Below are 72089 nucleotides of genomic sequence, written 5' to 3' on the forward strand. Positions count from 1 at the left end.
AAGGTAGCTTCTTTATCAATTGAGCTATCAGGGAAGCCCTTTGTCTTTTTATGCAAATTTATTTCTAGTTATTTTATTCCTTTCATTGCAATGATGAACAGGATTATTCCTTAATTTCTCTTTCTGAATTTTCATTGTTAGTGTATAGGAATATAAGGGTTTCTGTGTATTAATTTTATACGCTGCACATTTACTCTATTCATTGATTAACTCCAGTAATTTTCTGGTGGCATCTCTTGGGTTTTCTGTGTAAAGGATAATATCATGTGCAAATATAGAGAGTTTTACCTCTTCTTTTCCAATCAGGATTCTTTTTATATCTTTTTCTTCTTTGAAAAGTGTGGCTAGAATTTCCAAAACTAGTAGTGATGAGTATGGGCACCCTTGTCTTAATGCTGATTTTAAAGGAAATGTTATAAGTTTTTGATTATTGATAATAATGTTTGAAGTGGTTTTGTCATATTAGGCTTTCATTATGTTGAGGTATGTTCCATCTATGACTACTTTGGCAGAGTTTTTTTTTTTTTTTTTTTCATAAAAATCTATGAATTTTATTGAATTCAAATTTGAATTTTCTTCTGTTTTGGAGAAGGCAATGACACCCCACTCCAGTACTCTTGCCTGGAAAATCCCATGGACAGAGGAGCCTGGAAGGCTGCAGTCCATGGCATTCCTAAGAGTCGGACACGACTGAGTGACTTCACTTTCACTTCTCACTTTGATGCATTGGAGAAGGAAACGGCAACCCACTCCAGTGTTCTTGCCTGGAGAATCCCAGGGACGGGGAAGCCTGGTGGGCTGCTGTCTATGGGGTCGCACGGAATCAGACATGACTGAAGTGACTTAGCAGCAGCAGCTGTTTAGCCTCCAAATTATTTGTGTTTCCTCTATGTTTTTCTCCTGCAGTTGATATCTGATCTAACAACATTGTGATCAGAAAATATGCTTGAAAATATTATAATTTTTTGAAGTTTACCAAGGTTAGACGTGACCTTGGATGTGATCTGTCTTAAGATAATGTTCCATTTGCACTTGAGAATAAGGAGAAAATGGTGAAATCTGTTCTTTTGGGGTGGGATGCCCTGTAGATATCAATTAGGTCAAACTCGTCTAATGTATCATCTAAAACATGAGTTTTCCTTATTGATTTTCTGTCCGGATGATCTGTCCATGTTATGAGTGAAGTATTAAAATCACCCAATACTATTGGTTAGTGTCTATTTCTGCTCTAATAGTTGTTGGCATTTGTCTCTTGTATTGAGGTGCTCCTACATGGGGTGCATATAGCTTCTTCTTGGATTGATACCTTGATTATTAGGTAATGCAACCTTCTTTGTCTCCTATAGTGGTCTTTGGTTAAAGCCCATTTATCTGATATGAGTATTGCTTCTCCCACTTTCTTTTGCTCTCCATTTTCACAAAATAGCTTTTTCCTGGTCATCACTTTCACTCTGTACGTGTCCCTAATTATGAGGTGGTTTTCTTGCAGGCAGTATATTCTTATATTCATTCAGCCAGTCTTTGTATTTTCATTGGAGCTTTTAGCCCATTTATGTTTAAGGTAGTTGTTGCTAGGTATGATCTTGTTACCATTTACTATATATTTTTGTGGATTTATTTTGTAAAGCTTTTCTGTTTCCAATCTAGATAAGATCCTTCAGCATTTCCTGAAGTGCTGGTTTGGTGGTTCTGAATTCTAATTGCTTTTGTTTGTCTGTTAAGCTTTTGACTCCTCTTTTGAATTAGAATGCTATCCTTGTTGAATAGAGTAATCTTGGCTGTAGGTTTTTGCCTTTCATCACTTTAAGTATATCTTGCCATTCCTTTCTAAGCTGAAGAGTTTCTAGGGTAAGATCAGCTGTTATGCTTATGGGGATTCCCGTCTATGTTATTTGTTGTTATTCCTTTGTTTCCTTGAATATTTGTTCATTGTGTGTATTTATTTGTTTGTTTTTATTTTGATTAATGTGTATTTTGATATGTTTTGTCTTGGATTTATCCCTGTGGAACACTCTGGGGTTTTTCATCTTAGATGTCTATTCCCTTTCCTATTTCAGGGAAGTTTTTAGCTATTTTCTCCTCAAATATTTTCTCATGCCCTTTCCTTTTGTCTTCTTTCTCCAAGAAACCTATGATTTAAATGTGGGGCATTTAACATTGTCCCAGAAGTCTCTGAGGCTGTCTTCATTTCTCTATTTTTTTTTCCTGTTCTGCTTCACTTATTTTCAACATTCTATCTTCCAGCTCACTTAGTCCTTCTTCTGCTTCAGTTACTCTACTGTTTTTGTTGTACAGAGTGATTTCTATCTCAGTTATTGCATTGTTCATTATTGATTGACTATTCATTACTTCTTCTAGGTCCTTTTAAAACACCCCTTTGATCTTCTCAATACATGTCTAAAGTCTATTTATCTGTAGCTCCATTTATTTCCAAGACTTTGACTATTATTATGCTGAATTGTTTTTCCTGTAGACTTCTTATCTCCTCCTCTTTCATTGATTTGTTGATTTTTATTGTGTTCCTTCACCTGCTGGATATGTCTCTGTCTTTTCATGTTGTTTAGATGGCTGTCTTTGAGGTCTATTTTCTGCAAACGGGAGGGTCATCATTGCTGTTAATTGGTTAGACTCCTCCCAGTGAATGTGGTGGGACCAGTGGATTGTGAAGGTTTTCTAGTTGAAGGAATTATTTTGTTGTTGTTATAGAAGATGGCTGTGGATCTCATTTTTTTCTGAGAGGCAATGCAGTGTTCATGAGAGAATTAGGGGGTTCTATTATGGCTTTGATTCCAGTTGAGCTATTTCAAATCCTAGAAGATGATGCTGTGGAAGTGATGCACTCACTATGCCAGGAAATTTGAAAATCTCAGCAGTGGCTCGGGACTGGAAAAGGTCAGTTTTCATTCCAATCTCAAAGAAAGGGAATGCCAAAGAATGCTCAAACTGCCCTACAGTTGCAGTCATCTCACATGCTAGCAAAGTAATGCTCAAAATTCTCCAAGCCACGCTTCAGCAATACATCAAGTGTTAACTTCCAGATGTTCAAGCTTGTTTTAGAAAATACAGAGGAACCAGAGATCAAATTCCCAACATCTGCTGGATCTTTGAAAAAAAAAAAAAGCAAGTTCCAGGAAAACATCTACTTCTGCAAAAGCCTTTGACTGTGTGGATCAAAATGAACTGGAAAATTCTGAAAGAGATGGGAATACCAGACCACCGGACCTGCCTCTTGAGAAGCCTGTATGCAGGTCAGGAAGCAACAGTTAGGACTGGACATTGAATAACAGACCGGTTCCAAATAGGAAAAGGAGTACCTCAAGGCTACATATTGTCACACTGCTTATTTACCTTCTATGCAGAGAAATGCTGGGCTGGAAGAAACAAAAACTGGAATCAAGATTGCCAGGAGAAATGTCAATAACTTCAGATATGCAGATGAAACCACCCTTATGGCAGAAAGTGAAGAGAAACTGAACAATCTCTTGATGAAAATAAAAGAGGAAAGTGAAGAAGTAGGCTTAACGCTCTACATTAGGAAATCTGAAATCATGACGTCCTGCCCCATCACTTCATGGAAAATATATGCAGAAACAGAGGAAATGGTGGCAGACTTTATTTTGGGGAGGTGGGGGGCTGCAAAATCACTGCAGATAGTGACTACAGCCATGAAATTAAAAGATGCTTACTCCTCCTCTCTAGGAGGAGTCTTGAAAACAAGACTCCTTGAAAACAAGACCAGGAGCTAACTGTGGCTCAGATCAGGAAATCCTTATTTCCACATATTGACTTAAATTGAAAAAAGTAAGGAAAACCATTAGACCATTCAGGAATTACCTATATCAAATCCCTTATGATTATACAGTGGAAGTGAGAAATAAATTTAAGGGACTAGGTCTGATAGAGTGCCTGATGAACCATGGATGGAGACAGGTATCAAGATCATCCCCAAGAAAAAGAAATGCAAAAACTCAAAATGGGTGCCTGAGAAAGCCTTACGAATAGCTGTGAAATGAAGAGAAGGGAAAGGCAAAGGAGAGAAGGAAAGATATAGCCATTTGAATATAGAGTTGCAAAGAATAGCAAGGAGAGATAAGAAAGCCTTCCTTAGTGATCAGTGCAAAGAAATAGAGGAAAGTAATAGCATGGGAAAGACTAGAGATCACGTCAAGAAAATTTGAGGTTCCAAGGGAATATTTCATGCAAAGATAGGCACAATAAGGACAGAAATGGTATGGACCCAACAGAAGCAGCAGATATTAAGAAGAGTTGGCAAAGATTACACAGAAAAACTGTCCATAAAAGATCTTCACAATCCAAATAATCATGATGATCTGATCTCTCACCTAGGTCCAGACATCTTGGAATGTGAAGTCAAGTGGGCCTTAAGAAGCATCACTATGAACAAAGTTAGTGGAAGTGATAGAATTGCAGTTGAGCTATTTAAAATCCTAAAAGATTATGCTATGGAAGTGCTGCACTCAATATGTCAGCAAATTTGAAAAACTCAGCAGTGGCTCGCGACTGTAAAAGGTTGGTTTTCATTCCAATCCCAAAGTAAGGCAATGCCAGAGAACGTTCAAACTACTGCACAATTGCATTCATCTCACATGCTAGTAAAGTAATGCTAAAAATTCTCCAAGCCATGCTTCAGCAATACATGAACCGTAAACTTCAAGATGTTCAAGCTGGTTTTCGAAAAGTCAGAGGAAACAGAGATCAAATGGCCAACATCCACTGGATCATCAATCAAGCAAGGGAGTTCCAGAAAAAGATCTACTTTTGCTTTATTGACTATTCCAAAGACTTTGACTGCGTGGATTACAATAAACGTTGGGAAATTCTGAAAGAGATGGGAATACCAGAGCAGCTGACCTGCCTCTTGAGAAGCCTCTATGCAGGCTAGAAAACAGCAGTTTGAACGGGACATGGAATGACTAGCTTCACATAGGATAAGGAATATGTCAAAGTTGTATATTGTCACTCTGCTTATTTAATTTCTATGCAGAGTACCTCATGAGAAACATTGTGCTGGATGAAGCACAAGCTGGAATCAAGTTTTCCAGGAGAAATAACCTCAGATATGCAGATGACACCACCCTTATGGCAGAAAGGGAAGAACTAAAGAGTCATTTAATTAAATCAAAAGAGGAGAGTGAAACGTTGGCTTAAAGCTGAAAACTAAGATCATGGCATCTGATCCCACCACTTTATGGCAAATTGAAGGGCAATCAATGTTTGACTTTCTTTTGAAGGGCTCCAGAATCACTGCAGATGGTGATTGAAGCCATGAAATTCAAAGATGCTTACTTCTGGGAAGGAAAGTTATGACCAACCTAGACAGCATACTAAAAAACAGAGACATTATCTTGCCGACAAAGGTCTGTCTAGTCAAAGGTATGGATTTTCTAGTAGTCATGTATGGATGTGAGAGTTGGACTATCATTTATGAAACGAGATGCCAGTCCAGGTTCGATGCACTATACTGGATGCTTGGAGCTAGTGCACTGGGACGACCCAGAGGGATGGAATGGGGAGGGAGGAGGGAGGAGGGTTCAGGATGGGGAACACCTGTATACCACTGGTGGATTCATTTTGATATTTGACAAAACTAATACAATTATGTAAAGTTTAAAAATAAAATAAAATTTGAAAAAAAAAAAAAAGTTGAGCATCAAAGAATTGATGCTTTTGAACTGTATTGTTGGAGAAGTCTCTTGAGAGGCCCTTGTACTTCAAGGAGATCCGACAAGTCCATCCTAAAGGAGATCAGTCCTGAGTATTCATTGGAAGAACTGATGCTGAAGCTGAAACTCCAATAATTTGGCCACCAGATGCAAAGAGTTGACTCATTTATAATGACCCTGATGCTGGGAGAGATTGAGGTCCAGAGGAGAAAGGTATAACAGAGGATGAGATGGTTGGATGGCATCACTGATTCAGTGGACATGAGTTGAGTAAACTTTGGGAGTTGGTGATTGACAGGGAGGCCTGGTGTGCTGCAGTCCATGGGGTTGCAAAGAGTCAGACACAACTGAGTGACTGAATTTAGAAGAGTGCCTTGTAATTTTCTTGAGTGTGTTCTTGTTTTGCTGGAAGATTAGCATGGGTTGTCTTGCACTGGAGCTGTCTGCTCTTGGATGGAGCTTGCTTTCAGTGTAGGCATGTATCCTTTTGGATGGGATCTTGTCTACCACTCTTCCCTGGGGCCAGGGGTTCTATGATGATCCAAAGTTCTGGAGCTGAGCTACCTGCCTCTGGTTTTTGGTCCCCCTCTTGCAGTAACCTCAAGACTACACTTTCAACATTGCACAGAAGACAAAACCCCATGTTAGTGGTGAAATAACTCCACATCCTGGACAGTCAAAGAGATCCACAGCATTATGTATAGAAAAGAAGAGGGAAGAGCTAGATAGAGGTGATCAGGAGGAGAAAAGAAAGTCAAAAGGAAAGAGAGCAATTAAGCCTGTAATCAAATCCCTGAGTGAAAATGGATATTAAAAAATAGACTCTTAATACTACAAAATGCATAACAAATTCCAGAAAGCAAAAATTAAAAAACCTAGACTAGAATTTGAACTCCCAAATGTACAATATAAAATAAACTGAAACATAATTGAACACAAAAATTAGAAAAAATATTCTGGGGTCAGTTCAGTGTCAGGTTATCCCTTGTTCTAGCTTGCACTTTTTCTCAAAGTCCACAATTGTCCTTAAATGCAATTTTACTGCTTAATTTTAATCTGTTGCACCCGCCACTTCTTGAGTGGTTCCCCTGTCTTATCTTTACTTAGGCTGGCCTCCTCTGCTTGCAAGTCTCTTCAATGTCTAATCTGAGCCCTGATAGGAAGAGGTGACAATAGACCCTTATTCAGGGTCATTTGCTCTGTTTTGCTGTGGAGAGGCAGGAACACTGCAAACAAATACCACTGGGATTTGTGGGTAGCCTTTGTTGTGAATGGACAGCACAGGGTCTGCCAAAGTCCAAGGTGATGTACACTTCTCAGATCCAGCCACTCAAGCTCCTGGGTGTCCCTTGAGGGCACAGTTACAGAAGGGCCATGGATCTCACGCACTTCCCAGGCCCAAGCTACCTAGGGTCCATCCTGTGCTAGGCGTGAAGTCCCAGGTTGGCCGTGTGTCTCCTGCACTTCCCAAGTCCAAGCTGCTCAGATTCCCAGGTGTTGTATGAAGGCCCAGCCCCAGTTGAACCATGTATCTCTTGCTCTTCCCAGGCCCAAGCAGTCCAGACTCCCCAGTTCTCTGTTTGGGGCACAGTCCCAGGTGGGTTCTTTGTCTCCTGCACTTCCAAGGCCCAAGCTGCTCATATTTCTGGGTGTTCTATGAATGCCCAGTCCCAGTTGAGCCATGCATCTCCTGCTATTCCCAGGCCAAAGTGGCCTGGTGTTCTGCCAGAGCATAGCCCCGGGTGGGCCCTTTATCTAATGCACTTTCCAGGTCCAAGCTTCTCAGGTTCCAGGATGTTCCAGAGTACACTCTTCCAGAGAGCCACTCAGGTTTTCAGGATAGCTGTGATGTCATAGTTCCTGGTGGACCATGTTTTTCGTGCACTGCTCAGGTTCATTCTGGTCAGTTTCTCAGATACTCCACAAGGATACAGTCCATGCATGGTGAGCTGTGCATCTCCTCAGAGGAGTTGCTCTCAGGTTATGACACTCTTGGCAGCCATAAACTGTCCCAGATCTCAGGAAGTCATGGTTAGTGGCTGCTCATGAATAGAGTCTGCTCACAGCTTGGCAGGAGATGCAGTCTCCTGGGCCTAAAAGGTTATGGCCTTCTGCCTCTGGTTGTCAACATTCTGAATCTTTGCCTCCTGGGAGGTCCATAAGGAAAGCTAGCGTGCTCTCCTTCAGTAAATACTAGGGCATCGTCTGTTCTGTAAGCAGGTCAGGGGTTGCAGTGTGGTCTTAGAGCCTTCCCGTGGGAACATTCCTTCTCTTTGTTTATTTTTCTCTCTCTGGCATTATGTGCTTCCGCCTGCTACATCACATTAGTTCTCTCAGAGTGTCTGTAGAGCATTCAAACCCCATCTTTATTCTAAGGACTGAAGATGCAGAGGGCGCCCCTGTACAAAGCCCCCACTCACTGTGGGTGGACACGAGACTGTGAGGCAATTCCCCACTAATAATTGCTTTTTTGGCTTGAATTCTGAGATGGTGGTGTGGGGTGGTTATACCACCCTCTGAGATTCCAAAGAGGCCCACTGAATCAACCTCTGAGAGGGTTTCCTGTGGTATGGAAACTTCTCCTTCTCTAAAAGCTTAAGATGGATAGTGCTGGATTCATGATCTCTGAGAAGAAGATTTAACTTCAGGACTAAGGACCAGGCTTGATCACTCAAGAGTTCTTGTATATCAGAGTTTTATTAAAGTAAGAAAAGGAACAGAGAAAGCTTCTGACATGGACATCAGAAGGGGGCCAGAGAATGCCCCTCCCCCCCCCCCCCCGCTAGTGTTAGCCAGGGAGTTACATACATTTTAATTTAGTTATTATAATACATCAAAAGCATGTCTGAAATTTGTGAAAATTTTACCAGACCTACTCCCACAATTTATATTTTAGGATAACAGGATTAGAAGTTAACAATAGAAAGATCCTGCCAGACCCACTCCCATAATATAGCTTCTAAAATATAAGGATTCGTCAGAAGGTTTTCAGGGAGGAGAAACTGTCCTCAAGCATGATACACTGTTGCTATATAATTCTAATTACAGAGTTTAAACTGAATTGTTTGCTGTGTAATCATCATTTCAAGGTTTAAAGAAAAAACAAAACAAAACATTTTCTGTGACTAAGACTAATGAATATAGAGAAAAACAAACAAGCAAGCAATTCTCCTCCTTGAGAATTCCAGAACCCTATCTCCTCCTCAAGAATCCAGATATTTTTCTCTTCTTTGGGTAGGCCAGACTTCTTATCAATCTGCATAGGAATTGACTCTCTCTCCCCAACACAAGTTCAGTTCAGTTTCTCAGTCGTGTCCAACTATTTGTAACCCCAAGGACTGTGACACACCAGACTCCTCTGTTCATCACGAACTTCCATAGCTTGCTCAAACTCATCTCCATTGAGTTAGTGATGGACTCAATCTCATCCTGTCTTCTGCTTCTCCTCCTGCCTTCAATCTTTCTCAACACTGGGGTCATTTGCAAGAGTCAGTTATTTGCATCAGGTGGCCAAATTCAGCTTTAGCATCAGTGCTTCCAATAAATATTCAGGACTGAATGTCTTACTGACTAATTTTATTCCCTGCTCTCCAAGGGACTCTCAAGAGTCTTCTCCAACACCACACTTCAAAAGCATCAATTTTTCAGGGCTCAGCTTTCTGTATAGTCCAACTCTCACATCCATATATGACTACTGGACAAATTATAGCTTGGACTAGAAAGACTTTTGTTGGCAAAGTAATATCTCTGTTTTTAAATATCCTGCCTAGGTTGGTCATAGCTTTTCTTCCAAGAAGCAAGTATCTTTTAATTTTATGCTGCAGCCACCATCTACAGTGATTTTGAAGCCAAGACAATAAAGTCTCTCAGCCTTTCCATTGTTTCCCCATCTGCGGCTGCTACTGTTGCTAAGTCACTTCAGTCGTGTCCGACTCTGTGTGACCCCATAGACGTCAGCCCACCAGGCTCCCCTGCCCCTTGGGTTCTCCAGGCAAGAACACTGGAGTAGGCTGCCATTTCCGTCTCCAATGCAGGAAAGTGAAAAGTGAAAGTGAAATCTCTCAATCATGGGGCCAGAAGCCATGATCTTCGTTTTTGAATGTTGAGTTTTAAGCTGGCTTTTGCACTCTCCTGTTTCACTTTCATCAAGAGGCTCTTTAGTCCCTCTTCACTTTCTGCTATATGGGTTTTGTCATCTATGTATCTCAGGTTATTGCTATTTCTCCCAGCAATTTTGATTCCAGCTTGTGCTTCATCCAGTCTGGCATTTCACATGATGTGCTCTTCATCTAATTTAAATAAGCAGGGTTACAATTCAGAACCAGTCCCTTGTTGCGTATCTGGTTCTAGAATCAGTCTCTATCCCTAAATCCTTTGTCTCTCTTTTCTTGTTTATCTCTTCTCCTCCCTCATTATGAGCAAATTTATTGGCCTTTCTGGTGTCCTCTGCCAGCATATAGAAATGGTTTAGTGAAAGTTACTCCATATCCTGACAATCCGTTGAGGTATTTACTGGGGAAAAATTGAACTCCTTCTCATATGTCACTGCCACCTTAGGACGAGTCTACCGAGTTTATATTCAAAGGTATGCATTCTGCCCCTGTTAAGCAAGTACTCTAAAGTAGGAATACTGTCAATGTAATACCATCGAGTACTATTGAGCTCACAGTGTGAAACATGCATGTAACGAAGCTACTGAGCTCACCCTCTGTAGTATGCATCCAGCAACTACTTGTGCCCCACTCTGTGACAATTATGCTGCAGCTCATGATCTGGCACTCATGAGTGTATGAAGCACTACTTCTGATTATGCATGCAGCAACTACTGAGGTTGAAATCAGGACTTTGCATTCTGCTTTTACTGAGAATTGAATTAGAACAGGTATACTAATTAGCTTGCACTCTGGAACATACATTACAACTCTAGAGCATAAGTATCACAACCAAGTGTGCCTGCACTCTGGACCTGGGATGCCGTAACAACTGAAAATGCAAGAAGCTTTTCACAACTACTGACCCCTGATTTCAAACCACTGCTGCTGCTGCCGCCAAGTCACTTCAGTAGTGTCCGACTCTGTGTGACCACATAGACAGCAGCCCACCAGGCTTCCGTATCCCTGGGATTCTCCAGACGAGAATACTGGAGGGGGTTGCCACTTCCTTCTCCAATGCATGTATGCATGCTAAGTCGCTTTAGTCTTGTCCGACTCCGTGCGAACCTATGGAGAGCAGCCCAGCAGGTTCCTCTGTCCATGGAATTCTCCAGGCAAGAATATTGGACTGGGTTGCGATTTCCTTCTCCGATTTCAAAGCACACATGCTACAAACAAGACTTTTGCACTCTGGAATATGCGCTTGTCAATACTGAGACCACCATCAGAGGACGCACGCTAGAACTACTTAGTTTCTAATCTGGATCACCCTTTCTGCCACTATTGAGATTATTGACAAAATTTAGAACAAGTGCCTTGCTGTCACTGAGACTGCACAGTAGAGCATACATCCCATCACTCCTGAACCCGGGTTATTGAGAATATGGCCTGCCACTACTGAGCCTGTCCCTAAAACATGCCTGTTGTAAGTACACATACACTTTTGGTATATTACACTCTGGATTCTGCATCCCTGCACTACTGAAATTGCCTTCCAGAACAAGAGTTCATTGCCTGCTGAATTTTCACTCTAAACAATAAAAATCACAATAATTAGCTTGTTGCTTTATAGGTAAGTCAGGCCACTACTCAACCTGCGCTGTAGTTCAGGTGTGCCTAAACAATTACTGAACTTGCACTCTGATGTTTGTTTACTTCTGGACACACCTGAGCCAGCACTCTTATAGACATAGTGAGTTTGAACACTGGAGGACATGGTACACCTCTACTGAGCATGAGTTCAAGGGCAGGCATCCGGGCTGTGCAGAGAACATGCTCTAGTTTCACACATTCCACAGTAACTGAACTTGCAATTGGGAGTACAGCTCTCATGACTACAGAGTGCACACATTTTATCATGGGTTTTGCACTACTGCGGTTTACTCAGGAACATATCTCCCATCATGACTGTGTGTGCCTTCAAGAGCCAATGTTCTGACACTACAGAGACTATGCTGTAGAGTAAGAATGCCTGAGCTACACACCTGCACACTGAATCATGCATCCCGGCAGTATCAATCCTAGTACTATAGCACACCTGTCACTTCTGAGTCCTTACACTAAGCAGGCATGGCACAGCTAGTGAGCATGTGGCCTAGAGCATGTGTGTGGCCAATACTAATTTTGCACTCTGAAGCATGTGTCTTGCCACTTGTAAGCAGTTCAGCTACTGATTTTGCACCCTGTTACACTATTTAATCACTGCTTAGCCTGCCTTATAGACTATGAGTTCCACTACTACTAATCTTGCCCCATGGCCTGTGAGCTTAAAGTAGTGATCCCACACTCTGCAGCTGAAATTTGCCAATGACTTGGCTTGCCCGCTGTTGCATATTTCCCCAAACTCTTCTTCCTGTACTCTAGAGCATGTGTCCCAACTACTGAATTTGCACTCTGGAGGACCTATTCCAGGAAAGTGGAGGTTGCATTATAAAACACATATCCTACCCACGAGTGAACCGTCATTCTAGATCAACTGTGTCACCACTAGTGACTTTGAATTCTGAAGCATTAAAGTCACTTCCCTGAAGTATTGCTCTAGGTGTGTGCAACCATCACTCCAGTGGCATTTTATACCAGCCATTATGCTGCTACCCATCCAGCACTCTAGACTGTATAAGTTGTGAGTAGTGTACCTGTGTTCCACAGCTACATCTATGGATGATCTTCCACAACTAGAGACTTGGTGTATACTTCATATTTCCTGCCTCAATTGATCATGTGTCACAACACACATATGCCACAACCCATGTGCTTGCACTGTTGAGGACTTATCTTCCCACTACTGAGCTTGTGTGGCAGAACAGGCATATCACATTTTCTCAGTTTGATCTCTGGATATGCATCCAAAAATAAAAACCCAGCGTTCAAGAGAATATGTCCCTCACTTACTGAGTGTGCACTCTTAAGCAAGTGTACTGCAACTCCTGAGACAACACTCTGAAGCACACGTAATGCAGGCATGCTTCATCTGCTGAACTTAGCTCTTCAGCATGCATCTCAACATTGAAGCACACTTTAGACACACCCCTGGTAATACAGAACCATGATCTAGAGCAAGTATGGTTCGAATACTGAATCTTTGCTTTAGAGAACTTGTTCTTTGTCTCCTGAGATTGTACTTTTGAGGATTCTCCCCACCAGTACTAAGACTGTATTCTAGAGCGGACATGACACAAATAGTAGGATGGCAGTTTGCAGCCTGCATACATCACTACTGTGTCTGAGCTCTAGCATAGAAGTACTGAAACTACTTAGCTTGCAATCTGGAGCATACATTCTGCCACTAGTGTGCTTGCATTTTAGAACAGGCTGTCTGAAGCTATCCCATTGGCAGTGGCAACATGCTTCCAGCCACTACTGAATGAATACTAGAGCACAGTTCCTACCATTACTGAGCATGTACTCTACCACAAGATGACTAAAACGTCTCAGTTGCATTGTGGAGCATACCTCTTTCCACAACTGAACTTGCATTCTACAGCAAATGTTACACAACGACTGATCTTGTGCTCTAGAATTGGCACACCATAAATAATTTTCGTAATATTTGAACCATGTGTCTGGCCAATAGTAAATCAATGCTTTAGATCAGCTGTGCTAAAATCACTGAGCTTGCCCTCAGGTGTATGTCTGAACTCACATTTTATAGCACACCTACTGCCACTGTGGATTCTGTGCTCTAAAACTATCTTGAGATGAGAGAACAAGATGGTGGAGCTGTAGGTAGATGTGGAATACATCTCTCTGTGGATACATCAGGCATACATCTTCAGACACAGACAAGTAATCAAAACATCAGCTGAAAGCAGACAGGAGTGCCTGACCAGTGGAAAAGAATATATAGAATCACGCAAAACTCAGTAGGATGAAAGAACTGGGGGGAAAATCATGAGTCTTATTAGGACTGAATCAGCCCTGAGTGGGTGAAGGAGGGGTCTAATCCCATATTGGGGGGCTTGTCTGAATCATAGAATAAACATTTAAAGCTGAGAGTGGAACAACTGATCTGTGGATAACTAGATGTAATGAGAATCAGTGAGTCCTTGCTACAGCTGTACATACCCCAGCCAAGGATATGTGTCCCCTGAAAGGCACAGTGGCTGGGAGCTGGAATTGAGGGATTCTGGAGCGATTCCTGGGCGAAGGCTGCTGTTTACTGTGGCGAGATGGAGAGAGGGGCTGTGAGGGAGGAAACTGTGCTAGGATATGCCTGTGGAGGAAAGCCAGGCAGCCAAGGAAGCAAGGCAATATCACTGAGTCACATGTATGGGGGTGGAGCAATCACCATAGCCTCTCTCTCTCCACATGATAGCATCAGCAGTTACTACAATAGTGAGGCTGACCCATCAAATGCTGAACACACTGAAATATAGAGCAGGACACCACCCAGGTGCTCCTTTAAGTGCCTGATGCACAAAACTAGAGTCGAACCCTACTCACGATGCTTCTTTAAGTGCCTGATGCACTGATCTACAGAGTAGGACCCCAGCCAGGGAGGTATCTCTATGTGCTGACACATTGAACAACAGGGAAGGATTCCAGGCAACAAAGCCTTCTAAGTGCCTCAATGGGTGGAACTAGGGAGAAAGACTGGCAAAAGAGGCCTTCTGATCGCCAGCTACAAGAAGCTCAAAAAAAGACTCTGATAGGGTCATAACTCCTGTGGTCTAGTCAGTTCTGTGTCCCTGAACCCTGTACACTTGGCACCACCAGGGTCCCTGAAAGCCAAGCACCTGCTCCACTTTCACAATTAACTCTTACTGGAGAAAAGCTGCCACAGGTGAAAACAAAACAAAACAAACAAAAAAAATCTTGCAACATTTTGCACTAGTTTGCTTCAGTCCTGTCTAACACTTTGTGGGACACATTTCACCACTACAGAGAACAAGCTCTAAAATACATATACTGGAACAACTGACCTTTTCCAGTCTTGTTGCCACTGCTGAATTTTCCAAATTTGCTGGCACATTGGATTCAGCACTTTCACAGAACTATCTTTTAGGATTTGAAATCGCTCAACTGGGGTTCCATATCTCCACTAGCTTTGTTTGTATTGATGCTTCCTAAGGCTGACTTGACTTCATGTTTCAGGATGTCTGGCTCTAGGTGAGTGATCACATCATCATGATTATCTGGATCATGAAGATTTTTTCTGTATAGTTCTTCAATCTTTTCTGTATAGATTCTCGCTACCTCTTCTTAATATCTTCTGCTTCTTTTAGGTCCATACAATTTCTGTCCTTTATTGTGTCCATCTTGGCATGAAATATTCCCTTGGTATCTCTAATTTCCTTGAAGAAATCGCTAGTCTTTCTCAACTATTTTTTTCCTCTATTTCTTTGCATTGATCACTGAGGAAGGCTTTTTTATCTCTCCTTGCTATTCTTTGGTAATCTGCAGTCATATGGGTATATCTTCCCTTTTCTCCTTTGCCTTTTGCTTCTCTTCTTTACTTAACTATTTGTAAGGCCTCCTCAGACAACCATTTCGCCTTTTGGCATTACTTTTCTTGGGGATGTTCTTGGTCACTGCCTCCTGTACAATTTCATGAACCTCCACCTGTAGTTCTTCAGGCACTCTATCAAATCTATTCCCTTAAATCTTTTGTCACGTCCACTGTATAATCATAAGGGATCTGATTTAGGTCATACCTGAATCATAAGTAGAGAGTGAAAAAGTTGGCTTAAAGCTCAACATTCAGGAAAAAAAAAAAAAAAAGATCATGGCCTCCAGTCCCATCACTTCATGGGAAATTGATGGGGAAACTATGGAAACAGTGTCAGACTTTATTTGGGGGGGGGGGCTCCAAAATCACTGCAGAGGGTGATTGCAGCCATGAAATTAAAAGATGCTTACTCCTTGGAAGGAAAGTTATGACCAAACTTGATAGCATATTCAAAAGCAGAGATATTACTTTGCCAACAAAGGTCCATCTAGTCAAGGCTATGCTTTTTCCAGTAGTCATGTATGGATGTGAGACTTGGACTGTGAAGAAGGCTGAGCACCAAAGAATGGATGCTTTTGAACTCTGGTGTTGGAGAAGACTCTTGAAAATCCCTTGGACTACAAGGAGATCCAACCAATCCATTCTGAGTGAGATCAGCCCTGGGATTTCTTTGGAGGGAATGATGCTGAAGCTGAAACTCCAGTACTTTGGCCACCTCATGTGAAGAGCTGACTCATTGGAAAAGACTCTGATGCTGGGAGGGATTGGGGGCAGGAGGAGAAGGGGACGACAGATGATGAGATGGCTGAATGGCATCACTGACTCGATAGACATAAGTCTGAGTGAACTCCGGGAGTTTGTGATGGACAGGAAGGCCTGGCATACTGCGATTCTTGGGGTCACAAAGAGTCGGACACAACTAAGCGACTGAACTGAACTGAATCATCTAGTGGTCTTCTCTACTTTCTTCAATTTAAGTCTAAGTCTATAACATTAGTCACACAAATACTGAGCTTCCACTCTGAACCTGCCTTCTTACAAGTATTTCCCAACATTTTAGAGCACTTTTGCTGCACCTATTTATCTTCACTCTGAAACACATATACCGTCACTCCTGAAACGACGCTCAAGTGCATGCATTTAACTCCTACTGAACCTCTGTTCCAGAGTAGGCATGCCGATCTACTAAGCTTGCATTCTGCCACATGCATCTTCCACTACTTAGACTATGATACTGAGGTCATGCTGCAAAAACATAGTTGCAATCTCAAGCTTATCTTCTTTGACTTTCAGCCTCTATACCAGCACACATGGTCTGCCCCTCCTACGTCCACTTTCTTTCTTTCTTTATTGTTTTGTTTTTTGGTTTATGCAACTTTAATGAAGAAAAATAAATCAATTACTAGCAGAGCTATTAGTTGGTCACTCATCCATTGACAACTTGCATCATTTATTCAGTGCTATATTAAACAGTGTATTGGAAGATAGATTAACTAATAGCTCCAAGCCTCCTAACAATTTAAATGAAAATTGCAAAATGTTTTGAGACCCTATTTTGGAATACAAAGGGTGTTTGACTTCCAATTTCCATTTTCTGTAGAACAAGAACAGGTCATTCCTTTATTGACATGCATAAAATACATCACATTTTCTGTTCTGCTGATGCTATAAATTCAATACCAATTCTCCAGCCATATCAGTTATGAGCATAAAGTATATCATGTAACCTCAAATCTCTAACAGTGGAAGGCTTAAACAAGAATGGATGCTGTTAGCATAATGCTGCTTCCTTTGATGTGACAACTCAGCATCCATCTCCCTCCCTCTCAGATGATTCTTGAGCATGTTAGAGCAGTGAGGAATGGTTTTAGTCTCATAAGCAAGTTAGAGTGAAGACATTGGCCACATAATACACATGCTCCATTTTTTTTTTAATTCTGAATCTTGTGCAACTATTCTCTTGTAACTACTTTACAGTTTCTAAAAGCAGTTATTGTCCAAAGCTGGAAGAACTTAAGTCTTCTCAGATGAGCATGTGAATGAATAGAGGGAGGTAAACAAAAAATAAAATTAAAAATGATGAGGTCTGATAGGGGAGCAGCCAGATAAGAAAAAAAAAAAAAAACAAACAGTAATTTAAAGTTTATTCCAGCTATAATGCAGGTTAGTCTGACTTTAAGCATCACATGGCATACTTCTGAGTCCATTCCCGAGATACTCTGTTGTACTTATCTCTGTCTGTTTTATACATCCGTGCAATCTCTGGCACTAGGGGGTCATCTGGGTTTGGATCACATAGCAGTGAACAAATGGATAAAAGAACTTTAGAAATAATTAAAGCAGGAGACCACTGTGATCTTAGAATATCGAGACAAATGCTGCCATTACTGTTAATATTTGGATGATAAATTCTTGTTGTAAATGCAACCTTAGGTAGTTTGAAGGGGTAGTCTGTAGGAAAATGAATTGTCAAAAAGAATACACCGCCTTGATAAGGGCTGTCATTAGGTCCCATAATTGTGGCTTGCCAATGAAACATATCATCCCCAACTGGACCTGCAGAACATTGTGCTGGAGGGTCACGGGCCAAATCACTAAGTTCCTTATTAATCCTTTTCAGCGCCAGAGTCTGTGCTTTTCATCTGGCTCCTCATTATCTCGGTGTGTGCTTGAAGGTCCCGCCAAACTCTTGATTATCCCGGTGGCTGGGAAGGATTGACTCTTCGTCTCACACCAGCTCTGCCATACACAGGCGCCTTCTTATTAAACAGATCGGAGGTTGGACTTGGAGAGCGGGGGCCGGAGGCGGGTCATGGGCAGGGGGGAAGGGCCCTAAGTCCACTTTCTTTTTTTTTTTTTTAATTTTATTTTATTGTTAAATTTTACATAAGTGTATTAGTTTTGCCAAATATCAAAATGAATCCACTACAGGTATACATGTATTCCCCATCCTGAACCCTCCTCCCTCCTCCCTCCCCATACCATCCCTCTGGGTCGTCCCAGTGCACTAGCCACAAGCATCCAGTATCGTGCATCGAACCTGGACTGGCATCTCATTTCTTACAGGATATTTTACATGTTTCAATGCCATTCTCCCAAATCTTCCCACCCTCTCCCTCTCCCACAAAGTCCATAAGACTGTTCTATACATCAGTGTCTCTTTTGCTGTCTCGTACACAGGGTTATTGTTATCATCTTTCTAAATTCCATATATATGCATTAGTATACTGTATTGGTGTTTTTCCTTCTGGCTTACTTCACTCTGTATAATAGGCTTCAGTTTCATCCACCTCATTAGAACTGACTGAAATTTATTCTTTCTAATGGCTGAGTAATACTCCATTGTGTATATGTACCACAGCTTTCTTATCCATTCATCTGCTGATGGACACCTAGGTTGCTTCCATGTCCTGGCTATTATAAACAGTGCTGCCCCAATGTTCATCACAGCACTTTCTTGAGTAGGTATAAAACAACTGTTGAGGTTGTATTCTGGATCATGTCCATGCCATTTCTAAATGCATTTTTTTTTTAATTTCTTCTAATTTCTTTTTACAAAAATGATTTATTTAATTGGAATAGAATTACTATGTATTACTGTGATGGTTTTTGACATATAGATCAACATGAACCAGCCACATGAAAATATGTATCTCCGTATCCTGAACACAACTCAAACCTTCCTTATTACCCCATGATTCTGGGTTCTTCCACAGCACAAGAGTTGGGTGCATCTTTCATATGCTGAACTTGCACTGATCATCTCTTTTATATATGGTAATATACCTGTTCCAATGCTATGTTCTCAAATCATCCCAGTCTAAGAGTCTGTTATTTATATGTGGATCTTCTTTACTAGCCTTCACGTGGGTAGGGTTATTGTTACTGTCTTCCTAAATCCAATTTATATGCATTAATGTGCAATATTTGCCTCTCTCTAACTTTTTTCACTCTGAACAATAGGCTGTAGGTTGAACTGCCTCATTAAAAGTGACACAAATATATGCCTTTCTGTAGCTGAGTAATATTTTGTTTGTATATATACCACAACTTCCTTATATATTCATCTGCTGATGCGCATCTAGATTACTTCCATGTCATAGCTATTGTAAAGGCAATTTCAATAAACATTGGGGTACATGTGTTATGTTCCATCCTAATTCCCTCTGGGTATATGCAAAGAAGTGGGGTTTCTGGGTCATATGACAGGTCTAGTCCAAGTTTCTCAAGGAATCTCCAAACTGTTCTGAATACAGGTTGTACCAGTTTGTGTTACGGGCAACAGTGTATTAGGGTAAACTTTTCTCCACAGCCTTTCCAGGATTTCTTGCTTGTAGAATTTCTGGTGATGGCCACTCTGAACAGTGTGAGATGACTGCTCATTACAATTTTAATTTTCATTTATCTAATGATGAATGATGTTAAGCATATTTCATGTGTTTATTAGACATCCATATGTCTTCTTTAAAGAAATGTCTATTTAGAGCTATTGGCCCCTTTTAATGATACTGTGAAAGTGCTGCACTCAATATGGCAGCATATTTGGAAAACTCAGCAGTGGCCAAAGGACTCGAAAAGGTCAGTTTTCATTCCAATCCCAAAGAAAGGCAATGCCAAAGAATTCTCACATCACCATGCAATTGCACTCATCTCACATGCTAGTAAAGAAATGCTCAAAATTCTCCAAGCCAGGCTTCAGCAATATGTGAATTGTGAACTTCCAGATGTTCAAGCTGGTTTTACAAAAGGCAGAGGAACCAGAGATCAAGTTGCCAACATCTGCTGGATCATTGAAAAAGCAAGAGAGTTCCAGAAATTCATCTGTTTCTGCTTTATTGTCTATGTGGAAGCCTTTGAGTGTGTGGATCACAATAAACTGTGGAAAATTCTGAAAGAGATGGGAATACCAGACCACCTGACCTGACTCTTGAGAAACCTATATGCAGGTCAGGAAGCAACAGTTAGAACTGTACATGGAACACATACTGGTTCCAAATAGGAAAAGGAGTATGTCTAGGCTGTATATTGTCACCCTGCTTGTTTAACTTATATGCAGAGTACATCATGAGAAACACAGGGCTGGAGGAAGCACAAGGTGGAATCAAGATTGCCAAGAGAAATATCAATAACCTCAGATATGCAGATGATACCATCCTTCTGGCAGAAAGTGAAGAGGAACTAAAATGACTCTTGATCAAAGTGAAAGAGGAGAGTGAAAAAGTTGGCTTCAAGCTCAACATTCAGAAAATGAAAATCATGGCAACTGGTCCCATCATGTCATGGGAAATAGATGGGGAAACAGTGTCAAACTTTATTTTTTTGGGCTCCAAAATCACTGCAGTTGGTGTCTGCAGCCATGAAATTAAAAGACACTCCTTGGAAGGAACGTTGTGACCCACCTTGATAGCATATTCAAAAGCAGAGACATTACTTTGCCAACAATGGTCCATCTAGTCAGGGCTATGGTTTTTCCTGTAGTCATGTATGGATGTGAGAGTAGGACTGTGAAGAAAGCTGAGCATGGGAGGAGGAGCCAAGATGGCGGAGGAGTAGGACGGGGAGAACACTTTCTCCCCAAGAAATTCATCAAAAGAGCATTTAAACGTTGAGTAAATTCCACAAAACAACTTCTGAATGCCGGCAGAGGACATCAGGCACCCAGAAAAGCAACCCAACTCTTCGAAAGGAGGTAGGAAAAAATATTAAAGACAAAAAAAAGAGACAAAAGAGGGAGGGACGGAGCTCCGTCCCGGGAAGGGAATCTTAAAAAGAGAGAAGTTTCCAAACACCAGGAAACCTTCTCACTGCCGAATCTGTGCCGAGCTTTGGAAGCATAGAGGGCAACATAACAGGGAGAAAAATAAATAAACAATTAAAACTCGCAGATTTCGAGCCCTACGGTAACTCCCCCAGCGGAGAAGCAGCACAGACGCCTGCATCCGCCATTAGCAAGCGGGGGCTGGGCAGGGAGGTGCGGCGTGGGCTGCATCGCAGAGAGTAAGAATCTGACCTGAATACCCTGAGCGCTATCTGAGCGAAATAATTTGGGTTAGCAAACCAGACTGTGGGATATCTACCACGCGAAAAGCCAGTCCTAACCTAAAAACGTCAGGCCCGCGCACGGAACAAAGGACTGAACAGAGATAGCCGGCTGCAGACCTTCCCCCTCCGGTGACAGGCAGCCAGAGCCGGAAGGGGGCAATCGCAGCCCCAGAGAGACATTATCTATAAAACTGTAAGCTGGCTTCTTTGCTAACTAAAACTTCTTGGGGGTCTGGACGGTCAACATCTGCCTGAGAAGGTGCGCCGGTGTTACAACCAGAAAACCGAGTGGCAGGGAGGCGGTAAGTCGCAGCATTGGCGCTCGCCAAATACCTCATCACCTGAGCTGCTCGGACCTGGGAAGAGCACAAAACGCAGGCCCAACTGAGTCTGCGCCTCTGAGGACTACCCGAGTGCCTGAACCTGAGCGGCTTGGACCTGGGAGGTGCATGCAGCCCAGGGCCAGCCTCGGATTGTTCCCGGCGGAACAACCTAGAGCCCGAGCAGTGTGGACAGGGAGGCTACACGCGCCGTGAGTGGGGGCAGACCCAAGGTGGCTGAGGCACTGCGAGCCCACGCCAGTGTTATTTGTTTGCAGCATTCCTCCCTCCCTCCCCACAGCGCGACTGAACAAGTAAGCCTAAAAAAAAAAAAAAAAAAAGTGTCCTCCACCGTCCCCTTTGTGTCAGGGCGGAAACCAGATACTGAAGAGACTAGCAAACAGAAGAAGATATAACAGAGGGAAACGCCTTGGAAGCTACAGGCAATAGACCAAAACCCGGTGGTTACTACGGACTACATAGGAAGGGGCCTATAGATCTTGAGAAATATAAGTCTGACCAAGGAACTAGCCAAAAATGAACTGAACACACAACACCACCAAGAAAGTCCTAGATATATTTTTATTATTTTTACGATCATTCTTTCTTTTTTTTTAATTAAAAAAAAATTTTTTTAAGTCCTCTATTGTTCCTTTAATTTTCACTTTTATAACCTATTACTTTGCAAAAAAAAAAAAAAAAAAAAGACCCTATTTTTTTCTTCTTCAGCAAACTTCATATGTATATATTTTATAATTTTTTGACCTTGTTTTTTTTTTTTTTTTTCTTTTCTTTAACATTGTATTTTTGAAATTCTAAACTCTACTCTAGATTTTTAATTTTTGCTTTTTGGTATTTGTTATCAATTTTGTACCTATAGTTTATTTTTATATAATTTCTGTGACTTCTTTTTTTCTTCTTCTTTGTTTCTTTCTCTTCTTCTTCTATATAACATTGTATATCTGAATAATATCAATTTTGTACCTGTATTTTCTTTATAATTTTTGTGACATTGTTTGTTTTCATTTGTCTGTTTTCTCTCTTTATTTTTCTTCTTCTTCTTCTTTTTTTTTTTTTAACGTTGTATTTTTGAAATTCCAAACTCTACTCTAGATTTTTAATTTTTGCTTTTTGGTATTAGTTATCAATTTTGTACCTGTACTTTCTTTACAATTTTCGCGACCTTGTTTGTTTTTGTTTGTTCGTTTTTTCTCTCTTTCTTTTCCTTCTTCTTTTCTTTAACATCGTATTTTTGAAATTCCAAACTCTACTCTAGATTTTTAATTCTTGCTTTTATGTATTTGTTACCAATTTTGTACCTTTAAGAACCCAATCTTCAGGACCCATTTTTCACTAGGGAGCAAGAATACTGGCTTGACTGCTCTCTCTCCCTTTAGACTCTCCTTTTTCTCCACCAGGTCGCCTGTGTCTCCTCCCTAACCCCGCTACTCTACCCAACTCTATGAATTTCTGTGTGTTCCAGACGGTGGAGAACACTTAGGGAACTGATTACTGGCTGGATCTGTCTCCCTCCTTTTCATTCCCCCCTTTTATCCTTCTGGCCACCTCTGTCACCTTCCTCCTTCTTCTCTTCTCTGTATGACTCCGTGAATATCTCTGAGTGGTCTAGTTGTGGAGTGCACATAAGGAAGTGACTACTGGCTACCCTACTCTCTCCATTATTGATTCACCTCATCTCATTTGGGTCACCTCTAACTCCCTCCTCCCTCTTCTCTTCTCCATGTAACCCTGTGAACCTCTCTGAGTGACCCTCATCGTAGAGAAACTTTTCATCTTTAATGTAAACGTTTTATCAATGGTGCTGTATAGAAGGAGAAGTTTTGAAACTACTGTAAAAATAAGACCGATAACCGGAAGCAGGAGACTTAAGTCCAAACCCTGACTCCAGGGAACTCCTGACTCCAAGGAACATTAATTGACAGGAGCTCATCAAATGCCTCCATACCGACACTGAAACCAAGCACCACACAAGGGCCAATAAGTCCCAGGGCAAGACATACCAAGCAAATTCTCCAGCAACAAAGGAACACAGCCCTGAGCTTCAAGATACAGGCTGCCCAAAGTCACCCCAAAACTATAGACATCTCATAACTCACTACTGGACATTTCATTGCACTCCAGAGAGAAGAAATACAGCTCCATCCACCAGAACACCGACACAAGCTTCCCCAACCAGGAAACCTTGACAAGCCACCTGTACAAACCCACACACAGTGAGGAAATGCCACAATAAAGAGAACTCCACAAACTGCCAGAATACATAAAGGACACCCCAAACTCAGCAATTTAAACAAGATGAAGAGACAGAGGAATAGCCAGCAGATAAAGGAACAGGATAAATGCCCACCAAACCAAACAAAAGAGGAAGAGATAGGGAATCTACCTGATAAAGAATTCCGAATAATGATAGTGAAATTGATCCAAAATCTTGAAACTAAAATGGAATCACAGATAAATAGCCTGGAGACAAGGATTGAAAAGATGCTAGAAGGTTTAACAAGGACCTAGAAGAAATAAAAAAGAGTCAATATATAATGAATAATGCAGTAAATGAAATTAAAAACACTCTGGAGGCAACAAATAGTAGAATAACAGAGGCAGAAGATAGGATTAGTGAATTAGAAGATAGAATGGTAGAAATAAATGAATCAGAGAGGATAAAAGAAAAACGAATTAAAAGAAATGAGGACAATCTCAGAGACCTCCAGGACAATATTAAACGCTACAACATTCGAATAATAGGGGTTCCAGAAGAAGAAGACAAAAAGAAAGACCATGAGAAAATACTTGAGGAGATAATAGTTGAAAACTTCCCTAAACTGGGGAAGGAAATAATCACCCAAGTCCAAGAATCCCAGAGAGTCCCAAACAGGATAAACCCAAGGAGAAACACCCAAGACACATATTAATCAAATTAACAAAGATCAAACACAAAGAACAAATATTAAAAGCAGCAAGGGAAAAACAACAAATAACACACAAGGGAATTCCCATAAGGATAACAGCTGATCTTTCAATAGAAACTCTTCAAGCCAGGAGGGAATGGCAAGACATACTTAAAATGATGAAAGAAAATAACCTACAGCCCAGATTATTGTACCCAGCAAGGACTCATTCAAGTATGAAGGAGAAATCAAAAGCTTTTCAGACAAGCAAAAGCTGAGAGAATTCTGCACCACCAAACCAGCTCTCCAACAAATACTAAAGGATATTCTCTAGACAAAAAAACACAAAAACGGTGTATAAACTCGAACCCAAAACAATAAAGTAAATGGCAACGGGATCATACTTATCAGTAATTACCTTAAACGTAAATGGGTTGAATGCCCCAACCAAAAGACAAAGACTGGCTGAATGGATACAAAAACAAGACCCCTACATATGTTGTCTACAGGAGACCCACCTCAAAACAGGGGACACATACAGACTGAAAGTGAAGGGCTGGAAAAAGATTTTCCATGCAAATAGGGACCAAAAGAAAGCAGGAGAGGCAATACTCATATCAGATAAAATAGACTTTAAAACAAAGGCTGTGAAAAGAGACAAAGAAGGTCACTACATAATGATCAAAGGATCAATCCAAGAAGAAGATATAACAATTATAAATATATATGCACCCAACACGGGAGCACCACAGTACGTAAGACAAATGCTAACAAGTATGAAAGGAGAAATTAACAATAACACAATAATAGTGGGAGACTTTAATACCCCACTCACACCTATGGATAGATCAACTAAACAAAAAATTAACAAGGAAACACAAACTTTAAATGATACAATAGACCAGTTAGACCTAATTGATATCTATAGGACATTTCATCCCAAAACAATGAATTTTACCTTTTTCTCAAGCGCACATGGAACCTTCTCCAGGATAGATCACATCCTGGGCCATAAAGCTAGCCTTGGTAAATTCAAAAAAATAGAAATCATCCCAAGCATTTTTTCTGACCACAATGCAGTAAGATTAGATCTCAATTACAGGAGAAAAACTATTAAAAATTCCAACATATGGAGGCTGAACAACACGCTGCTGAATAACCAACAAATAACAGAAGAAATCAAAAAAGAAATCAAAATTTGCATAGAAACGAATGAAAATGAAAACACAACAACCCAAAACCTGTGGGACACGGTAAAAGCAGTCCTAAGGGGAAAGTTCATAGCAATACAGGCACACCTCAAGAAACAAGAAAAAAGTCACATAAATAACCTAACTCTACACCTAAAGCAACTAGAAAAGGAAGAAATGAAGAACCCCAGGGTTAGTAGAAGGAAAGAAATCTTAAAAATTAGAGCAGAAATAAATGCAAAAGAAACAAAAGAGACCATAGCAAAAATCAACAAATCCAAAAGCTGGTTCTTTGAAAGGATAAATAAAATTGACAAACCATTAGCCAGACTCATCAAGAAACAAAGGGAGAAAAATCAAATCAACAAAATTAGAAACGAAAATGGAGAGATCACAACAGACAACACAGAAATACAAAGGATCATAAGAGACTACTATCAACAATTATATGCCAATAAAATGGACAACGTGGAAGAAATGGACAAATTCTTAGAAAAGTACAACTTTCCAAAACTAGACCAGGAAGAAATAGAAAATCTTAACAGACCCATCACAAGCACGGAAATTGAAACTGTAATCAAAAATCTTCCAGCAAACAAAAGCCCCGGTCCAGATGGCTTCACAGCTGAATTCTACCAAAAATTTAGAGAAGAGCTGACACCTATCCTGCTCAAACTCTTCCAAAAAATTGCAGAGGAAGGTAAACTTCCAAACTCATTCTATGAGGCCACCATCACCCTAATACCAAAACCTGACAAAGATCCCACAAAAAAAGAAAACTACAGGCCAATATCACTGATGAACATAGATGCAAAAATCCTTAACAAAATTCTAGCAATCAGAATCCAACAACACATTAAAAAGATCATACACCATGATCAAGAGGGCTTTATCCCAGGGATGCAAGGATTCTTCAATATCCACAAATCAATCAATGTAATACACCACATTAACAAATTGAAAAATAAAAACCATATGATTATCTCAATAGATGCAGAGAAAGCCTTTGACAAAATTCAACATCCATTTATGATAAAAACTCTCCAGAAAGCAGGAATAGAAGGAACATACCTCAACATAATAAAAGCTATATATGACAAACCCACAGCAAACATTATCCTCAATGGTGAAAAATTGAAAGCATTTCCTCTAAAGTCAGGAACAAGACAAGGGTGCCCACTTTCACCATTACTATTCAACATAGTTTTGGAAGTTTTAGCCACAGCAATCAGAGCAGAAAAAGAAATAAAAGGAATCCAAATTGGAAAAGAAGAAGTAAAACTCTCACTATTTGCAGATGACATGATCCTCTACATAGAAAACCCTAAAGATTCCACCAGAAAATTACTAGAAATAATCAATGACTATAGTAAAGTTGCAGGATATAAAATCAACACACAGAAATCCCTTGCATTCCTATACACTAATAATGAGAAAACAGAGAGAGAAATTAAGGAAACAATTCCATTCACCATTGCAACGGAAAGAATAAAATACTTAGGAATATATCTACCTAAAGAAACTAAAGACCTATATATAAAAAACTATAAAACACTGGTGAAAGAAATCAAAGAGGACACTAATAGATGGAGAAATATACCATGTTCATGGATTGGAAGAATCAATATAGTGAAAATGAGTATACTACCCAAAGCAATTTATAGATTCAACGCAATCCCTATCAAGCTACCAACAGTATTCTTCACAGAGCTGGAACAAATAATTTCACAATTTGTATGGAAAAACAAAAAACCTTGAATAGCCAAAGCGATCTTGAGAAAGAAGAATGGAACTGGAGGAATCAACCTACCTGACTTCAGGCTCTACTACAAAGCCACAGTTATCAAGACAGTATGGTACTGGCACAAAGACAGATATATAGATCAATGGAATAAAATAGAAAGCCCAGAGATAAATCCACGCACATATGGACACCTTATCTTTGACAAAGGAGGCAAGAATATACAATGGATTAAGGGCAATCTCTTTAACAAGTGGTGCTGGGAAATCTGGTCAACCACGTGTAAAAAATGAAACTAGACCACTTTCTAACACCATACACAAAAATAAACTCAAAATGGATTAAAGATCTCAACGTAAGACCAGAAACTATAAAACTCCTAGAGGAGAACATAGGCAAAACACTCTCTGACATACATCACAGCAGGATCCTCTATGACCCACCTCCCAGAATATTGGAAATAAAAGCAAAAATAAACAAATGGGACCTAATTAACCTTAAAAGCTTCTGCACATCAAAGGAAACTATTAGCAAGGTGAAAAGACAGCCTTCAGAATGGGAGAAAATAGTAGCAAATGAAGCAACTGACAAACAACTCATCTCAAAAATATACAAGCAACTCCTACAGCTCAACTCCAGAAAAATAAATGACCCAATCAAAAAATGGGCCAAAGAACTAAATAGACATTTCTCCAAAGAAGACATACAGATGGCTAACAAACACATGAAAAGATGCTCAACATCACTCATTATCAGAGAAATGCAAATCAAAACCACTATGAGATACCATTTCACACCAGTCAGAATGGCTGCGATCCAAAAGTCTACAAATAATAAGTGCTGGAGAGGGTGTGGAGAAAAGGGAACCCTCTTACACTGTTGGTGGGAATGCAAACTAGTACAGCCACTATGGAGAACAGTGTGGAGATTCCTTAAAAAACTGGAAATAGAACTGCCTTATGATCCAGCAATCCCACTGCTGGGCATACACACTGAGGAAACCAGAAGGGAAAAAGACACGTGTACCCCAATGTTCATCGCAGCACTGTTTATAATAGCCAGGACATGGAAGCAACCTAGATGTCCATCAGCAGATGAATGGATAAGAAAGCTGTGGTACATATACACAATGGAGTATTACTCAGCCATTAAAAAGAATACATTTGAATCAGTTCTAATGAGGTGGATGAAACTGGAGCCTATTATACAGAGTGAAGTAAGCCAGAAGGAAAAACATAAATACAGTATACTAACGCATATATATGGAATTTAGAAAGATGGTAACAATAACCCGGTGTACGAGACAGCAAAAGAGACACTGATGTATAGAACAGTCTTATGGACTCTGTGGGAGAGGGAGAGGGTGGGAAGAGTTGGGAGAGTGACATTGAAACATGTAGAATATCATGCAAGAAACGAGTTGACAGTCCAGGTTCGATGCGCGATACTGGATGCTTGGGGCTGGAGCACTGGGACGACCCAGAGGGATGGTGTGGGGAGGGAGGAGGGAGGAGGGTTCAGGATGGGGAACACATGTATGCCTGTGGCGGATTCATTTTGATATTTGGCAAAACTAATACAATTATGTAAATTTTAAAAATAAAATAAAATTAAAAAAAAAAAAAAAAGAAAGCTGAGCATGGAAGAATTGATGCTTTTGAACTGTAGTGCTGGAAAAGACTCTTGATGTAAGAGATCCATCCAGTCCATCCTACAGGAGTTTAGTCCTGGGTGTTCCTTGGAAGGAATGATGCTAAAGCTGAAACTCCAGTACTTTGGCCACCTCCTGTGATGATTTGACTCACTGGTAAAGACTCTGATGCTGGGAGGGATTGAGGTCAGGAGGAGAAGAGGACGAGAGAGGATGAGATGGTGGTTGGCATCACCGAGTCGATGGATGTGAGTTTGTTGAACTCCAGGAGTTGGAGATGGATAGGGAGGCCTGTCGTGCTGCAATTCATGGGGTCGCAAAGAGTCGGACATGACTGAACAACTGAACTGAACTGAACTGAAGCAACTGACAAAGAATTAATGTCAAAAATATACAAGCAACTCCTGAAGCTCAATTCCAGGAAAATAAACGACTCAATGAAAAAATTGGCCAAAGAACTAAACAGACATTTCTTCAAAGAAGACATACAGATAGCTAACAAACACATGAAAAGATGCTCAACATCACTCATTATCAGAGAAATGAAAATCAAAACCACAATGAGGTACCTTTTCATGCCAGTCAAATTGGTTGTGCTCCAAAAGTCTACAAGCAATAAATGCTGGATAAGGTGTGGAGAAAAAGGAACCCTCTTACACTGTTGGTGGGAATGCAAACTAGTACAGCCACTATGGAGAACACTGTTTAGATTCTTTAAAAAAAAAAAAAACAAAAAAAAAAAACCAACCTTCAAATAGAACTGCCATAAGACCCAACAATCCCACTGCTGTGCATACACACCAAGGAAACCAGAATTGAAAGAGACATGTGTACCCTGATGTTCATCACAGCACTGTTTCTAATAGCCAGGACATGGAAGCAACCTAGATGTCCATTAGTGGATGAATGGATAAGAAAGCTGTGGGATATATACATAATGGAGTATTACTCAACCATTAAAAGGAATACATTTCAGTCAGTTCTAATGGGGTGGATGAAACTGGAGCCTATTATACAGAATGAAGTTAGCCAGAAAGAAAAACACCAATAGAATAAACTAACACATATATGTGGAATTTAGAAAGATGATAACGATAACCATGTATGTGAGAATGCAAAAAAGACACAGATGTATAAAACAGTCTTTTGAGCTCTGGGAGACGGCTAGGGTGGTATGATTTGGGAGAATGGCACTGACACATGTATAATAACATAGGTCACCAAACTGGCAGTCCAGGTTCAATGCATGATACAGGATGCTTTGGGGCTGGTGCACTGGGATAACCAGGAGGGATGATATGAGGAGGGAGGTGGCACACATGTATACCTGTGGCAGATTCATATTTATGTATGGCAAAACCAGTACAATATTGTAAAGCAATTAGACTCCAATTAAAATACATATATTTATATTGAAAATAAATAAAATAAAATTGTGTCCAATGTGAGGAGAGCAACAGCGTTCTTTGAACAATATATCTAAGTAAATGAGAGTTGTGATTTTATGCGTTCAAGGTGTCCCCATAAGTATGAGCCCTACCTCTTATTACAGAAAGAATTGTGGAAGATGAGCGAGATTAAAGGAGAGCTTTTCAGCAACAGGATCTGAATTGTTCAGCCAGAAAATTATTAAGTAATGTAAGGCTTCCCAAACAGTTTATTTAAGATCTTGGGAGCAAGCAATGAGTTTGGCCACCTAAATAGTGTTGCATAAAATTATATTTTGACATATATACACCTGTGTGTATGAGTGTGTGTATAAAAAAGGTGCAATGGCTTTTAACTCCTGTTAGATTTAATAGAAATGGAAAAAAATTAAAACCCAAATGAAGAATGATTAAAAAGTCGACTCGGTTGTTGAATATATGTAAGCGGAAATACTTCAAAATATGTTTTCTTGGCTGAATGTAAAATATGAGGACTCTTTTATATCACTCACCTCTCTGATTTTAATAAAGATCTACCAATTTTCAAATTTTTTGTCCAGTTTTGACAAAAATAGACAGATATAGACTTATATATACATATATATCATATATAAAATATAGAAGTATATTTTCATAAGAGAAAATATTGATGCCAAGCTTAGATTTCAGAATTATTTCCAACTCCAGGCTCCATCTCAACAGGAAATAGCCAAAGTTGTTGCTGATTGAAACACTCCAAGAGCTGGAAAACCTGAAAAAGACATCGAACCTGCAACTGAGATTTTCTGTCACATTTATGATTGAGTTCTAAGTCCAACACTTTATTTCCTTTCGTGTTCTAAGCAGTCCCTTCTTAAGACTGAAAAGTATGAAAACCGAGAGAAAGAGGTAGGAGATTGTAGACCTCCTGGTGTTCAATTTCACACCAGTCAGAATGGGTGCGATCCAAAAGTCCACAAGCAATCAATGTTGGAGAGGATGTGGAGAAAAGGGAACCCTCTTACACTGTTGCTGGGAATGCAAAGTAGTACAGCCACTATGGAGAACAGTGTGGAGATTCCTTAAAAAACTGGAAATAGAACTGCCTTATAATCCAGCAATCCCACTGCTGGGCATACACACTGAGAAAACCAGAATTGAAAGAGACACGTGTACCCCAATGTTCATCGCAGCACTGTTTCTAGTAGCCAGGACATGGAAGCAACCTAGATGTCCATCAGCAGATGAATGAATGAGAAAGCTGTGGTGCATATATACAATGGAGTGTTACTCAGCCATTAAAAAGAATAAATTTCAATCAGTTCTAATGAGGTGGATGAAACTGGAACCTATTATACAGAGTGAAGTAAGCCAGAAAGAAAAACACCAATACAGTATACTAACACATATATATGGAATTTAAAAGATGGTAACAATAACTCTGTATATGAGACAGCAAAAGAGACACTGATGTATAGAACAGTCTTTTGGACTCTTGGGAGAGGTAGAGGGTGAGATGATTTGGTAGAATGACATTGAAGCATGTATAATATCATGTATGAACGAGTCACCAGTTCAGGTTCGATGCACGATACTGGATGTTTGGGGCTGGTGTGCTGGGACGACCCAGAGGGATGGTATGGGGAGGGAGGAGGGAGGAGGTTTCAGGATGGGGAACACATGTATACCTGTGGCGGATTCATGTTGATGTATGGCAAAACCAGGACAATATTGTAAAGTTAAAAAATCAAATAAAAAATAATAAAATAAAATACACACAAAACAATTAAAAAAAAGTAATTTTAAACAGTGAGGCTAGAAAAGACAGAATCTAAGGATAATAATCAAGTGATAGAGAATAATAATGATTTAGCCATTAGTCAAATTCAAGGGTCTTTAGTTCCTCCTCAAGGGCCATCAATAACATCCTGAGCATTATCCTATGAACAGTTTTAGAGATGCCAAAGCCCCAGCCAGGCTGAAAGTTAAGTACAGAGACCACAGAGTAGTTGAAACCAGACAGTTAAAAGATTTTATTGCAGAGGCCAGTAGACCAATTTTGCTTGGGTAACAGTACTGAATATGAAAAATGTGTGTATAGAAGGGTGATAAATCACTTGTATTTCAGAAACCAAGTAGATTTATTGATGTGATTTTTCTGTGTAAAAATTCTTTAGGAATGAGATTTTGCATGCTTCATGGTTTTGGTTACTATTTCTGTAAGCAGGCTGTATTTTTAAGTTGATGCTGAAGTAAAGCCTAGCTGAACATCACCTTTCAATGGCTAGGAGACCAGTGATTTTGTGATGTCACAGCTACCCTTTGATTGCTAGGAGACAAGTGATTTTGTGATGTCACAGCCTTTTGACTTTGAGGACCTCTGCGATGGTCTAGAGAGTTTCTCTCTGTTGGCCAGCCAAGCAATTTTTGAAGTAGTGGTCAGTAAAATCAGACAAATGAGAAAAGGATCTGAAGAAAGATTTCTCTGAGATGGCACATATACCTTCAGAAATTCAAGATGGGCCTCCTAAGGATGAATCAACTGATTCAGAAACCTCCATTAGATCTTTGTATGATTATACACTTACTAGGGACTCAGTTTTGAGATCTATGATTGAAGAATATGCTTTTCAGGCTTTGTCTGAGGATCTTGTGATAAAAAGGCCATGCTACAAATATTCTGTATCTGAAACAGATGAGGTGACTAATTTTCTTTCACTCACCTTTCCACAAAAACTTTGGAATATAGTTGAAAGTGATCAGTTTGAATCTATTTGGTGGGATGAGAGAGGCACATGTATAGTGATCCACGAAGAACTCTTTAAGAAAGAAGTCTTGGAAAGAAAGGCACCTTTCAGAATATTTGAAACCAAGAGTATGAAGAGTTTAATTCGACAGCTTAACCTTTATGGATTTAGTAAAAAGCGACAAACTTTTCAAAGATCTGCTTCACTACCTGTCTTTCTGGAAGAAGAAAACAACATCTCTCTTTTGAGTAAGGTATTCCAACATTTTCACTTATTGGCAATACGTAAGATGAAATCATGTGACCTAGAAAGCACATTTACATATGTAGCTAAAACCAAATTTAAACTTGAGCTAACAAATCGTTAAAAAGTTTTATTTTTTGAAGTTGAGAACAGCTGGATATGTTAAAATATTGGATGTTTGACAAACTTTCCTAGCACTGTGAAACCAGATATAAGTCCTGAAGCAACTTAAAGTGGTATTTACTGTATATATAAAATATATTTTTCATTGAGGATCATATTCTTTCTAACATGTTACCTGTTAAACTACTAATGGAGGTGTTTTATTTGATGCTATTTAGTTGGTTTCATTAAAGGAATACATTTTTATAACTTAGCTTTGCTTGTCAGTTTTACCTTGGTTTATAAAGAAACTAAATAATGTAATCCTTTGATTTTAGTTACAGACCTACTATAATCCAAATTTCAAAAGAGGTCATCCTCAACTTTTATTAAGAGTGCAAAGAAGAGTTGGGATTAATAATGTGTCTCAAATATCTTCATTAGTGCAAGATAACAAGAAGCATGTTAAAGCAAGTGTCAACGAAGATGATCGTAACTCTGAATTTATTCCAGAAATTAGTAGAGAGAGCGCATTTTCAGCCTCCACACGTTTACCTGTGCCTTTCATACAAAAGCCTCATACCATCCAGATTGTCACTTATACAAATGCCCTATCTCCATGTGACTTACCTAACCACCCATCACCAATATCGGTTAGACAAACAGAACAGATTTTGGTAAATCAACCTGCTGTTTTAAAAAAGTTGAGCATTTTTAATTGGCATTCACATAGCAGCTACACTCAAGTAAATGGCCCCATTGAGCACTTTGCTACTACAACTACATCTACTTCTCAGAACCACATTGTATCCCCATTACAGAGCACTTATTCTGGACTGATGGTGGAGCCTTCTAAATTTCCAGTCAGGCATAGCGATATGTCAGGCCATGACAATCCTTTTCCTAACCTGCAAGAGACAGGCAACTCGTGGTTCTCAGTGCCAACAAGCACTTACACATCTGCTTCCTCTCTTTCAAGTCAACTCATCAACAATCACCATTATATGGAAACCATGCTAATTAAAACTGACCTACCAAATACGTGTCAGATTATGGAGCCTAAGGAAGATTGAACGTTACTTTGGGAGATGTCAACAAATACCTACCATTCCTGTATTTGAACAATAAATTTACATGTTCATCTTCATAGTTTCATTTTCAATTTTTAAACAAAGAAGAGAAAATGAGGCTTTAGTTCATTGGTTTACTATTTTACTGCATGGTATTCCAAACTCTTCAGTTCAAGAAAGCATTCGTTATGCATCCTAGGTAAATGACACCTGATATAATATTTGTAAGCAAGAAAATGAGAAGCAAGGGAAAAGAGGTAATGGATGTAAAGTGATTTCTGAAATCATCCCTGCTGAAATGAAGGGGTGTCTAAATTAGGATGGTATGGGTGAAGAAAGAGATGCAAATAAAATTAGATAAATAAAAATACACAGTATGATCTTCAGCACATTCACATATTATATTCTATTAGTTACTGGTAGAGTCTTAAAGATTAGACAGCAGATTGTTTTCATTATAGAAATTAATTTTGTCTCTGAAAATATAGATATTGTAGTACATCCAAAATCATGATCACAATTATACCATCACTGTGATAGAAAAGATAGCATGATATAATCAGTGACTGGCCCATGGTCAGCACACGTTGTGTACTTTACAAGTAGTATTCTATAGGGTCATATTTGCGCTGCTGTCCTTAAGGTACGTCTTCATTTCCTGACACCAAGATTCCACCCTATAATTTCAAATGCATGTTTAGATGTTGCTTATCTGTCCCCATAGAGACAGAATAAATTCCTGGTCATTACTGCAGCACATCAGCATGGTTACAAAGTTCTTGGAAGACATGATATCTGTTTTCCTTAGTCATTTCATTATCTTTCTCTTCTGAAGCTACAATCACAAATTATTTTCAGTCATGCTAAGCCCTCAGAGAGGGCAATGACACCACGCTCCAGTACTCTTGCCTGGAAAATCCTATGGTCAGAGGAGCCAGGTAGGCTGCAGTCCATGGGGTCGCTAAGAGTTGGACACGACTCAGCGACTTCACTTTCACTTTTCACTTTCATGCATTGGAGAAGAAAATGGCAACCCACTCCAGTGTCCTTGCCTGGAGAATCCCAGGGATGTGGGGGCCTGTTGGGCTGCCGTCTATGGGGTCGCCTAGAGTCAAACACAACTGAAGTGACTTACCTAACCTTACCTTACCTTATGCTAAGCCCCTTCTAACAACTTTGTCTCAACTATTTCTTGCGGTTGGAAGGAACTACTGTTTGCCCTCCTACGAAGGAGAGTACAGATATCTTCAATGTGTTTTGGGTCTACCCTCTTTATGTATCTTTCACAACAGCTGAAACATAGAGCCTGAAAATGACACATTTTAAGTGCTTACTGAATTATCAATAAAGAAATGTAATAACCAATCAAATGCTCTACACATTACTCAACAACATTCTATAACCTGCACTACTATCATAATTCACCTTTCCTATTGACTGAGAAAATTTTCCAAGTTGATAAATATTTATTTTATTTACATGGATGTAAGAATTCTCAGGAGGCATGTATTCCGATGTTTGGAAGAATATTTCACGTTTTGATGTGACTTTTTGTGTGTGTGTTGTTTTGTTGTGTCAGTCAAAGTCTTTGGCATAGTCAAATAAGAGTAGCTGCTTTCCTGGAGTTCTCTTGCCTTTTGGAGGACCCAACGGGTGTTGACAATTGAATCTCGGGTTCCTCTGCCCTTTATAAATCCAGCTTGAACATCTGGGAGCTCATGGTTCACATTCTGTTGAAGCCTGGCTTGGGGAATTCTGAGCAGTTCTGGGCAAGTGTGTCAGACATGTGCAATTAAGTGGTAGTTTGGACATTCTTTGGATTGCCTTTCTTTGTGGTTGGAATGAAAACTGACCATTTCCAGTCCTCTGGCCACTGCTGAGTCTCCCAAATTTGCTGGCATATGGAGGGCAGCACACTCATATCATCATCTTTTAGAATTTGAAATATCTCAACTGAATTCCATCACCTCCACAAGCTTTGTTTGTCGTTATGCTTCCTAAGTCCCACTAGACTTCACATTCCAGGACATCGGGTCCTCAGGTGAACGATCACACCATCGTGCTTAACTGGGTCATGAAGATCTTTTGTGCACATTTCATCCATGTATACTTCCCACCTCTTCTTAACAGTTTCTGTTTTGGCTACATCCATACCATTTCTGTCCTTTATTGTGCCCATGATTGCATGACATTTTCCCTTGGTATCTGTGATTTTCTTGAAGAGATCAGTAGACTTTCCAGTTCTATTGATTTGCTTTATTTATTGACATTGATAACTGAGGGTGGTTTTACCTCTCCTTGCAATTCTTTGGGGATCTTCATCCAAATGTGTAAAATTTTCTTTTATTTTCTTTTTATGTGCTATCCAGATTTATTATTATATAAATACAGATTGAGAGGAAGCAGTTAACATTTATTTTCTATTTGAACACATGTTCCAAATTGATTAAAACAATGAATCAAAATATTTTGCATTTTAAAATAAAATAAAAACATTTATAGGTGTTGCAAAATTGTCCTTTAACACGGCTGGCAGGAAGAATGATGAAAACATTCCAGAAATAGTGTCAATAGTTACACAACACTGTGAATGTTCATTTTTCCCTCTAAGGTTTGCTTTATTTTATTTTATTTTTTAATTTTACAATATCATATTAGTTTTGCCATATATCAAAATGAATCTTCCACAGATATACATGTGTTCCCCATCCTGAAACCTCCTCCCTCCTCCATCCCCATACCATCCCTCTGGGTCATCCCAGTGCACCAGCCCCAAGCATCCAGTATTGTGCATGGAACCTGGACTGGTGACTCATTTCATATATGATATTATACATGTTTCAATGCCATTCTCCCAAATCATCCCACCCTCTCCCTCTCCCACAGAGTCCAAAAGACAGTTATATACATCTGTGTCTCTTTTGCTGTCTCCTCTCAGTGAACTCCGGGAATTGGTGATGGACAGAGAGGCCTGCCATGCTGCAATTCATGGAGTCACAAAGAGTTGGACATGACTGAGTGACTGATCTGATCTGATCTGATACAGGGTTATTGTTTTCTTTTTCCCCTTTTTGTTTAGCTTCGCTCCTCTTCTCAGCTCTTTGTGAGGCCTCGTAACTTTACCATTTTTCATTTCTTTTTCATGTGGATGGTCTTGATCACTTTTTCCTATACGATATCACTAACCTCCATCCATAGGTCTTCAGGCACTCATCTGTCAGATAGAATCCCCTGCATCTATTTATCAATTCCACTGTCTAATCATAAGGGTTTTGATTTTACATGTGTAAAGTATATTATTCCCTATTTCTTATAGGGAAATCTTCACCCAGATTTTTATCAAAGAAATACAGAAAACTCTATATGGTATTCAGGATATACATGAAATATAGCTGTTTGATGTTTGCGGTTTAGCTCAGATCTTAATTTCTGAATGACGGGAAATTCTCTTTCATGTGTACAAATCTGGAAAATGTTTCACTTGTGAACAATTGAGAATTCATATTTCATATGAGAACATTTCTCCCCAGATTGTCAAATGGGAAATACACAGAATTCCGAATCTCATATCAGAATACCTTCCAAACATTCTTGATGAAAAGATAGAGAATTTCAGAGCCCAAGCATGAAAATCTGTGGGAAAATTCTATATTTCTTGTCGGAAAATTAACACAGGTTTTTCAAATGGTAAATAGACAGTATTCAATATTTCATGAAGGAAAGACCTCACAAATATTTTCAAATGACAAATATGAAAAAATTCATGTTTCATGTGACCATGTGTGGATATGTGAAACAGACATTTTTGTATTTCCTGTCAAAGAATCTGCATCCATATTTTCATAACTCTAATGTAAAAAAATTCTACATTTTCTGCAGAATATTTCGTGTCCATACATTCATGTATGATGTACAGAGAATTCGTACTTTACGTTGGAAAATCTTTCTCCAGATTTGTATATGTGAATAATGGAGAATTTCATGTTTCACACCCTGAAATCTTTATCTAGGTTTTCATATGTGAAACTGAGAATTTCATCTTTTATGTAGGACTATCTCATTTCAGATGTCTATATTTGAAACAGATAATACTTTCATCAAGAGGCGCCTTAATTATTATATTTCTTCTGTCATTTTGGTGTTGTCACTGGGATAACTAAGGTTATTCATATCTCCCACATAAATTCGGTTTCTAACTTGAGATTCATCTAGATTTTTATTTTTTCATGGTGTTCTCTGCACAGAAGTTAAATAATCAGGACAACAATATATAGCTTTGACTTGTTCCTTTCCCAATTTTGAATTAGTTCATTGTCCCCTGTCCAATTCTAACTGCTGCACCTTTACTAGCACACACGATTCCCAGGAGACATATAAGGTATTCTTGTATTCTTATCTCTAAGAATTTTACAAAATTATGTTTCTTTCTTTCTTTCTTTCTTTTTTTTTGGTTTGTGTGTGATCCACAGTGTCCAAGTCATTAGCAGAGACAGTTAAGCAGATATAGATGATTGTATGCTATCTCCTTGCTTATTCTGTGATACAAACATCAATTCATGTGTACCTCTTATAATTAAATAACTAACTACACATTCCTGTTTTTTTTTTTTTTTTTTTCAATTTTATTTTTTGGTCATTGCTGTCGTTTTCTCTCTTTTTTCAAGTAGTCAAGTACCAACTGGTAATTTCCTATGAACTTGCCATCTTATTATACAATAATTAAATTATGCCCATGGAAGTCTCACCTTTGATATCTACTGAATGGAATTGCGCTTTGAGATCTGAAGTTAGACATTTGTACGCTGGGAAAATGTCAGGAACGTTCAAAAAATAGCTAGAGATATTCAAGTGCTGCCTTTTTGAGCCCAATTTTGCTATTATATTTTATGTGGAAAGTTCTGCATTTCTTCATGCTGATGACAATTCCTCATTAAGAGAAATTTCCAAGGGGGAAAGAAAAAAAGACAACACAATATGCTTGATTGCATATTGAAAGTCAAAGTAGTACCAGTTACGTGTGTAGGTAAGCAATGTCCCATCAAACAGATTGATTCATGGCAACTAATGTTTCATGTTTTTCTGTCAAGGAAAAAAATAATAATTGAGCTTTCCAGGAAAAACTGAGAAGTTCCAAGAAGGCAGAAATGTAGGCAGATGTGAAATGCAACTCTCTCAATAAATGGATCACAAATAATACTTCTGCAAGGACAATAGTTCTCCCACAGCATCAAATAGCAGAAGACCCTGCTCACCAGAGTGTCCCATGTGGGTTCCAGACATACCTGAGTGAAAAGGAATTAAGAAGGGATTTAGAGGGATCCTGGGAGAGGACTGCTGTTGACTATGTGGAAATGGCCTGATGGAGCAGGTACGAGTCATTGTGTAGCAGGGAATACCTTTTGAGAATTCCCAAACTGCCAAAGCGACTGTACTGTGTCACACTCAGGAGGCAGAGATACCTTGGTAGCGCCTCACCTTCCCACCTGTTAACACCTACTATAAGGCAATAGAGAAAGACCAGCAGAAGTACCACTCATGCTCCTGCAAACACAGGCTAGAAAAGGATCCCATTCAGGCAAAACCTCTTCTGTCTATGGCTGCTGGCTCCTATTCATAACTAGCACCACCATGTTTCCAGAATTCCAAGCAGCTGTACCTTAACCTTCTGTGCTCATCATGGCAGACCCCAGTGCACCACAAGTGTCTCAAGTCAGACACATTTGGTGACCACATGTGAGGAAGGATGAAATTTACACCTGAGGCCCAGGGACAGAGCCATTAAGAAAGAGGATTATGAATCTTCCATCCAGTTGTGCATGCTGCAGATTAAATACACAGGATTAATGATGCAGACCCTGTGTCTACGGATTACATCCAAAGCTGAGAAGAGGTCAAAAAAAAAAAAAAAAAATGCCCAGGCTCAGGCAGCTATAAGAACGCACAGGAATTATAGCAGTTTTGAGTCTGAGGTGCCCTTAGAGATATCCAGAATCCAGTTCTCTCCATCTTTGGAGAACTTCCCAAAGAGGTGTAATTGTCCTCTTGCCCATGTTGAGCACTAGGACACTCACAGATGAGACACAAGGAAATATGTATTATTCTTTTGATGCATTGAATTGTTGTGTTGTTTGTGCACTATTTTTCTCAGTTGTATGCTTCTTTGTTACTACACATTGATTTGATCTTGAAGATTATTTCAACTACATTTTTATTTTTTGTATAGCTATTTCTACTTTTACTTTGGTTTCCTATTTTCTGTGCCTTTAGTTGCTGTTGCATCACTTCATTCTTTAACATGGGTATGCATTTCTATATTAACTGTGGTTTTCTGTTATTCTGTGGGGGCTGTCCTGCTCTTCTTGTCAGATTTGCTTTCTTTATTTTTCAGTTGGCACTCTACTCTGGTGGTGTTTTTTGCCTTGAGATTTACTTGATTGGCTCTCATTATGAATCTGTTGTCTTCTCTGTAGTGTTTATTGCTTGTGGCACCTTTTACTTATTTATTTACCATTTATCTATGTTACTTTTTTAATCTCCTCAATCTATCACTATGGTATTGTAGTTCTCTGGGCATAAGTTGGGCCTGATATTTTCTGCTGTCATCATCTGAGAGGGTAACAGGCAGGAAGGCTGGGGTCTCCAAATGAAGGATTTGGCCTGAAAGTATCAGACATTTTTATCTCTCTTAAGTAGCAGGAGGAAACAAACTAGCAATATTTTTTTTTTCTGTCTTTATACAAATTTAAAAGGAGGTTTCTCTTAAAATGTTATATTGCCAGAATGACACCTGGTTTCATCTGAAGTTAACTATTCTCAAACCTTGAGATAACCAATGCGTTTTTCTTATGGAAATGTTTGTCTTAAACTATGCTAATGTACTATGCTTTTACCCCAAACTCTGTTCTTAAGTCAGTTCCTCCTAATGGCTCAGAACCTACTTGACAAACCAGTATGTCATACTCGGATAATATTTCCCTAATCTATGTAAATGAATCATTTGTATGGTAATCTATCCTTCTTCAAGACAATCATTTTATGGCCCGGGATGAATCATCTGATGCCAAGATTATCCCAAAATGCATCTTATGTGTGAGGGGGCCTGGTACCACTCTGAGTTTTAAAACATTCCTTTCTTTCATTAACAGACTACTAGTGACTATATAATATCCAGCTGAAGACTAGCAGGAGGGTACTCTTTCTGCCCCATTCTGATGCCTATATGAGAAGTTTTCTCTATCTCATTGATATTTTAATAAAATTTTATTATACAAAGCTCTGAGTGATCCAGCCTTATCTCTGGCCCCAGATTGAATTCCTCTCCTCTGGAGGCCAAGAATCCCAGCTCTTTGCATTCCATTACAACCTTTCACACTGAGACCAGGATCATGGGACACTAGAGAATTCCTGTCTACACTGATTATTAACTGGTGACAGTCTCGTTGAAGGCCTCTTTCTTAATGTCAGATGTACGGCACCCAACTGCCTACACAACCCAGGGCTGATGCCTCACACTACACAACAAGCAAGACAGAAAAACGCAACCAATCTTCAGCAAATAGACTGCCTAATGTCAGACTAATTCTATAGACATCTACAAATGACATGAACAGATATGGTATCACCATTAGAGACGGAAGACTCAACTGCAGATTCAAGAACATAGTTGTCAGTCTCTCCAACTGCAAAGCCCACACTAGACACTCAACTAATTTTATCAACTTGGAGTGGAGACGAGGAGCAATAACTATTACGCAGAAGTTTGGGAAGAAATGATGAGGAACGCAGTAGGGAAATGTGAAGTCAGAGAAATATGTTGTAGGCAAAGGAATGTGGTAAAAACTCAAAACATAACGAAAGAAAAAGTAGGCAGGCTCCTTGAAAATAACTTGGATGTTGTGGTAGTAAAGGTGATAAAACATTCTAGAAATGGAATGGGGAAAAGACAATAAACATTTCTATAGGGACTAGAAAAATGAATAAGTAACAGACACTCAACAACACACACACAAAAAAAGACTTTGGCCTCCTATATGCTAATACACACTGTTGTACAGCAGAAGCCAACACAACACTGGAAAGAAACTATCCTCCAATTTAGAAATAAAGTTTAAAATGAAACACAAGTGTTCAAAGGCACACGAGACCAGACAAAGTTAATTGATACGTATAGTACATTTCACTGAAGCAGAGCAGAATACACACTTTTTCTAAAGTGAAAATAAAATATCTTCAAGATATATCACAAAATGGATCTCAAATCAAGCCTTGATAAATTTGAGATAGTGGTAATGGTATTAATCTTTTTTTTTTTTTTTAACCACAACGTTATGATTTACATAGCAGAATTTGCAGGTGAGGACTGTGAGAAACATGAATCCATGTAGATGAATAAATACAACTGTACATGGCCAAGAGATCACTCATGAAATGTGAGAGAAAATGAAAGAAAAATCTTAGAAGAAAATAATATTTAAAACATGATTATCCAAAAGTTATGGAGCATGCTAAAGCAGTAAAAGAGTGAAGTTGATAAATTGTACACATCTCAAGTAATCAACATAACCTACAATCTAAAGCATTTAGAGAAAGAAGAAAAATCAGGCAAAATTCCCCAAAGTGAATAGAAGGGGAAAAAATGATAAAAATCAAAGCAGAAATTTAAAAAAAAAGAAATGATTAAAAAAAAAAAAATAGCCAAAATCAGTATCACTAAAAAGGGTCTCTTGGAGAGGAGAAGTAAAATAGACAAATCATGATACAGACTTATCAAGACAAAGAGGACAACAAATCCATCAATTTGACATGACAAAGGATGACATTATGACTGATATAACAGAAATAACAAAGAGTCATAAGGGACTACAGCAAACAACTATAAGTCAATAAAATTTAGAATTTGAGCCATGGACAAATACTAAGAAATTCAGCTAAATTTTTTTTAGCTGAAAAAAAAAAAAAAAAAACAGAAAATATGAACAGAGCAATTACAAGCACTAAGATTGAAACTGTGATGAAAAAATTTCTAGTTGGCAAACTTAAACTCCAGAAAGCTTCACAGGGAAATTTTATGAACCAGTCAGAGAACTGCTGGCACATGCACTTCTGAAACGCTTCCAAAACTCTAGAGTGGAAGGAAAACCCAGAAGTCATCTTACAAGTTCACCATCACCCTGATATCAACCCCGAGATAACACAGAAAAAGAAAGTTAGAGACTAATATCTCATAGATGAACAGAGGCAAACATCCTTACCAAAATATGAGCAAAAAATTCCACCAATATCATAAAAGGATTGGACACCATAATTAAGTGTGGGGTTTATTCAAGATATGGAAACATTCTTCAATAGTTGCATATCAATGTATAGTCAAGGTTTAAAACCATATGATTACCTCAATAGTTGGTGAAAGTTTTTGAAATAATTCAACAAGTGTTTGTGATAGAAGCTCTTCAAAAACTGAACATAGAAAAAACGACCTCAACTTAACAAAGGCACACAGATCAAAAGTACAACAACATATCACCTCACACCATTCCAAATGGCCATCATTTAAAAAAAACACAACAACAGGGGAATGCCCTGTTGGTCCAGTGGCTAAGACACCATGATCCCTATGCAGGGGTCCCAGGTTTGATCCCTGGTCATGGAATTGAATTCCACACAGAGCGATTGAGGTTTGTGGCAACCAAATAAAGAAGTAATAAATATATGTGTGTGCATATTAATGCATTTAAGTGGAATCCAGAAAACAGATGCTGAGTAAACCATTTGGAGTGTAGGAAGAGATGCAGTCATGGAAAACAGACTTGTGGACACAGTGCAGGAAGGACATACCAAGTATGTAGTAGATAGCTATTGCTATGCAGTGCTCTAGTGGAATTGGTTTTGGAGTGGGAGAGGAGGCCCAAGTGGGAGATCGGAGGACTGCTCAAAAGGGAGGCTCACCTGTATTTACTAATAACTGATTTATTTTGCTGGGCAGCAGACACTAACACAACATTGTAAGGAAAGAAAACCAGTCTTTGTCTAATTTGTGCTAGTGACAAGTAAAGCATCACTGCATGCCAATTAAAATGTGTACCCAGGATGGCTTTAGTATGCATAGGCAAAGAAAAAGCAAAAAAAAAAAAAAAAAAGAGACAAACTTAAATGCAGAGCTATGTTGGGCAGAATAAATTCAGACTCTACACTTGTGTCCCTTCACTTCCCTAATTTTCCATTGTTTCCAAAAGTAAAGAACGGCTTTCTAAAAGTAAAGTAAACATATATGGTTATATATTTTCATAAACTGATGTCACCGGTTTATGAAACCATGAATCCCCTCAAGTTTAATTTTATTTTTTAAATTTAATTTTATTTTTTAACTTTACAATATTGTATTGGCTTTGCCATATATCAAAATGAATCCACCACAGGTATACATGTATTCCCCATCCTGAACCCTCCTCCCACCTCCCTCCTCATACCATCCCTCTGGGTCGTCCCAGTGCACCAGCCCCAAGTAATAGCTGACCTTTGACTTTCAAAACTTTGGGAAGTAGGAATTAGTAAACATAGGTTAACAGTGAGGTGCTGCACAAGAATCCCTTATATTGCAGTTCTAGAATGTGTGCTACCTAATGGGAAAAATGCATAGTTCAAACGTGGAGAATTATGTTTTCTTCATCAAGCCTTTCATTCTAAGAAGGATTTAATCATGAGAAGCGACTTCTCAAGTATCGCAAAAAGACTGCTCTAACGAAGGATAGGAGGATCCAAGTTTTACAGAAATTTTGGTACAATGATCAGGTATGGAGAATGTCTGAATATTATGGTTAACGAAAGAAAAACTGGACACCTCAAGTGAATGGATTTAAATATTTTCTACCTATGGTAGATGCAAGAATCTGGGCTCCTTGAAATAATTCCTTTGATAATCACCTTAACTAGGGCTAGTATCTATTCTTTCCGTCTCAAGTCAGTTCTTCAGGCCATGCCAGCTTCAAGTGCAGTAACTAAGGACTTGATAGTGGGCAAACTGATTTCATCAAGAGTTCCCCCAGGTTTTACGTTTATGGATAGATTCAAGGGCTTATGACTTGATGCCTGCAGCATCATTTGTTTACTGATATGGCTGGCAAATTTCTTGGTTCACAGTGTGCTCTATTCTCTACAACCTCAGAAAGATACTGTCTCTAGAAAGATTCTTACACTCTCAAAGAAGTTGACTGTGGGCTTCTGCCTGAATAGGACATTAGTTCAGTTCAGTTCAATTCAGTCGCTCAGTCATGTCCAACTCTTTGCGACCCCATGAATCGCAGCACGCCAGGCCTCCCTGTCCATCACCATCTCTCACGTTCATCGAGTCGGTGATGCTATCCATCCATCTTATCACCTGTCACCCCATTCTCCTCCTGCCTCCAATCCCTCCCAGCATCAGAGTCAGAGGACCTAAAGTAATGTGAAAATACCTAATACAGGTTTAGTATAAATGCCAAAAAAGACAGGAGACTGAAAGCAAACTATAAATCTGAGGAACATGACCCAAAACACTTCAAGATCAAAGAAGGGTAAAAAATATATATATATATTTAAAATTATGTACCTACACTGATATGTTCAAATAGGCATATAAACACATACTGTGTGTGTGTGTGTGTGTGTGTATGTCATATTTTCAATTGTACCTGAACTTTCTTTGGAATATTCTCAAAAATATGCTTCACATTAAGGCATAAAACAAGTCTTAGTATTTTACATAATACCAAGTATATTCTCTGAAAACCAAGATGTGAAGCTAAAATTTAAAAATGGGATATGTGTTTGCAAATTTGTCAATGTATGAAAAATTATACAAGATATTCCTAAAGAACCAATATTTCAAAGGGTAAGTCACAAGTGAAATTATATAATTCTCTGACATGAATGTAAGTGAAACCACTTTTAGCAAATCATTAGATCCTGCAAAAGGACATACCTGCAGTTATATACCTCCTGCAAAATATATACTGCTACCTGTAGACAGCAAAATTATATACCCAAACTTTCAACATATACATATGCATGTATATGTGTAGCCATATATAAGCTAATGGTTGCCCAGGTAGTATTAGTACTAAGGAACCTGTCTTCTAACATAGAGGTCATAAGACAGGCAGGTTCGATCTGAGTTGGGAAGATCTCCTGGAACTAAGGATGGCAACCCATTCCTACTTTTTCACCTTGAGAATCCCATGCATTGAGGATACATTATGGTGACAGTCTGTGTGATACAGAGTGTCAGACAGGAATGTAGTGACGTAACACATGAAATATCACTTGAACGGGTATGTATGTATGTATTACACTTGTTCCTTTCATATATTACCAATGACATGCTCAACAACAACAACAACAACAAAACAGTTAATTTACTCATTTCATTTCAGTCACAGGCCCGTGTCCGAATCTTTATCACCCCATGAATCACACCACACCAGGCCTCCCTGTCCATTACTAACTCCTGGAGTTCAGGCAAACATATGTTCATCCAGACGATGATGCCATCCAGCCATCTCATCCTCTGTCGTTCCCTTCTCCTCCTGATCCAAATCCCTCCCATCATCAGAGATTTTTATTTGTCAACTCTATGAGTGAGGTGGCCAAAATACTGGAATTTCAGCTTTAGCATCAGTCTTTCCAAAGAACACCCAAGACTGGTCTCCTTAAGGATGGACTGGTGGGATCTGCTTGCAGTCCAAGGGACTCTCAAGAGTCTCCTCCAACACCAGAGTTCAAAAGCATCAATTTTTTGGTACTCAGCTTTCTTCACAGTCCAACTCTCATATCAATATATGACCACTGGAAAAAAACATAGCCTTGACTAGATGGACTTTCGTTGGCAAAATAATGTCTCTGCTTTTTAAAATGAGATCTAAGTTGGACATAACTTTCCCTCCAAGGAGTAAATGTCTTTTAATTTCATGGCTACAATCACCATCTGCAGTGATTCTGGAGCTCCAAAAATAAAGCCTGACATAGTTTCCACTGTTTTCCCATCTATTTCCCATGATGTGATGGGACCAGATGCCATGATCTTCGTTGCAGAATGTTGTGCTTTAAGCCCAGTTTTTCACTTTCCTGTTTCACTTTCATCAAGAGGCTTGACACTTCCTCTTCATTTTCTGCCATAAGTGTGGTGTTATCTGCATATCTGAAGTTATTGACATTTCTCCTGGCAATCTGGACTCCAGCTTCTGCTTCTTCCAGCCTAGAGTTTCTCATGATGTACTCTGCATTCATACCAAATAAGCAGGGTGGCAATATACAACCTTGACGTCCTCCTCTTTCTATTTGGAACCCATCTGTTGTTCCGTGTCCATTTCTAATTGTTGCTTCCTGACTTGCATATAGGTTTCTCCAGAGGCAGGCCAGGTGGTCTGGTATTTCCATCTCTTTCAGAATCTTCCACAGTTTATAGTGATCCACACAATCCAAGCTTTGGCATAGTCAATAAAGCAGAAATAGGTGTTTTTTGGTTTGTTTGTTTTTAATTTTCTGGAACCTTCTTGCTTTTTCAATGATCCAAGATTGTTGGCATTTGGATCTCTGGTTCCTCTGCATTTTCTAAAACTAGTTTGAACATCTGGAAGTTCACGGTTCCTGTATTAATGAAACCTGGCTTGGAGAACTTTGAGCATTACTTCACTAGAACGTGAGATGAGTGTAATTGTGTGGTAATCTGAGCATTATTGGGCACTGTGTTTCTTTGGGGTTGGAATGAAAACCGATCTTTTTCAGTCCCATGGCCACTGCTATGTTTTCCAATTTGCTGGCATATTGAGTTCAGCACTTTCACAGCATCATCTTTCAGGATGTGTAATAGCTCAGCTAGAATTCCATAACCTCCACTAGCTTTATTCGGAGTGATTCTTTCTATGGCCCATTTGACTTGACATTCCAGGATGTCTGGCTCTAGGTGAGCGATCACACCATCGTGAATATCTCGGTCTTGAAGATCTATTTTGTACAGTTCTAGTCTGTATTCCTGCCACTTGTCTTAATATTTTCTGAGCCTTTTAGGTCCGTAAAGTTTCTGTCCTCTATAGAACCCATCTTTGCATGAAATGTTCCTTCAGTATCGCTAATTTTCTTGAGGGGATGGTCTTTCCCATTCTTTTGCTTTCCTCTATTTCTTTGCATTGATCGCTGAGGAAGGCTTTCTTATCTCTCCTTGCTACTCTTGAGAACACTGCATTCAGATGCTTATATCACTCCTTTTCTCCTTTCTTTTTCACTTCTCTTCTTTTCACAGCTATTTTTAAGGCCTCCACAGACACCTATTTTGCTGTTTTGCATTTCTTTTCCATGAGGATAGTCGTGATACCTGTCTCCTGTACAATGTCACAAACCTCTGTCCATAGTTCATCATGCACTCTATCCGATCTAGTCCCTTAAATTTATTTCTCACTTCTACTATATAATCATAAAGGATTGGATTTAGGTCATACCTCAAAAAGTTGACTTAAAAGCCAACATTCAGAAAACTAAGATCATGGCATCGGTTTTCATCACTTCATGGGAAATAGATGGGAAAACAGTGGAAACAGAGTCATACTTCATTTGGGGGGGTGGGGGGGAGGGTGCTGCAAAATCACCGCAGATGGTGATTGCAGCCATGAAATTAAAAGACGCTTACTCCTTGGAAGGAAAGTTATGGCCATCCTCGATAGCATATTCAAAAGCAGAAACATTACTTTGCCAACAAAGGACCGTCTAGTCAAAACTGTGGTTTTTCCAGTAGTTATGTATGGATGTGAGAGCTGTGCTGTGAAGAAAGCTTAGCGCCAAAGAATTGACACTTTTGAACTGTGGCATTGGAGAAGACTCCTGAGAGTCACATAGACTGCAAGGAGTCCAATCAGTCCATTCTAAAGGAGATCAGACCTTGGTGTTCTTTGGAAGGAATGATGCTAAAGCTGAAACTCCAGTAATTTGGCCATCTCATTCGAGAGTTGACTCTGGAAACTACTGAAGCTGAGATAAATTGGGGGCACAAAGAAAAGGGGACGACAGAGGATGAGATGGCTGGATGGCATCACTGACTCAATGGATGTGAGTTTGAGTGAACTCTGGGAGTTTTTGATGGACAGGGAGGCCTGGTGTGCTGCAATCCATGGGGTCACAAAGAGTCGGACATGACTGAGCGACTGAACTGAATGCATGCAAAATTAAACAACACATTCTGAAGGGCTCGATGAGGTGAAGAATAACTCACAGGGGAAATGGGAACATATTCTAAGGTGATTTAAAATGAAAACCCAATGTAGAAAGTCATCAGATACAGCAGAAGAAGAACCCATATATATTTAAGGTTACATAAAAAGAAAGCTCTTCAATTCTGGGGAGAAGGTAATGCCTTCTTTAAAAGCTGGGAAAAAAATCTAATTTCACAGAAAGAAGAAAGAGGAAATGAACAAATATTAGTATGGTTTTAAGTTAATAGAAAAAGAATACAGAAAATTGAACATGAAACAAAGATAGTAAAAAGAATATTAGGTAAACTAAAAAACGAAAAGAGCAGATTTAGTTACTGAAATGAGAATGAATAAGATGCCATTGCTACTAAACATACTAAAAAAGGAGGAATTTGGGTATTTACAACAGGAATATCTGTCAATAAAAGTCTCAAACTATGTGAAGCAGTCAAATTGCTAGAATAACAGAGTGACTAAAACAATTTTATATACTGGGGGGGGGGGTGGGAAACGAACAGATTAATAAAAAAAAAGAAGAAGAAGAAGTTGAATTGGTTATCCCATTGTTTGTAAATAAGCCCTTAGGACCAGTTTCTTTTAAACCTGTACTATTCAGGTCGGTAGGTGCCCAATATGCTATTGGAGATGAGTGGAGAAAGAACTCCAGAAAGAATGAAGACATGGAGCCAATGCAAAAACAATACCCAGTTGTGCATGTGACTGGTGACAGAAGCAAGGTCCGATGCATCAAAGAGCAATATTGCATAGAAACCTGGAATATGGGGTCCATGAATGAAGGCAAATTGGAAGTTGTTAAACAGGAGATGGCAAGAGTGATCATCGACATTCTAGGAATCAGCAAATTAAAATGGACTGGAATGGGTGAATGTAACTCAGATGACCATGATATCTACTACTGTGGGCAGGAATCCCTTAGAAGAAATGGAGTAGCCATCATGGTCAACAAAAGAGTCCAAAATGCAGTACTTGGATGCAATCTCAAAAACGACAGAATGATTTCTGTTTGTCCAAGGCAAACCATTCAAAATCACAGTAACCCAAGCCTATGCACCAGCCAGAAATGCTGAAGACGCTGAAGTTGAATGGTTCTATGAAGAACCACAAGACCTTTTAGAACTAACAACCGAAAAGAAATTCTTTTCATTATAAGGGACTGGAATGCAAAAGTAGGAAGTCAAGAAACACCTGTGATAACAGGCAAATTTAGCCTTTAATACAGAATAAAGCAGGGAAAAGGCTATCAGAGTTTGGTTTTCCCTACTTTCTTGAATTTAAGTCTGAATTAGGTAATAAGGAGTTCATGATCTGAGCCACAGTCAGCTCCTGATCTTGTTTTTGCTGACTGTATAGAGCTTCTCCATCTCTGACTGGAAAGAATAGAATCAATTTGATTTTGGTGTTGACCATCTGGTGATGTTCATGTTAGAGTCTTCACTTGTGTTGTTGAAAGAGGGTGTTTGCTATGACCAGTGCATTCTCCTGGCCAAACTCTGTTAGCCTAGCGTAGTTCTAGATATTTTAATTGCTGTTGTTCATTCATTGAGTCATGTCCAACCCTTTGTGACTGTAGCACAGCAGGCCTCCCTCTCTTTCAGTGTTTCCCATAGTTTGCTCAAACACATGTCCATTGAACTGGTGATGCCCTCCAAACATCTCATCCTCTATCAGCACCTTCTCCTCCTGTCCTCAGTCTTTCCCAGTGTCATGGTGTTTTCCAGAGTTGGTTCTTTGAATTAGTTTAGCAAAATCCTCGACTTTCAGCTTCAGTATGAGTGCTTCAGATGTGTATCCAGGGTTGGTTTCCTTGTGGATTGATTGGCGGGATCTGTTTGCAGTTCAAGGGACCCCTAAGAGTTTTCTCCAACATCACTGTTTGAAGGCATCAGTTCTCGAGCTCTCAGCCTTCTTTAGATTCCAATTCTCACACATTTACATGACTAATGGATAAACAATAGGGGTTGTGACTGAGGAGACCTTTGTTAATAAGCTCATCTTTCTTCTTTTTAATACAAGGTCAAGGTTTTTCCATAGTTTTTTCTCCAAGAAGAAAGTGTCTCTTCATTTCATGCCTGCAGTCACCATTCACAGTGATTTTGGAGCCCAAGAAAATTAAGTTTATCACTTATTCCATGTTTTCCCCTTCTATTTGCCAAGTCGTGATGGGACCAGACACCTTGTGTTGTTCATTTGACTATTGAGTTCTCAGCGAGGTTTCTACACTCCTCATTCATCCTTAGCAAGACCCTCTTTAGCTCCTCTTCACCTTCTCTTTTTACAGTGTTTCTATCTGTCTTTCTAAGTTTGTTGAAGTTTATCCCAGAAACATTGATTCTAGTTTATTATCCACCCAGCCTGGCCTTTTGAATAGTATAGTCTGCATATATTTCACATAAGAAGACTGATAATATGCAGTCTTGTCACTCACCTTTCCCAGGTTTATACTGATCAATTTTTCCATGTCTTGTTCCAACTCTTACATCTTGAACGGCATACACATTTCTCATGTGACAGGTTAGAAGGTCCATGATTCCTGTCTCTTTCAAAGTGTTCACAGTTTACTGTGATATACACAGTCAATGTCTTTAGTGGAGTCACTGAAGCAGAAGTAAATGATTTTCTGAAATTCCTGGTTCCCTCTAGGATCCAATGAATGTTTCCAAATTGTTCTCTGGTTCATGTATTGTTTCCAAGTCGAGCTTTCCCCTTGAAAGTTCTTAGTTTATGTACTGTTGTAGAATTTTGAGTTTTATCCAGCTAACATGTGAAAGGAGCAACCGTGCATGCTTGTTTGAATATTCTTTGGCCTTACCTACCTTTGGTGTGAATGAAAACTGTCCTTTTCCAAACTCATGTCCACTGATGAGTTTTGCAAATCTGATGACATATGAACTCAGTGTCCCAGTTTCACCACATCATTAAGAGTTTAGCAGTTTCATGTTAATGACTGCTTAAAATTTTTGCTTAAACCATTTGATTTCTCCTTCATATCTGAATAAGATCCGTGTTGGTGTTGGTTTTGGCTTGTTCATAATTTTGAGAATGTTCTACCATGCTCTACTGGCCTGAAGAGTTTCTATTGAAAGTTCAGCTGCTATATTTATGGGGATCTGACAGTATATTTATGTCTTTACTCTCGCTGCTCTTAATGTTTGTTTTTTTGTGTTTAAATTTTCAGTGTTTGGTTAAAATATTGTTGTGGGATATTTCACTTTGGGTTCATCCTGTTTGTTGGGACATGCTGTGTTGGGACTCAAGGAGCTATTTCCTTGCCCATTTAATGGAGGTTTTCAACTTTTATCTCTTGAAGAATTTTCTCAAGCACCCAAACACCTTTTTTTTTTTTTTTCTTTTTCCTTTCCTTTCTTTTTTCTTTTCTTTCTTTTTTTTTTTTTTTTTTTTTTGTGGTCTTTTCCATGTGGATATCCTCACAGTATGGCATTTAATACTGTCTAAGAATTATCAGAGCTTTTAATGTTTTCCTTCTCTAAAAAAATATGTATTTACACATGCCACTGTGTTTTCTTTATTCCCTCCTTTCTCAGTTCGGTTCAGTTCAGTCAGTTGTGTCTGACCCCATGAATCACAGCATTTCAGGCCTCCCTATCCATCACCAACTCCTGGAGTTCACTCAAACTCATGTCCATCGAGTCAGTGATGCCATCCAGCCATGTCATCCTCTGTTATCACCTACTCCTCCTGCCCCTAATCCCTCCCAGCATCAGAGTCTTTTCCAATGAGTCAACTCTTCGCACGAGGTGGCCAAAGTATTGGAATTTCAGCTTTAGCATCAGTCCTTTCAATGAACACCCAAGATTGATCTCCTTTAGAATGAACTGGTTGGATCTCATTGCAGTCCAAGGGAGTCTCAAGAGTCATTTGAACACCACAGTTGAAAAACATCGATTTTTTGGTGCTCAGCTTTGTTCACAGCCCAACTCTCACATCCATACATGACCACTTTAAAAACCATAGCCTTGACTAGTCGGACATTTGTTGGCAAAGTAATGTCTCTGCTTTTGAATATGTTATCTAGGTGGTGCACAATTTTCCTTCCAAGGAGTAAGTGTCTTTTAATTTCATGGCTGCAAATCACCAACTGTATTGATTTTCCAGCCCTCCAAAAAATAGAGTCTGACACTGTTTCCACTGTTTCCCCATGTATTTTCCATCTCATTAGAACTGATTATGGATGAAACTGGAACCTATTATACAGAGTGAAGTAAGCCAGAAAGAAAAACACCAATAGAGTATACTAACACATATATATGGAATTTAGAAAGATGGTAACAATAACCCTGTGTACGAGACAGCAAAAGAGACACAGATGTATAGAACAGTCTTTTGGACTCTGTGGGAGAGGGAGTGGGTGGGATGATTTGGGAAAATGGCATTGAAACCTGTATAATATCATGTATGAAACGAGTCGCCAGTCCAGGTTCGATGCATGGTACTGGATGCTTGGGGCTGGTGCACTGGGATGACCCAGAGGGAGGGTAGGGGAGGAAGGAGGGAGGAGGGTTCAGGATGGGGAACTCAGGTATACCTGTGGTGGATTCATTTTGATATTTGGCAAAACTAATACAATATTGTAAAGTTTAAAAAAAATAAATAAAGCTCAACATTCAGAAAACTGAGAAAAAAAATGTACTTTTTAATGGCTGAGTAATACTCCATTGTGTATATGTACCACAGCTTTCTTATCCATTCATCTGCTGATGGGCATCTAGGTTGCTTCTGTGTCCTGGCTATTATAAACAGTGTTGCTATGAACATTGGGGTACACGTGTCTCTTTCAATTCTGGTTTCCTGGGTGTGTATGCCTAGCAGTGGGATTGCTGGATCATAAGGCAGTTCTATTTCCAGCTTTTTAAGGAATCTCCACACTGTTCTCCACAGTGGCTGTACTAGTTTGCATTCCCACCAACAGTGTAAGGGGGTTCCCTTTTCTCTACACCCTCTCCAGCATTTATTGCTTGTAGACTTTTGGATCACAGCCATTCTGACTGGCATGAAATGGTACCTCATTATGGTTTTGATTTGCATTTTTCGGATAATGAGTGATGTTGAGCATCTTTTCATGTGTTTGTTAGCCATTTGTATGTCTTCTTTGGAGAAATGTCTATTTAGTTCTTTGGGCCATTTTTTGATTGGGCCGTTTATTTTTCTGGAATTAGCTGTAGGAGTTGCTTGTATATTTTTGAGATTAGTTGTTTGTCAGTTGCTTCATTTGCTATTATTTTCTCCCATTCTGAAGGCTGTCTTTTCACCTTGCTTATAGTTTCCTTTGTTGTGCAGAATATTTTAAGTTTAATTAGGCCCCTCAAAATGGATTAAAGATCTAAACGTAAGACCAGAAACTATAAAACTCCTAGAGGAGAACATAGGCAAAACATTCTCCGACATACATCACGGCAGGATCCTCTATGACCCACCTCCCGGAATATTGGAAATAAAAGCAAAAATAAGCAAATGGGACCTTATTAAACTTAAAAGCTTCATTTGGTTTAGATTGCAGTGGTTTTGGTCCCCTTTCTGCAGGCCGCAGCATTTTGGATCCAGTTTGTGGTGGAATCTGATCTTTGTGGGTGGGACTGAACCTGTAAGTTTTCAAGCTTTAATGTTTGGGATATTGTGTGCCTGTGGTCTGTCAGGTGGTGCTGAATCACTTCTCTATGAAATGCAATGAATTGTCCTGTAATGTGCATTGTGTTGTCTGTGGGTTTGGTACAGCTTCAGGTAGTACCTTTTATAATGTTCATTTTTGTGTTGCTGCTTTGCTGGAGAATAGGTGTGAGTTGTCTTGCACTGAAATTGCTGGTTTCAGCTTGGGGCTTCATTTCCATGTAGGCATGGAACCTTTTGACTTTGCTTCTTTTTTAAAGTTCATTGGTGTCAGGAGTTCAACAATGATCTAAAGCTCTGGATTAACTTCATGGCCTCTGCGTTTTGGTGCTGAGTTACAGTCACATTAAGAATTCTGCATCCTCAGAACAGAGGAGAAAACCCAAGGTTGATGGTGAAGCAATTTTCCATAATCAAAAACAGTTAAAGGAATTGACAGAGTTATATGGATCAGAGCAAACTGAGGAGGGAGATAAAGGTTTCTAGGAGGAGTAAAGGGAGAGTAAAAAGGCAAGAGTGCAATCAACTGGGAATTAAATTAATAAGTGAAAATAGATTCCAAATACAGAATTCCTAAAGGATAAACATTTATTAATAAAAAGTTTCAAAATCAAAGATTAAGAACCTAGAATAGTATTTAAACTCCTATGATTACTGGAGAAAATTTAGAAGTCAAAATAATTATCAAACATTTATATTGTGGTATATAGAAATGAAATTAAAGGGAATGATAAGGAACAAAAGAGTGTTTAATTAAAAAACATGAAAACAGTAAAGAATAATCTACCAATTTCTCTAGAGAAATTGTTGTGAGTTTAGTGGTGCCAGATCAGTGTCAGACAATCTGTTTTTCCTGCTTCTACTTGTTGTCCAATACTATTGCTGTCCTTGAATTGCACAGTTTCTACATTAGCTTCAGAGTTTCAATCTGTAGCTTCTGTCACTTCTGGGCTAGTTCACCCTTCTTTGCTTATTTTTACTTCCTCATTTTGCAATTCTCTTCTGTGACATGCTTACACAAGACTAGTTTGCACCATAACACAAGGGGACAGCAGGCCCTTATTTGTATCAGTGGTACAATGATGAGGAGGAGCACACTGAAAAAAAAAAAAAAAAACACCTGTAGAATATGTGGGTGAGGGTGCTTAAGGTGGATGGAGCACAGTGGGCTTGCCACTGTCATAGGTGACATGTACTTCCTCAGTCCACCCAGCTCAGGTTCCTGGGTAATCTGCGATGGCACTGCCCAAAGTGTTCCCTGTGTTTCATGCACATCCCAAGTCTAAGCCACTCAGGCTCCTAGGTGATCTTCAAGGGCACTGAACTCAGTTGGCTATGTGCATTGTTTCCTTCCCTGTTCCAAACTGCTCAGGCATCTGGATGGCAGGAAAGGCACCTCCAGGGTAGGTCATGCATCTTATGTACCTGTCAACCACTCAGTTTGTCTGTAGCATAAGGGAGTCAGAGAAGGCAAGGTTCAGAAAAAGAATGAGACCAGCACTTTACAGGAACAGATCACCTTTAATAAGGTGAGAAAGGGCAGCAGTCAGATTAGTGAGCTGCTGCACTAACCCAAGACAAGAGTAAATATATATATAGGCATATATTTGGAAAGCCACTGTCTTAAGTGGGCCTGTTCTTCTCCGAGGTTGTTTGGAATAGTTATCTCATAAATGGCTGGGGCAAGGAAATGTGGAGATCAGCCAAAGGCTGATAGGATGATATGGGAGAAGGAACAATACAAATCCCATTTAGAGAAAGCAAATGAACAGTATATACTTTAGTGCTTTTTCAGTTTTATTATTTTATGTCCATTATTGGGAAGAAAGCTAAGAGTTTAAACAGCAGGTTTTATTCATTGAAAATATATATAAATATATGTTTCATACTTGACAGTATAGATGCAGCCTACTCAGAAATCACGATCACTATCATAACATGACTGATATATTCAAAGATTACACCAAAGTCAGCAAAAGTTAGGCATTTTACAAGTAGTATTATAAAAGGTCATTCTTGCTCTACTCTCTTTATATTATGCCTTTATTTTCTCCCACCAAGACACCACCTATATTTCTTAGTGGATATTTTGATGTTGCTTTCCTGCTCCTCCAAAGACAGACTTAAATCCTTGTGGCGAATGCAGCATCTCAGCATGGTAATCAGTTCTTGGAAGACATATGTTGTGTTTCCCTTCGTAGCTTCATTATCTATGTTTTTATTGAATTTCTAGAGATACATTAGGCAAAATATTTTCAGTCATAATAAGCCACTTTTCACAATTTTTCCTAAGCATTGTTTGGGATTGGAAAGAAACTGTCTTCCTTCCTACCAAGTTAATCACAGATATTCAATTCTTCTATGTGTTTCATGTCTACACAAGTTTCCTTATGTATCTTGCACATCAGCTAAGACATAGTGCCTGCCAAATGATGTATTTTAAGTACTTACTGAATTAACAATGAAAAGATGCTAAATAAATTAGCAATCAAAAGCCATATAAGTTACTCAAAAACATCCGAGAGTCTCCACTCTTACCATAATTGACATTTTTTATTTACTGACAATTTAGTAAAGTGGTGTGTTTTCTTTATAATGCAATGCTTAGGTTTGTCATAACTTTTACATCCAAAAGCAAGTGACATTTAATTTGATAACTGCAGTCACCATTCCTAGTAATTTTGAAGCTCAAGAAAATTAAGCTTGTCACTGTTTCCACATGTTTACCCCTTCTATTTTGCAAGTAGTGATTGGACCAGATGCCCTTATCTTTGTTTTTATGAATGTAGAGTTTTCAGCACGGTTTTTCACTCTAATCATTCACCCTCATGAAAAGGCTCTTTATTTCCTCTTCACTTTCTCTTTGTTTTTGCGTTAACATCTATATATGTGAGTGTTTTGCTGTTTCTCCCAGCCACTTTGATGCCAGCTTTTGATTCACTCAACTGGTATTTAAATAGTATATTCTGCATATGATTCATGTAAGCAAGTGACAGTAAAGAGATTTGTCACTCTTCTTTCACTTTTGAAGTGGTCAATTTGTCCATGCCCGATCCAATTCTTGCGTCTTGACTCATTTAAGGGTGATTCCAACTTTTATTTCCTCAAGATTTTCCATGTACCCCAACCCTTTTAGTTTTGGTGTTCTCCATCTAGACACCTACATTTCTCATTGTGGGGCATCTATCATTGCTACATCAGACCTTTTCCTGCTTTCCTTCTTTCTTTCATTTTTTTTCCCCGCACCACACTCTGTTTCATTTATATCCTCCTTTCTCAGTTAAGTTCAGTTGGTCCTTCATCACCGACTCTTTGCAACCCCATGAATCGCAGCACACCAGGGCTACCTGTTCACTGAGTTCACTCACGCTCATGTCTATTGATTCGGTGATGCCATCCAGCCTTCCATCCTCTGTAGTCCCATTCTCGTCTTGACCCCATTCCCTCCGAGCATCTGGGTCTTTCTCAATGAGTCAACACTTTGCATGAGTGAGCAAAGTATTGGAATTTCAGCTTTAGCATCAGTCCTTCCAATGAACACCCAGGACTGATCTCCTTTAGGATGGACAGGCTGGATTTCCTTGCAGTACAAGGGACTCTCAAAAATTTTATCCATCACCGCAGTTCAAAAGCATCAATTCTTCAGCACTCAGCTTTCTTCACAGTCCAACTCTCACATTCATACATGATCACTAGAAAAACCAGATCCTTGACTAGACAAACTTTGTTGGCAATGTAATGCCACTGATTTTTAATATGCTATCTAGGTTGGGCATAACTTTCCTTCCAAGGGGTAAGCGTGTTTAAATTTCAAGGCTGCAATCACCATCTGCAGTGGTTTTGGAGCCGCAAAAAAGTAAAGTCTGACAATCTTTCCACTGTTTCCCCATCTATTTCCCATGAAGTGATGGGACCAGATGCCATGGTCTTCGTTTTCAGAATGTTGAGCTTTAAGCCAAATTTTCCAGTCTTCTCTTTGACTTTCATCAAGAGACTTTTTAGTTCCTCTTCACTTTCTGCAATAAGGTTGGTGTCATCTGCAAATCTGAGGTTATTGATATTTCTCCCGGTAATCTGAATTCCAGCTTGTGCTTCTTTCAGCCCAGCGTTTCTCATGATGTACTCTGCCTACAAGTTAAATAAGCAGGTGATAATACAAAGCCTGATGTCCTCCTTTTCATATACAAAACCAGTCTGTTGTTCCATGCCTAGGTCTAACTGTTGCTTCCTGACCTGCATATAGGTTCATCCAAGGCAGGTCAGGTGGTCTGGTATACCCGTCTCTTTCAGAATCTTCCACGGTTTATTGTGATTCACACAGTCAAAGGATTTGGCATAGTCAATAAAGCAGAAATAGGTGTTTATCTGGAACTCTCTTGCTTTTTTGATGATCCATCGGATATTGGCAATGCGATCTCTGGTTCCTCTGCCTTTCCTAAAACCAGCTTGAACATCTGGAAGTTCACAGTTCACATATTGCTGAAGCCTGGCTTGGAGAATTTTGAGCATTGCTTTACTAGCGTGTGAAATAAGTGCAACTGTGAAGAAGTTCGAGCATTCATTGTCATTGCCTTTCTTTGGAATTGGAGTGAAAACTGACCTTTTCCAGTCCTGTGGCCACTGCTGAGTTTTCCACATTTGCTGGCATATTGAGTGCAGCACTTTCACAGCATTATCTTTCAACATTTGAGATAGTTCAACTGGAATTCTATCACCTCCACTAGCTTTGTTCATAGTGAGGCTTTCTAAGGCCCTCTCGATTTCACATTCCAAGATGTTTGGCTCTAGGTGAGTGATCACACCATTGTGATTATCTGGGTCTTGAAAGTCATTTTTGTACAATTTCCCTGTGTATTCTTGCCACCTCTCCATAATATCTTCTGCTTCTGTTTGATCCTTACCATTTCTTCCCTTTATTGAACCCATCTTTGCATGAAATATTCCCTTTGTATCTAATTTTCTTGAAGAGAACTCTAGTCTTTCCCATTATGTTGTTTTCTTCTATTTCTTTGAATTGATCTCTGAGGAAGGCTTTCTTATCTCTGTTTGCTATTCTTTTGGATCTCTGCTTTCAGATACATATATCTTTTCTTTGCTTTGCTTTTTGCTTCTCTTTTTTTCACAGCTATTTGTAAGGCCTCCTCAGGCAGCCATTTTGCATTTTTGCATTTCGTGTCTACACGGATGGTCTTAGTCCCTGTCTCCTGTACAGTGTCATAAATACCCATCCATTGGTCATCAGGAACTTTGTCTATTAGATCTAGTCCCTTAAATCTATATTTCACTGTATAATGATAAGGGATTTGACTTAGGTCATACCTGAATGGTCTAGTGGTTTTCCCTACTTTCTTTAATTCAAGTCTGAATTTGGCAATAAAGGAGTTCATGATCTGAGCTACAGTCAGCTCCTGGTCTTGTTTTTGCTGACTTTATAGAGTTTCTCCATCTTTGGCTGCAAAGGTAGAATTAATCTGATTTTGGTGATTTTGGTGTTGACCATCTTCTCTTGTGTTGTTTGAAGAGGGTGTTTGCTATGACCAGTGTGTTCTCTTGGAAAAACTCTATTAGCCTTTGCCCTGCTTCATTCAGTATTCCCAGGCCAAATTTGCCTGTTACTCCAAGTATTTCTTGACTTCCTACCTTTACATTCCAATCCCCTTTAATGAAAAGGACATCTTTTTTGGATATTAGTTCTAAAAGGTCTTGCAGGTCTTCACAGTACCATTCAACTTCAGCTTCTTCAGCATTTCTCATTGGGGCAAAGGCTTGGATTACCGTGATATTGAATGGTTTGCCTTGGAAACGAACAGAGATCATTCTTTCATCTTTGAGATTGCATCTAAGTACTGCATGTAAGACTCTTTTGTTGACCATGCTGGCTCCTCCATTTCTTCTAAGGTATTCCCGTTCACAGTAGTAGATATAATGGTCATCTGAGTTAAATTCACCCATTCCAGTCCCTTTTAGTTCGCTGATACCTAGAATGTTGACGTTCACTTTTATCATCTCCGGTTTGATCACTTCCAGTTTGCCTTGATTCATGGAACTGACATTCCAATTTCCTATGTAATATTGCTCTTTACAGCATCAGACCTTGCCTCTATTACCAGTCACACCCATATCTGGATATTAGTTTTGCTTTGTCTTCATCCCTTCTTTCTTTCTGCAGTTATGTCTCCACTGATCTCCAGTAGCATACTGGATACCTACCAACCGACCCGGGGATTTCCTCTTTCAGTATCCTATCATGTGTTTCATACTGTTCATGGTGTTCTCAAGACAAGAATACTGATGTAGTTTGCCATTCCCTTCTCCATAGACCACATTCTTTCAGAACTCTCCACCATTACTCGCCCATCCTGGGTGGCACCACAGGGCATGGCTTACTTTCATTGAGTTAGACAAGGCTGCAGTCCATGTGACAAGATTGGCTAGGTTTTTGAGATTATGGTTTCAGCGTGTCTGAAATCTGATGCCCTCATAAGTGAAATCTGATCCTAAAAATTGTATTCCTAAAGTTACAACATTGATAACCATTTTTGGAAAGCAAAAGTTAAGAACCAAGAATAAAAATTAGACTCATTTAAATAGTACAAGAAAAGAAAACGGAGATCGAATTCATTCTTATATATATAACAAGTGTTTAAAACACAGACGTGTTGTTTTTATTTGAAAGGTAATAAGAGTTAACAGAAATAAAAGTTTAGGGTATTAAAAAGGCCTAGCATTGTTAAAAGTTACAGAAATCATATAGAAATAGATCTCAGAATTAAAAAAAAAAAAATTGCTTTTTGGTGTCAGTACAGTGTCAGATAGTCCCTAGTTGAAGCTTGTACTTGTTGTCAAATTCTACTATTGTACCTCAGTTGAACATTAATTGAATTAATTGGCATTAATTGAAGATTTATGCTGTTGAACCTATCACTTCTGGGTTGGTTTATGCTCCTTTGTTTATATTTCCTTCTTTTATTTGAAAGCCTCTCCATATCTGGCTTTCAACATGAAACGAGGGTGTGGTAGCCTCTTATTTGACCTCACTTGCTTGGTGTTTTGGCGGTGAGGTGGGACACTGAAAACAAATACCTCTGGGATATGTGGGTGCTTGAGGTGGATTGACCACATTGGGCTTGCCACTGACAAATGTGACATGTTCTTCCTGGGTCCACACGCTCAGCCTCCCTGTTGATACGTGAGGGCATGGTCCCAAGTGGGTCGTGTGTTTCATGCACTTCCCAGCCAGTCAGGCACTTAGGTGCTCAGCAAGGGCAATGACCATGATTGGCTCGGTGCTTTTTGCTCTTCACAAGTCAAAAATCTCAGGTGGCTGGTTGGAGGACAAGACACAGTCCTAGGTGGCCCATGCCTTATGCAGCTCTCTGGTCTCAACCACACAGTTTGCTACCTGTGCCAGAGCCCACAGCCTCAGGTGTTCCATGTGTCTCTTCAGGGTAGCTGACCCCAGGCTGTCATGATCCCGGCCTATGTGAACTGTCCATGAACTCAGGAATTCATCATTAGCAAATTTTAACCAGCTTAGAGCTTGGTAGGGGATGTCTGTAGGACCAAGTTACTAGTAACCTATTTGCTTCTGCCTCTGGCAGTCATATACATTCCTCTCTACCTCCATGGAGGAAAGGGTCTTCAATGGAAGCTGGCTTGGTCTTCTTTGGTATTTTCTAGTTTTCTGGTCTGTGAGTGTGCCATGGTTCACTATGTGGACTTAGAGCCTTCTTGTAGGAAAAGTCCTTTCTAAAATGGCTGTCTCTAGTTTTCCCATGGTTTATGTTCTTTGTCACATTAGCTCCATCAGATTGTCCTCAGGGCACTAAATCCTGGTTCTAACAATACTGTGTTTGATACACCACAGGTCTCCTCCCAGACCTCATGTATGACTGTGGACAGAAGAATCTGAGTGACTTTTTGGCTAGTAATTGCATTTATTGGCATAATCTGTGTTTTTGTTCTTTTTCCCCTGGTTCTGTTTTTTTCTTTTTCCTCCCACTGACACTTTTGAGAGAGGGTTTCCTATCTTGTTTTAATTTTCCTCCTTTACGACTCCCTCTCCAAGGGGAGTCTCGTTCCCTAAAACCTTTTCTTCATGTCCATCTCTTATTTTGTCCTACCTCCTTTTTAAGAGATGGATTTTCATTTCTTGGTTTCTAGGGACCATCAACATCGTTCAAGTTGATTTCTGGAAGGTGGTCCATGTGCAGTCGATCCTTTGATGGATTTGTGGAGGAGAAAGTGGACTGTGCCTCCTATTCCTCTAACATTATGAGACCTCCACCATGACCCTGGAAGATCCATTTTATTAACTGAAATCTTGTTGTTATTCAGTCACAAAGCCATGTCTTACTCTCTGTGATCCCTTGGACTGCACACAAGGGCTTTCTGCCCTCTGCATCACCCAGGGTCTGCCTGAAATCATATCCATTGAATGGGTGAAGCTATACAACCTTCTCCTTCGTTCTCACCCATGTCTCCTCCTGATTTCATTGTTTCCTAAGAATCAGGTTTTTTTTTTTTTTTTTTTCCACTGAGTCATTTCTTTGCTCAGGTGGTCAAAGCTTTGAAGACTCATCTTCAGCATCAGTGATTCTAATTCTTCTTCAGAGTTGATTTCCTTTATGTTTGACTGGATTTATGTCCTTGCAATTCAATGGATACACACAAGTCATTCCTAGCAGAGCAGTTTGGTGTTCTCACATCTGTACATGTCTACTGGAAAGACCATAGATGTGACTCAAAGTGCCTCCATTGATCAAGTCATGTCTTCACTTTTTAACATGCTTTCTAAATTTGTGAGAGCTTTTCTTCCAGGAAGAAATTGTCTTCTAATTTTATAGCTTCCATCACCATCTGCAGTGAATTTAGAGCCAAAAGAGGTAATCTGTCACTGCTTCTGTCTTTTCCACTTCCATTTCCCATGAAAGTGTGGGACCAGATGTCATGATCTTACTTTGTGTAATACTGAGAAGGAAATGGCCACCCACTCCAGTGTTCTTGCCTGGATAATCCCAGGGATTGGTGAGCCTGGTGGGTTGCCATCTCTGGGGTCACACAGAGTCGGACACAACTGAAGCAACTTAGCAGCAGCAGCAGAGAATTCAAATGTACTGTTTACCCTAAGTTTTCCTATGAACACTGAGAATTACTGTATTCTCGTACCTTTGTTTTCCCTCAATGTTTTGAATAAGAAATTGTTTTCTGAGAATATTCTATGATAGTTACTTATTATATATTATACTGCTGGTTTTAAGTTGCCTGTTAGAGAATTTGTGCCATACTTCTGTGACAACTGGGTAAAATATTGCAAAATACACAGCCTATAATATATTTTTCCATTAACATAATATATTGAGACTGTTTTTGTTATCTTGTTAGATTTTCTCTAATGTGGCTACCTCAAAAATACAAAGGAGGACAAGGAACAAGATAAATGATGTGGATGGGGGCAGGAAGCTGAACCCCTGTGGCATGAAGCAAGATAAATTTTGATCATCAGTGATTTCTATTGAAATATTTGTTACCAGAAGTTGAAAGTGATGAAAGAAAACTTTACATACTGAATTGTGGAGAAGTAATTTTGATGTACACCTCATATAATTTCAGTGTTCAGCTAGTCAGAAGAGCCTGTCTATGATCTATGCACAATGCCCTTGGCATCTCTTTTAGCCATTAAGTGGGTAGCTGTTTATCCTAAATCCAGCTAGTTGACCATTGTGCATGTGGTTCCAACATGTTCCTATGCTATTACAGACTTGAATGTTTAAAATTGTATCCAATGTGGGAGAACAACAGCTTTCTTCAAACAATATCTCTAAGCAAATGAGAGTAACAATTGTATGGCCTCAAGGTTTCCTCATATGTAAGAACGCCATCTCTTATTACAGAAACAATAGTGGAAGACGAACTAGATTAAAGGAGAGCCTTTCAGCAACAGTATCTAAAGCATTCAGCCAGTAATTTATTAAGCAATGTTGGGCTTCCCAAACAGTTCATTTAAGATCTTGGGAGCAAGCAAAGTGTTTGGCCACCTGAATAATGTTGCCTAAAATTTTATTTTGACATATCCACATACATACCCATGTGTGTATGAGTTTGGGTATAAAAAAATCACATTGACTTTTAATTCCCATTAGGTATAACAACATGGAAAAATTAAAACCCAAATGCAGAATGACTCAAGACTCTACTCAGTTATTGAATATATGTAAGTGGAAATACTTCAAAATATGTTTTATTGGCTACATCTAACATATAAGGACTCTTTTAAACCACTCCCCTCTCTCCTTTTAATAAATACCTACCAATTTTCAAAAGTTTGCCCAGGTTTAATGAAAAAATACTCAGATATAGAAAAAATGTATATATATTTATATATATATGAGAAGGTGACGGCACCCCACTCCACTACTCTTGCCTGGCCAATCCCATGGATGGAGGAGCCTGGTAGGCTGCAGTCCATGGTGTCACAAATAGATCGGTACAACTGAGTGACTTCCCTTTCACTTTTCACTTTCATGCATTGGAGAAGGACATAGCAACCCACTCGAATGTTCTTGCCTGGAGAATCTTGGGACAGAGGAGCCTGGTGGGCTGCCGTCTGTGGGGTCACACAGAGTTGGACACGTCTGAAGTGACAGCAGATATACCTATTTATATGCATATTTATGTATATAGATATACAAATATCTATATAAAATAGATATGTTTCCATTGCAGAAAATGTTGATACCAACCTTAGATCTCAGAATTATTTCCAACTCCATGCTCCAGGTCAACAGGAAATAGCAAAAGTTGTTGCTGACTCACACAGTTCAAGAGCTGGGAAGCCTGTAGACCTCCTCATTTTCCAAGAGTAATTTTAATCAGAGAAGCTAGAAAAGCCAGAAATTAAGGAAAATAATCAAGCAACTGAAGATAGTAATGATACTTTCACTTTTAACTTTCATGCATTGGAGAAGGAAATGGCAACCCATTCCAGTGCTCTTCCCTGGAGAATCCCAGAGACAGGGGAGCCTGGTGGGCTGCCGTCTATGGGGTCACACAGAGTCGGACACGACTGAGGTGATGTAGCAGACGTAGCAGAAAGGTCTTTAGTTCCTCCTCAAAGGCCATAGATAACATTCTGAGCAATACACTGTGAACAGTTTTAGAAATGTTAAAGCTCCAACCAGGCTGAAATGTACGTACATAGACCACAGAGTAGTTGGAAGCAGACGGTCGATGATGTTGACTCCCAATATCCTCAGTAACAGGCCATTAGTACAATGCCCCAAAACTGATCACAGGTGTGTGATCAGTCATTAAAATCCTTCCCCTGAAAGTATTTGTGAATTTGGGTCTTTGAAGCACCAAAGACTGCTAGGAAACCTTGCTCAGTCCTACAATAAACACATGCTTTCACTGTAACTCAGTCAGTTGATTGATTTTACTTCACAGTAGCGAGTAGATCCAAGTTTGCATGCGTAACAGTAATGAATATTAAGAATGTGTGTCTAGAAGGATGATAAATCGCTTTTAGTTCAGATTTCAAGTAGATTTATTGATATGATTTTTCTGTGTAAAAATTCTTTAGGAATGAGGTTTTGCAGCCTTCATGGCTTTGGTTAGTATTTCTGTAAGCAGTGTGTATTTTAAGTTGATGCTGAAGTAAGCACTGGTTGAACATTATCCTTCAATTGCTCGAAGACCAGTGACTTTGTGATGTCACAGTTACCCTTCAATTGCTAGGTGACTTTGAGGACCTCTGTGATGGTCTAGAGAGGTCTGTAGGCCAGCCAAGCAGCATTTGAAGTTGCAGTGTGTAAAATCAGACAAATGAGAAAAATATCTGAAGAAAGACTTTCTTTGAGATGGCACATATTTCTTCAGAAATTCAAGATGGGACTCCTAAGGATGAATCAACTGGTTCAGAAACCTCCGTTAGATCTTCTTTGTATGATTATACACTTACTAGGGACTCAGTTTTGAGATCTATGATTGAAGAATATGCTTTTCAGGCTTTGTCTGAGGATCTTGTGATAAAAAGGCTATGCTACACAAATTCTGTCTCTGAAACAGATGAGCTGAATGATTTTCTTTCACATTTCCACAAAACTTTGGAGTATAGTTGCAAATTATCAGCTGGAATCTTTTAGGTAGGATGAGAGTGGTGTATGTATAGTGATCAGTGAAGAACTTTTTAAAAAGGTCTTGAAAAGAAAGGAGCCTTTCAGAATATTTGAAACCAACAGTATGAAAAGTTTAGTTTGACAGGTTAACCTTTATGGGTTTAATAAAAAGCAACAAACTTTTCAAAGATCTGCTTCACAAGCGGACTTTCTGGAAGAAAACATCTCTCTTTTGAGCAAGGTATTCCAAAAATTTCACTTATTAGCAATACATAAGATTAAATCATGTGACCTAGAGAGCATGTTCACATATGTAGCTAAAACGAATTTGAAATTGAGATAGGGAGGAGGAGCCAAGATGGCGGAGGAGTAGGACAGGGAGAACACTTTCTCCCCCACAAATTCATCAAAAGAGCATTTAAACGTCGAGTAAATTCCACAAAACAACTTCTGAATGCTGGCAGAGGACATCCGGCACCCACAAAAGCAATCCAACTCTTCGAAAGGAGGTAGGAAAAAATATAAAAGACAAAAAAAGAGACAAAAGAGGGAGGGACAGAGTTCCGTCCCGGGAAGGGAGTCTTAAAAAGAGAGAAGTTTCCAAACACCAGGAAACCTTCTCACTGCCGAATCTGTGCCGAGCTTTGGAAGCACAGAGGGCAACATAACAGGAAGAAAAAATAAATAAACAGTTAAAACTCGAAGATTGTGAGTCCTACGGTAACTCCCCCAGCGGAGAAGCATGGTAGACGCCTGCACGCGCCATTAGCAAGTGGGGGCTGGGCAGGGAGGCGCAGCGCGGGCTGCATCGCTTAGAGTAAGAATCTGGCCTGAATACCCTGAGCACTATCTGAGCGAAATAATCTGGGCTAGCAAACCAGACTGTGGGATATCTACAACGCGAAAAGCCAGCCCCAACTTAAGATACCACCAGGCCAGTGCACGGAACAAAGAATTGAACAGAGATAGCCGGCTGCAGACCTTCCCCCTCCAGTGACAGGCAGCCAGAGCCGGAAGGGGGCAATCGCAGCCCCAGAGAGACATTATCTATAAAACTGTAAGCAGGCTTCTTTGCTAACTAAAACTTCTTGGGGGTCTGGACGGTTAACATCTGCATGAGAAGGTGCGCCAGTTTTACGCCCAGATAACCGAGTGGCGGGGAGGCGATAAGTCGCAGCATTGGTGCTCGCCAAACACCTCATCACTTGAGCTGCTCGGACCTGGGAAGAGCACAAAACTCAGGCCCAACTGAGTCTGCGCCTCTGAGGACTACCCGAGTGCCTGAACCTGAGCGGCTTGGACCTGGGAGGTACATGCAACCCAGGGCCAGCCTCGGATTGTTCCCGGCGGAACAACCTAGAGCCCGAGCAGTGTGGGCAGGGAGGCTACACGCGCCGTGAGCGGGGGCAGACCCAGTGTGGCTGAGGCACTGCGAGCGCACGCCAGTGTTATTTGTTTGCAGCATCCCTCCCTCCCTCCCCACAGCGCGACTGAACAAAGAGAAGAAATACAGCTCCACCCATCAGAACACCGACACAAGCTTCCCTAACCAGGAAACCTTGACAAGCCACCTGTACAAACTCACACACAGCGAGGAAAAGCCACAATAAAGAGAACTCCACAAACTGCCAGAATACAGAAAGGACACCCCAAACTCAGCAATTTAAACAAGATGAAGAGACAGAGGAATAGCCAGCAGATAAAGGAACAGGATAAATGCCCACCAAACCAAACAAAAGAGGAAGAGATAGGGAATCTACCTGATAAAACAATTCCGAATAATGATAGTGAAATTGATCCAAAATCTTGAAATTTAAGTGGAATCACAGATAAATAGCTTGGAGACAAGGATTGAGAAGATGCAAGAAAGGTTTAACAAGGGCCTAGAAGAAATAAAAAAGAGTCAATATATAATGAATAATGCAATAAATGAAATTAAAAACACTCTGGAGTCAACAAATAGTAGAATAACAGAAACAGAAGATAGGATTAGTGAATTAGAAGATAGAATGGTAGAAATAAATGAATCAGAGAGAATAAAAGAAAAACGAATTAAAAGAAATGAGGACAATCTCAGAGACCTCCAGGACAATATTAAACGCTACAACATTCGAATCATAGGGGTTCCAGAAGAAGACAAAAAGAAAGACCATGAGAAAATACTTGAGGAGATAATAGTTGAAAACTTCCCTAAACTGGGGAAGGAAATAATCACCCAAGTCCAAGAAACCCAGAGAGTCGCAAACAGGATAAACCCAAGGCAAAACACCCCAAGACACATATTAATCAAATTAACAAAGATCAAACACAAAGAACAAATATTAAAAGCAGCAAGGGAAAAACAACAAATAACACACAAGGGAAATCCCATAAGGATAACAGCTGATTTTTCAATAGAAACTCTTCAAGCCAGGAGGGAATGCAAGACATACTTAAAATGATGAAAGAAAATAACCTACAGCCCAGATTATTGTACCCAGCAAGGATTTTATTCAAGTATGAAGGAGAAATCAAAAGCTTCTCAGACAAGCAAAAGCTGAGAGAATTCTGCACCACCAAACCATCTCTACAACAAATACTAAAGGATATTCTCTAGACAGGAAACACAAAAATGGTGTATAAATTTGAACCCCAAACAATAAAGTAAATGGAAACGGGATCATACTTATCAGTAATTACCTTAAACGTAAACGGGTTGAATGCCCCAACCAAAAGACAAAGACTGGCTGAATGGATACAAAAACAAGACCCCTACATATGTTGTCTACAAGAGACCCACCTCAAAACAGGGGACACATACAGACTGAAAGTGAGGGGCTGGAAAAAGATTTTCCATGCAAATAGGGACCAAAAGAAAGCAGGAGTAGCAATACTCATATCAGATAAAATAGACTTTAAAACAAAGGCTGTGAAAAGAGACAAAGAAGGTCACTACATAATGATCAGAGGATCAATCCAAGAAGGAGATATAACAATTATAAATATATATGCACCCAACACGGGAGCACCGCAGTATGTAAGACAAATGCTAACAAGTATGAAAGGAGAAATTAACAATAACACAATAATAGTGGGAGACTTTAATACCCCACTCACACCTATGGATAGATCAACTAAACAGAAAATTAACAAGGAAACACAAACTTTAAATGATACAATAGACCAGTTAGACCTAATTGATATCTATAGGACATTTCATCCCAAAACAATGAATTTTACCTTTTTCTCAAGCGCACATGGAACCTTCTCCAGGATCGATCACATCCTGGGCCATAAAGCTAGCCTTGGTAAATTCAAAAAAATAGAAATCATTCCAAGCATCTTTTCTGACCACAATGCAGTAAGATTAGATCTCAATTACAGGAGAAAAACTATTAAAAATTCCAACATATGGAGGCTGAACAACACGCTGCTGAATAACCAACAAATCACAGAAGAAATAAAAATTTGCATAGAAACGAATGAAAATGAAAACACAACAACCCAAAACCTGTGGGACACAGTAAAAGCAGTCCTAAGGGAAAAGTTCATAGCAATACAGGCACACCTCAAGAAACAAGAAAAAAGTCAAATAAATAACCTAACTCTACACCTAAAGCAACTAGAAAAGGAAGAAATGAAGAACCCCAGGGTTAGTAGAAGGAAAGAAATCTTAAAAATTAGAGCAGAAATAAATGCAAAAGAAAGAAAGGAGACCATAGCAAAAATCAACAAATCCAAAAGCTGGTTCTTTGAAAGGATAAATAAAATTGACAAACCATTAGCCAGACTCATCAAGAAACAAGGGGAGAAAAATCAAATCAATAAAATTAGAAATGAAAATGGAGAGATCACAACAGACAACACAGAAATACAAAGGATCATAAGAGACTATTATCAACAATTATATGCCAATAAAATGGACAACGAGGAAGAAATGGACAAATTCTTAGAAAACTACAATTTTCCAAAACTCGACCAGGAAGAAATAGAAAACCTTAACAGACCCATCACAAGCACGGAAATTGAAACTGTAATAAAAAATCTTCCAGCAAACAAAAGCCCAGGTCCAGACGGCTTCACAGCTGAATTCTACCAAAAATTTAGAGAAGAGCTAACACCTATCCTGCTCAAACTCTTCCAGAAAATTGCAGAGGAAGGTAAACTTCAAAACTCATTCTATGAGGCTACCATCACCCTAATACCAAAACCTGACAAAGATCCCACAAAAAAAGAGAAAACTACAGGCCAATATCACTGATGAACATAGATGCAAAAATCCTAAACAAAATTCTAGCAATCAGAATCCAACAACACATTAAAAAGATCATACACCATGACCAAGTGGGCTTTATCCCAGTGATGCAAGGATTCTTCAATATCCGCAAATCAATCAATGTAATACACCACATTAACAAATTGAAAAATAAAAAC

At 39.4% G+C, this 72089-nt stretch overlaps 1 protein-coding gene across 1 annotated transcript; it reads left to right on the forward strand.

Annotated features, from left to right (window-relative positions):
• Positions 1 to 33030: 33030 nt before the first annotated feature.
• LOC132344545 (heat shock transcription factor, Y-linked-like) lies at positions 33031 to 35364 on the forward strand. The gene is made up of 3 exons (XM_059884231.1): positions 33031 to 33540; positions 33971 to 34548; positions 35346 to 35364. The coding sequence occupies exons 1-3, from the start codon at positions 33031 to 33033 to the stop codon at positions 35362 to 35364; spliced, it is 1107 nt and encodes a 368-aa protein (XP_059740214.1).
• The last annotated feature ends 36725 nt before the right edge of the window (positions 35365 to 72089 follow it).

This window comes from Bos taurus, chromosome Y, assembly GCF_002263795.3.
Source record: "Bos taurus isolate L1 Dominette 01449 registration number 42190680 breed Hereford chromosome Y, ARS-UCD2.0, whole genome shotgun sequence".
NCBI lineage: Eukaryota > Metazoa > Chordata > Mammalia > Artiodactyla > Bovidae > Bos > Bos taurus.

What these genes read in the sequence shown, in the direction of transcription:
- LOC132344545 (XM_059884231.1), top strand. Translation starts at nt 33,031, where the DNA reads ATGGCACATATACCTTCAGAAATTCAAGATGGGCCTCCTAAGGATGAA. An exon ending in ACATCTCTCTTTTGAGTAAG is followed by an intron (nt 33,541 to 33,970) that starts GTATTCCAACAT and finishes CTTTGATTTTAG; the next exon opens with TTACAGACCTACTATAATCC.